Raw genomic sequence first — 72089 nt, forward strand, 5'->3', positions numbered from 1 at the left:
TGTAGAGTTAGTTATACCTCTAAGAGATGTTGCAGATGTTAAGGAGGATTGATAATCCCAATAATTAATATTAACTTATGTAAGAACACCTGAGGTGAACAGCGATATTACCCTTTGTGGGGAGCAACAGCGGAGAGGTCAGAGGGAGCCATTGCTACAGATGAGTAAACCAGGCAACTCTGTGTTACATTTTTTCTTGCACACAATGCCCTGGATATATAATCCATTCTGAAAACAACTGTAAAGCAGCATAAAAACAGAAACCTCCCTATGTGGACCAAGTTTCAATTGGGTAACAACAGGGTAGCAATAAAACCTGATGTGACTGGAGAGCTGGTATCACCAGCAGTGCAGGGCAGTGTACCTGAGCACTTACAGGCATAATCCAACAGTATCTACAGAGGCAATAGGAGCTTTCAGCATGGTTGCCTAGAGGGTCAACTTTTAAAAATTCACTACACTCTTTTACATCATAATTTACCTACTAGATAATACAATAAAAATATAACTTGAGATAGCATCACAGAGACAAAAAGCAAAAAGACTGATAGGAAAATATCTATAAAAGGATATCAAGAAATAAATTTAGAGGAAGATTGTCATAAATGACACCCTAAAATAATATATAATAAAATTCAATGAAAGTTTTGATACTTGTTTTGAGGAGGTTAGTGAGGTTATCATAAAATAAAAATTAACCGATAAAGTTAATCAATATATGTCAATTATAGAAAGAAGAGCAAATAGAAACAAAGGCAATGCTTTTAATAGTGTGTCAATTTTGTGTTTTGTAATTTATCATTCTAGCAGTTGATAATTATTTTACCAAAATACAACAGGGACAAGTACAATTGTTTTTAGAGGACATTATGTGGGTGGCTCCTATTATATTCCATTTCATTAGCATTTATAAGTAATTAGAATTTAGGGTTGTATACAAGTTTTTACATCACTCAACAACTCCAAAACACAGAGGACCCAGGAGGCCAAATGTCCCTCCAACTTCCATGATGGTAGGTAACAGATGATCATAAAGCAAGATGGCAAAGGACTGTGATCAGAAAATGTTGTGTTTGGTGCAGTGGAATTGTCACAAATTCTTCCACACGAAGGATCCTATATTTAATTTAATCTCAAAGTAAGATGTGACTATATTTTCAGGTTAGAGATTTGGCCTCCACTGTTCCTTGTCATAGATTTTAGATTAAGAGGGGTGAGAAGAAAGAATGAGAGAGAGAGAGAGAGAGAGAGAGAGAGAGAGAGAGAGAAACAGATAGATGATAGATGATAGATAGATAGATAGATAGATAGATAGATAGATAGATAGATAGATGATAGATAGATGATAGATAGATAGATGATAGATGATAGATAGATGATAGATAGATAGATAGATAGATAGATAGATAGATAGATAGATAGATAGATAGATAGATAGAAAGAATGCAAGCCAGAGAATCCAGGCTGGAAAGAAAAAAATGACAACACGATTGCCATACCCAGTATTCGCCATACAGACAGAGCTCGTTAGTTCAGATTAGTTTTTGAATTAATTCATTTTATTCCACTGTTGTGTTTTGTACTAGTCATTAAAAAACATCTCATTCTCCATTATGGGGAACAGAGTTTATTTACCATTTTCCTGTGAACATGTTGGCAGTGGAACAAAAATGAAATTACTGTTCCAAGGAAAGTTTTACATCACATAATAAAAATGTAGGTAACACGAATTACCATCACTGACCAGTATTTACTGCACTTTGGGGGCACTTTAAGATATTTTTAACGTATGGAAAAGGTTCTATCTTTGACATAGAGCAGTTTGCAACTCTCAAGGCTGTGAAACAGAAACTATATATTTACACACACATTAGCGACTGTTTATATTTTACAGTTTCATAGTTTACAAATGTTCAGTCTATATATTTTCTACTTAATTTTTATATACATCTAGTAATAATGGAAATAATAATTATTCCCTGTACAGCTGAGAAAGATGAGGTTTAGAAAGATTAAGAGGTTTGTGGTAATGAATCCAGTCAGTATGTGGCAGGTGCGGGGATTCAAATCTAGGTTCTTCTAACTTCTAATTCTACAAACACTCTACGATATTATGCTGCTCATTTAATATTTCCATATACAGATGTTTTACCTGAATACTGCAAATATGGAAGTACTTGAACTGGAGACCAAGAGAGGTGTGGACTGTGGATAGTTGAAGCAGCTACTGGGTGAAATGTTAAGTGTACAGTCTCTAGGATCAAAGCTTCTGCACTTTTCTGGAGAACTTTGAAAATTTACTAATTTCTTTATAAGTCAGATATTTTATCTGTTAGATAGGAATATGGCAGTGCCTAGTTAAGTAGTCAATTTTGAGGACTAACTGTGATAATTCATGCAGAACTTCAGAACTATGCTGGCATAGATATTCAATAAATTCTAGTTAATGATAATTGAATATTGGTTTGATGAGAATGGTAATAATGGATACCATATTTGTAAAATTAATATGTTTATATCAAGAAATATTTTACTATTAACTCAATAATTTATTTTTATAGAGACATTATTAGTAGTCTATTCATATTTCCTCAATTGACTAATAATATATTTTGCAAAACAGGTCAGAATTACCAATACCATCCATATTATTTCCCAGAAATAATCTTCCTAAGACACTGGAGATTTAGTTTCAAGCCCTTGTTTTATAAGGACCATCATCGATTAAGTAAAAATAAACTGTATTGTTTCATCATATTCAACAAAATTAATCAAATCTTACCTACACTGTCTCTCCTTACATATAAAGTGATAGGCACATTTCATCTTTGGACAGAAAAATATACAATAATAGATTAGCAAAACAAAGACTATATCAACATATTTTTTGTTTCATACATATTTTAATAGGCTGTTTTTTAGAATAGTTTTAGGTTTACTGAAAGTAGAGTTCATATATAACCATTCTATTCCTACAGCTTCCCCTGTTATTAACATTTTGCATTAGTGTGGTATATTTGATACAATGGATGAACTGATATTGATACAATATTAACTAAAGTCTATAGTTTACATTGGGTTTTACTCTGTGTTGTAAAGGTCTCCGGATTTTGACAAATGCATAATGTCATGTAGCCACTATTACAGAATTGTACAGAATAGTTTCAATGACCTATATATTCCTGGTAATCCACCTATTCCTCACCTCCTCTCTCCCACTGCACCTCTGAAAACTACTGATCTTTTAAATGACTCTACAGTTTTCTTTTTTTCAGAATGTCATATAGTTGGAATCATACAGTGAGTTGCCTTTTTCAGACTGGCTTCTTTTACTTAGCAATATGTATTTAAGGTTCTTCCACATGTTTTTTGACTTGATAGTTCATACCTTGTTATCAGTGATGTATGGATGTATCATAGTTTTATTATAATCCAATAATTGAAGGACATCTTGGTTTCTTTCAATATTTGGCAATTATGAATAAAGCTGCTATAAACACTGATCCATAGGTTTTGTGTACACATACATTTTCAACTAATTTGGTTAAATACCTAGAAGTACAATCATTATTCAATATGGTAAGTCTGTGTTTAATTTTTTTTTTTTAAGAAACAAAATGACTTCCGAAGTGCCTACATCATTTTGCTTTCCTAGAAGCAATTAATGAGAGTTTCTGTTGCTGTATATCCTTATTAGCATTTGGTGTGGTCAGTGTTTGGGATTTTGACATTCTTAGGAGTATGTAGTGGTTTTCTCATTATTCACTATTATTTTTTAATTTGTGATTTTGTGAAGAAATATGCTATTGAGCATCTTCTCATATATTTATATCTGTGTGCCTTCCTTGGTGAGATGTCTATTCAGATCTGTCAACTTTTTTATTGGGTTATTTGTTTTCTTATAGTTGAGCTTTAAGAATTCTTTGTATATTTTAGATACAAGTACATTGTCAAATTGTGTTTTGAAATTATTTTATTTAACTCTGCAGCTTTTCTTTTCTTTTCTTCATATTTTTTAAAGTAAAGGATTATATAAAAGAGATTGTACAATGAATTTGATTATCCATGTTAAACCTCAGACATAAATGTAAGCCCAGAGTAAATGGGAAGTACATAGTCTTCCACACCAACCTTTGCTTTCATATTTTCTAGAAATGTCTCTGAGAAGCTTGAGATCATGTTGTCCCTATGTGCCTTTTCCTGATAGTCTTAAAAATAGTTTATCATAACATTGATTGGTGTCTTTGTGGCATGTTGACTAAAAAGAATAATTTTGTTCTATATTGGGCAAAATTTATGAAATAAAACAAAAATCAGACAAATAAACTTGAAACAAAATACCATAAGAAGGAAGAACACAAGGCAGTAGAACTGAGCAGCTGATATATTGATATGCTCCAGTTTAAAGAACAAATCTTTTGGTCATAATCACCTTTGGAGAGAGACATAATGACATTTTTTCTTTTGTTTTTTTTTAGAAGCCTTGGCTCAAAGAATAACATAAGCTACACATCTTTACCTCCTTGTTTTGATAACTGGTCAGTAAAGACCCTGAAAGCAATATCCTACCTCTGTGTCCTTTATGGGACACAGAAAGAGAAATATTAACTATAGTACCTTAGAGGTCGTGACCTGTGTTTACCCATTCCTAACTCATTCCCCTTCCTTTTTTAATATTCACCCACTTCTTTGCTTTTTACTTGGTGTTCTCTTGATTACCTCCATGTTTAAATATACTCTGCAGAGCTCTGAAATTTAGAAAAGCAGACGACTATGAGAATCTAACGAGATGGCAAGTATAGAAATGTCATAGCTGATTCCACTATGGCACCTCTTCTTTGTGTTAATTAAGGATATTTTTCAAATAAAAAAAAATGCACTGAGCTTGGCTGATGTGGCTTAGTTGATCGAGCATTGTCCCATGCACCAAGAGGTTGCTGGTTTAATTCCAAGTCAGGGCACAAGCCTGGGTTTCGGGCCTAACCCCTGGCAGTGGGTGTGCAGGAGGCAGCTGATCGATAGTTCTCTATCACATCGATGTTTCTCTCTTTCTGTTTCTCTCTTTCTCCCTCTCCCTTCCTCTCTCTCTCTCTCAAATCAATAAAAACATAAAAAATAGCATTGAGTGAATAAAACCTTTTGCCAGTTCTTATGAGCTAAATTGTCTCCTCACCCCAAAGTTTGTAGTTGAATTCTTAGTCCCCAGTAACTGAGAATGTGACTGCATTTGAAGACAGAGACTTTGAAGAATTAAATATGGTCAAACTATATCAGATATGTGGACCCTAATCCAATAGGATATGTGTTCTTATTAGAAGAAAAGATTAGGATAGGAATAACACACACATGGAAGGGTAACCCTGTGAGGACACAGTGAGAAGGTGGCCATCTGCAAGGTGGGGATAGAGGCCTCAGAAGAAAACAGTCCTGCCAGTACTTTGGACTTGAACATCTGGTAACCAGAAATGTGAGAAAATAAACTTATGTTGTTGTCCTGGCTGGTGTGGCTCAGTTGGTTGCATCTTTGTCTGTACATGCACACCAAAGGCTAGTGGGATTGATTCCTGGTCAGAGCACATACCCAGGCGGAGGGTTCAATCCCTGGTTGGGGTGTGTGCGGAAGGCAGCCAATCTGTTTCTCAAGTTGATGCCTTTTTCTTTCTCTCTTTTTCTCCCCCCACCTCTCTCCCATGCTCTCTCTAAAATCCATTTTTAAAAATTCTGTAAAAAATAAATAAATATCTGCCCTGAACAGTTTTCTCAGTGGTTAGAGCGTAGGTTGAGGTCCAGGGAGACCTGGGTTTGGTTCCCCCTAAGGGCACATACTTCAGTTGCAATTTGTCCCCGGCCCTGATTGGGTGGTGCGGGTGGCAACCACTTAATGTATTTCTTTCATGTCGATGTTTCTCTCTCTGTCTCTCCCTCCCACTCTATCTGAACAAAAATAAATAAATAAATAAATAAATAAATAAATAAATAAATTTCTGTTATTGAAGGCACCCTGTTCATGGTATTTTGTCATGTGAACCCTAGCAAACTAGTACACCAATGTTCCTCGTAGATCTACTTGTCAGCAACAAGAAGGTTTAAAATGACATAAGGCTATAGACTATTAACAAACAAACAAAAACCTACTCTTTCTTGTACTTAAAACAGTATTAAAAAGGTTATGAAGGATGCTTAATTTCTCCCAACTTCCTCTATATGAGCAGTAGGTGATAGTTAACAATGTTGTTAATGAGATGTAAAAATAAGGAGCAGCAGTGGAAAGGGTCTCCTGAAGCATTTGATGGAGCTGCTCCTTTCTCTCCACACCTGCTTAGTTAAGCTTTTTAAGCACAAGTCTATTTGTTACATAACTGGATAATGACTTAATTTGAACGAGTTAACAATTTCACACCTTCTAAGCAGAAGGTGAATACCAAGTAAAAGCACTAATCTAATATCATCACATAGGTCACTTTTATTACCTGCAATGGAACAATGAGATAAACTTGCACCTTCAAATTCAAACACTCGATTACTTGCACTAATGGAGGGGATAAGAACCATAGATAATCTGAGACAGTGTCATTTAGGCTCAGCTTTGGAACAGGTTTTGTATTCTTGTTCCTTCATGTTTGATAGTCTAGGAATCCACATCCATCCAAATAATGAAGTTACAGTATTTAAAACAAGTACCAGAATCTCTGAAACCGACCACCGTATACACCTGTGCTTGAGATTTCTTTATAGTGTCCTCTTGCTGAGGAAGCAAGATATAAATCCTGTAGATTATAGGCTAAGAGAATAAATCCTGTAAATATTTAAAAATGCCATTTATCAGGCCAGGCCGGGGCCTCAGGGGAGGGTGTTTCCCACTAGATTCCCATTGCCTAATCTCTGCTACTGCCAGTCTGAATTGATTTCCCAGCATCGCAGTTACTGATCTAGGTTAAATTGGGAAAGGTCATTATTTGCTGAGACCCTAATGTCTTTATCATCAGTTTCATAGTGCAGGTTAGATTACAGATTAGTTATTAATGCTGGAAGATGATGGAGTGGCTGTTGCTAAAGAGATAGGATACCTGATTAGTACATTACTGTGGTAATCGCTATAGGGCAACTGTACAGCTGTGATATAACAAATGCAACATTCAATTTTAGAGCAGAACTTAAATCCCAACCCCAATACCCTCTCCACAGAGTATCCATTGCAATCAATATAAAACACACATCCCATTTTGTCAATCCCTGCTTAAAATCTATAAATGGCTTCTTATGCACTTAGAAAAGCCACAATTTTTCTACGGCCAATTTCTACTTGATATGACCACTAACTATGCAAGTAAATAAACATTTATTAAAATTTAATTAACATTTACTGATAGCCTAGGTACCAGATTCCAATGAATAATAGTATGAATGAGACAGAGCCCCTAACCACCTAACACTTTCTGTCCAGAATGGGGCAGATAAAAAAGAAAGAAATAATGCCCATGCAAGAGAAAAGATTTTAAATGCACTGATAGTCTTAAAAAGGAAAAATTACATCTATATGAAAGAAATAGCCTTAATAATGATTCAAACAATGATGTAGGTATTAGATATATAGAGATGGAGAGGAAAATTTAGGTTGAGGGCATAATTTGAACAAAAATGATAAAAACAAATCAGTGAATAATGAGTTGTGCAATTTGGCCAGAGCATAAAAATAAAACATTACCATTAAAGAAGCAATATGCTATAAAATGATGTCATCTAATTCACATAATAACCAATAAATTGCATATTATCATCTCCAATTTACAGGTGAGTAAACTGAATATGAAATGTAAGGATTTAAGTGACCTATTATTCCAAATAGTACAAGAAACAGATTCTAAGAGAGAATTTCCATGTGAGAGATTAATGAGTGGAAACACCTGTCTTTATTGAAGAGGTTGGAGCACTAGAGGCTGGTGGTAGGTCTGATCCCGAGGAAAGGGAGGAAGGCAGGAGGGAAAGCTGAGTGGAAGAATCTTAAAATGAAGTGCAATTCCAAAAAAATTGGGCAAGGTGATCTGTTATTCTTGAAACTATAATCACCATCAGAGGAGTCATATATCTTCCCAGAATGGGCTTACTTTAATATCCCTCCCATGTTTAGTCATTGGCTGGGAGCAGTCAATGGGAAACACCTACTATAGTAATAACTTCAGAGCCCAGAATCTGGGGTTATAGGCCAGTGATGCCTGCTGGCATCTGAAAGTATTCTGATGACCACCACAGTAATAAACTCAACAAGGTTCTGACAGGTATTCTAACCAGGTCTGTGCAATAAATTCAGCAAATTTTTTTTCTTTTTTGATTTTAGAGAGAGAGGAAGAGAAAGGGAGAGAGAGATAGAAACATCAATGAGAGAGAATACTGATTGTCCACCTCCTGGATGCCCCCACTGGGGATTTGGCCCACAACTTGGGCATGTACCCTGACTGGGAATCGAACTGGTAACCTCTTGGTGCTTGGGTCGATGCTCAACCACTGAGTCACACTGGACAGGCCCAAAATATTTTTTCAGAGACAAAAAACAAAACAAAACAAAAAATACCGCACATTATGAGTACATTTTACTCTCACAGACTAACTCCTTCGATAATAAATTTCGCCTATCCATATTTTCTCACCATCAACTTAGTCGTGATAAAATATTGATGTCCTCATCAATATTTCTCATCTTCTTAGATTACATTCATTTACTAGGACTCTATATTTTTTATTCCTAAATATTTTCAAACAGTAATAGGATTTTAGGTTTCAGAGCTATGTGGAGGTCCATTAGTACAAGCCTCTCTCGATACAGATGCACTATTTCAGGCCATGAGAGATTTAATGCCTTGCTCAGAGTCATTAAAAACTAGTGATAGCTGGGACTGAGTGTTGAAGTCCTGACTCCTGTTATCACCACTTATATTACATTTTTCTCTCATTTCTCCTTTTATCTGACTTTCCATCATTATATCCTTATAAATTCATTTGTCATATCCTGTTTACTCTTATATTCAAAGTAGTAGTAAAAAGTTACAGCATAACTTCCTTAATACTCTTGTTTTCCAAGAGATTTCACAAGCACTAGTTCATCTGACTTTCATTTAGATGTTTGTTTCCATAGTAGGACAATAGCTATGAGAAATTAAACTGGGTGAAAGTTTGAAATGTTAGCTATTAGCTTCATTTATTCTTTTTTTTTTGGGGGGGGGCAATCCAACTACTTAGTGAAACACATACCATCTCCTGAAGTTGGTCTCAACTACACTCACAGAGAAAATACTGTGAAGATGGAGATTAACAACAGCACTTTTTGACCTGTTTATTTCTATGATGTTTAAGACAACAGTCTTAGAATCTAAGTGTGGATCAATCACACGAAATTGCTGCTGTTCAACCACTCTGGGCCTATAGCATTGGCGATTTCATATATTTCAATGTAATATGTTCATCTTTTGAACATTTGAAAAATGTTTATTACAATAAAATATTTTAGTCTTTAAATACACAGAACATCAAAATTACATGAATCTATAGAGGATTCCTCATGCAAAGTCACTCCAGTCATGAATTCTCCCAAAGTATCTCAGGGAGGTTACCTCATCTGCTCTGTGAAGACATCTAACAATGAAAAAGTATTCTATTTTCAGAAAGCTATAATTTTCCGAGAACTCTGTCTCCTATTGAATTATAGGACAATATATCAATATTTTCTTGAAAAAAAAAAACAACTTGAACTTCTCAATAACTATGATCATTTTTTCTTAGGTGTTGTTTAACCATCTGGTCATTATCCTATAGGTTTGCCCCAGTTTATCAATGTCTCCCTCAAAATATAGGTCTAATGACTGAACATAATATTTCAGATGTGATTTTACCTGAGGAAGTGTGAATTTTATCTGACTATGACCTTCTTTTGAATTTGTTGGCCAATTTAGACAACAAGTTATCATCAGATTACAAACATGTATCCTAAATGTTCAATGAGTCAGGCACTAAGGCGATTCCATGAAAACAAACTATAAGTTTGCTGTTAGAAACAATGATAAAGCCCTGGCCGGTTTGGCTCAGCGGTTAGAGCGTCGACCTGCGGTCCAGAGGGACCCGGGTTCGGTTCCCGCTAAGGGCACGTACTTCGGTTGCAGTTTGTCCCCGGCCCTGGTTGGTCGTGCGGGTGGCAGCCACTCGATGTGTCCCTTCACGTCAATGTTTCTCTCTCTCTCTCCCTTCCTCTCTCTCCCTCCCACTCTATCTGTACAAAAAATGGAAAAGTATCCTCGGGTGAGGATAAAAATAAATAAAAAAAAAAAAAAAAAAAGAAACAATGATAAAAAGGGTTGATTTTTTTCCCCCCAATTTCTATTTAAATATATTAGTGTTGACACATTATGTCACATTTAAACAGTGGGACAGCAGGCTGAGTATATCAGTCTTTGTCTGTATTGGGAGGAAATATGTCACCAAAATTTTCCCTCCAAAGTGTTACATTAGAGACCACATCATGAATACCATCATCAAAATTGGAATTAATTGGCACTTTTCTCAGTTGAAATATTAGGAACTGAAAAAGACCTAGAAATCGCCCAACGTTCATAGAAAACATGTTTTAGAAAATTTACTAATATTTTTTTGAAATACTTAAATGAATTTCCAGTGTTTCATTAGGCATGTGAAAAACAAAAGCTAATAGCAAAAACCTAGTAAATGAAAATTTGGGACAATTTTTAAACAAATAAATATAAGACAATGTTCATTTTATCAGTCTCTAATATTTTGCATTAAAATTGTATTTAATATGTATATCTATTTATTCAAAAATCCATGAAACTTAAGATAAATTTAAAAAAACTCATTTGCCTCAAAATATATGTAGTTGTATTACAATAATATCGTGTTTCTACTTCCATTAGGATCCCAGCCATGAAAATGTTCTTGGCCAATATGCTCCTTTTATTTATTTTTTTATCCTCACCCGAGGACATTTTTCCATTTTTTGTTCAGGTAGAGTGGGAGGGAGAGAGAGCAAGAGAGAGAGAGAGAGAGAAACATCGATGTGAAAGGGACACATCGAGTGGCTGCCACCAGCACGACCAACCAGGGCCGGGGACAAACTGCAACCGAGGTACGTGCCCTTAGCGGTAACCGAATCTGGGTCTCTCTGGACCGCAGGCCGACGCTCTAACCGCTGAGCCAAACCGGCCAGGGCCAATATGCTCCTTTTAAAACAGGTAAGTATGTAATGTCTCTCTTTTATTTATTTATTTTTGGCACCAGAGTTTAGGACTTTTAATTTGTCCCAAAATTGCTGAAGAAAAATCATGAAAAAACATTCTGCTTGCCTTTATACCCCAACACACACACACAATAACTATTTGTAGGAAAAAAAAATGGTTTTGTACATGGGAATAAACAATATAAATTCAAAACTTACAGATAAGGGTTAGCTCTATCACTTATCTCTTTAAAAAGTTTATACAAATATCCAGTTAAAACCACCAGTGTCTCTCCTTTGAAATGTTATATAAACAGATCTCCAAGTAGACCACAGGACTGTATACTGTCTTGGAATGTCCTTAGAAGGCTCTGTCATTGATCAGGTAACAGTAAAAACATCAGAGTCCTTTCTTTGAACGGAAGAGGGAAAGACAGGGATAGATGAAACTATTCAAACTTCATCTTCTTTCCTTGTGGCTTGTGGTCTCCTCCTCCTTCTCTGCCTCCTCGGAAGCCTCCTGGACCTTGAAACCTCCCTGGCCTCTGCCACCAAATCCACCTCGGCCTCCTTTGCCACCACCTCAGCCTCCAAAGCCACCTCTTCTTCCACCGCGACCCCCAAAGCCACCTTTACCCTTAGGCTTGGCCCAGTCCAAAGTAACTTTGTTTCCATCAATTTCACCATCTTCCATAGCCTCCTTGGCAGCTTTGGCATCTTCTTCACTGTTGAGGTCTACAAAACCAAGCCCTTTGGAAGAGCCCGTCTCCCGCTCAGTGACTATCCTTGCCCAGACAGAGCCATCAAATTACCCCTTCAATATCCCCTCAGATAGACCTTTGACAAGTTACTCAGGTCCTGAGTAACTTTATAAGGCAGATTTTTAGCCAAAAGTGTTCTTGCATTTGACAAACAGACCTTTGACAAACAGAATTTTGGTGGCTGGCTTCTTGCATTAGGTGATCCCCTGGGTCCTTGCAATTCCAGCCTGATTGCTCTGCCCTCAATTTCTCTTTTATTACATGAATTAAAACTTCTTTAGCATCTTCAAATGAAGCAAATTCTATAAATTCATACCATTTAGATTTGCCAGTTTGGTTCTGGGGTACTTTGACAAAAGTTGCCTTCTCAAATACTTCCTGAAGAGTTTCTTCTGTTGCACTGTAGGAAAGATTGCTTAAAACCAGAATTTTTGATTCACTACTCCAAGTGCTATTCTTTCCACCTCTGTAGTCTTGACTTTGACCTTTCTCTCCAGTATAGTACAGGGAAATGGATTGCCCATCTATTTCTGTTTCCTGCTTTTCTTCCAAGGTTTTCTCTGCATCAGCTTCTGTCTTAAATTCAATAAAAGCAATCCCTTTACTCTTTCCATCCTTGCTGACTAATCTGATCTCCATAGCATCTTAATACACTTCTTTTAATTGGTCCTGAGTAACTTTATAAGGCAGATTTTTAGCCAAAAGTGTTCTTGCATTTCGATCTTTATTACTGCCCTTTCCCTTTGGTTTTTCTAATTTAATTTAATTGCCAAAGACTTTTAAACCAGTGAGTTCTAAGGCTTGTTCCAGGTCTTCAGAAGATTCAAAATCCATATAGCCAAACTTCCTAGACACACCAATTCTGACATCCACAGCAGCAAGATCATTTTTAGCAAAAACAGTACTGATACTCGTTTTTAATTCAGGAGCAGATTTGCTGAAGTTCAGGTTTCCAACAAAGAGATCGAAAGCTCTGTTTGGTTCTGTGGCTTCTACTTTTTGTTTCTTGGCTTCAGGAGCAGCTTTCTGTTTGGCCATTTCCTTCTTTTGTTTTCCAGGTGCTTCTTTGACAGGCTCTTCCTCCTCCTCCTCCTCTTCATCATCTTCCTTCTCCTCCTCTTCATCCTCCTCCTCCTCTTCATCATCTTCCTCCTCCTCCTCTTCATCTTCCTCCTCCTCCTCTTCATCATCTTCCTTCTCCTCCTCTTCATCCTCATCCTCCTCTTCATCATCTTCCTCCTCCTCCTCATCATCATCCTCTTCATCTTCTTCCTCAGCTGTGCTCTTGGCCTTCACGGGAACAGCGTTTGCAGGAGCTTTCTTGCCTTTGGCTGGTGCAATATCCATAGGTTCTTCTTCAGAGTCGTCATCCTCATCCTCATCCTCATCGTGGTCTTCATCCTCATCCTCTTCATTGTCATCACCATCATCTGAGGCAGCAGCTTTCATCACTGTTGGCTCAAATTCATCCTTATCTTCATCCTCATCCTCCTCATCACCCTCTTCACTGTCATCATCATCTTCCTCATCACTGCCTTCCTTTTTATCATTCTTGCCATTCTTTGCTCCCTTGGCTAGGGTGGCTGCTCCCTTCTTACCAGGGGTTGCTACTAATGCCTAGCCTGGTGTGCCTCCCTTCTTGCCAGGTGTGGCTACCGCTTTGGCTGGTGTAAATGCTGCCTTTTTGCCAGGGGTGGGTAGAGCCACTGCCTTTTTGCCAGGGGTAACAACTGCTGTCTTGCCTGGTGTGGCAACTGCAATCTTTTCTGTTGGGGAAACCATCACCTTCTTTGCTGGAGTTGTGGAAGCCTTCCTGCCTTTTTTCTGAGGAATGACAACCTCTTCTCCTCTGCTTTCATCTTCTTCATCATCTGACATTTCCTCGTCTTCACTATCTTCTTCTGCCTCCTTTGGAGGAGAAGCCATTTTCTTGGGGTCACCTTGATTTTTACCCGCGTTTGCGAGCTTCACCACGACGGCGGCTTATGCCGTGCGGAGCGTGTGGCGAGGGCCTGGCGCCCAGGAGCCCGAAGGAACCGAGCGCTGGGGACGCGGCCGCTGGCACTGACGCCCGGAGCGCGTACGCTCCGCTGCCAGCTAGCGCTCGAGACTGAGGCGAACGCTGTGATGTCTCTTAAAAGGAAAATAGTTTCTCTATACAGGTGCAGTTGTGAACAGTAGTTTTGGTATCATGCAGTTAGAAGAATATGCTTCAAAATCAATATCAAGGTCACTATGTAGCTTATAACCAATTTTATTCACTTTTTTGACTAATGACTACAATTTTCTTTCACAGTAGCATAACTGAAATGTAATTGCTTTTAAGGCATATTCACTATATTAGCTCTTTTTGAAATATATGTTGAAAGAAGATACCAGGGCTTTTATATAAAAACAATGTATATTTAGGCAGGGTTGATGGCTATTTTTAAAGTGACAGTTACCATAAAATTACTACTGGTAGTACTATGACATAGCAAGTGCAGTTTTGTTTTGAATTCAAAAGTTTTGAAGTGAACATTTTAGATTATGACAGGGTCAGTGTATTTTTTGGAGTCTGTTTCCTAGGGCATCACATTCAGGAGTAGCTGAGTATCATAATCCATTAAATTTTAAAATTAAAAACCAAAACAAAGCAACATAATAGAGATCTCTGCTTAGGAAACAATATTTCCACCTCATGTAAATACATGCATAATTTACACTTGGAATATCACAACGTCCCATGAGTCTTTTCATCAGTAATTCATAACCTCCACTACAACACCCCTATGCATTATATATTTTTCTCTTCAGATTGTTATTGGGATAAATCTTTGAGGTATATAAAATAATCTTATGTTTTACACTGTTATCGCTACAATATTTGAGTTAGTCATTATTTTTAGGTTTTGTTTTTTTTTTTGTCCTCACCCAAGGACATGCTTCGAGAGAGGAAGTGGGAGGGAGGGATGGAGAGAGGGAGAGAGAGGGGGATAGAGAAACAACTTGGCCACCCTCCACACATGCCCCAAGCAAGGATTGAAACCAAAACCCAGGCGCATGTGTCCTGGCCAGAAACAAACCGGCAACCTTCTGACTCTCAGGAAGATGCTCAACCAACTGAGCCACTCCAGCGAAGTCTTAAATCTCATCCTCTTAAGTTTTAACTAGTAGGTAAGGCTAACTAACTTTGTAAATAGCCAGAATAACTAGATAATACTCCTGTATTATCAAAAGTAATAGAAAATATTGTAACAAAAATAATCATCACTGCATAACTGCACACAATTTTTGTATAAAGTATCTAAGTTATTATAAAACTTTAACTCTCTGTGCGCTCAGCTACCTCATCATGATATTATCCGTTGTCCCTCAGTATTTTCAGGGGATTGCTTTCAGACCCACTGGGTATTCCAAAATACACTGATTCTCAAGTTTCTTAATTGGTCCTCCATATTCTGGAGTTTCACATCCATGGATATGGGGGGCTGACTGTACATGGCTCTTGGTTATTTCTGAAGGGCTGCCTGGAACAAACAGAAGTGATGATGTGGGGTGACGTCATTTAAATACCAAGCTGATGGTCTCTGCACTGGAAATGCAGTTCCGAGAATAGGAAAGCAAGCTACATCGCTTCATTATAGTTTGGTTTCTTACTTAGTGCATTCTAGAAATCTTTTATAATCACTTAAAGAATTGGAAAGTTTGGGTTAATGTGTTTCTTTTTTCTTTTCTAGATTATTTTTACATCGTTCTAATGGTAGATTTGGCTAAGCCTGGAAAATGACTCACATTCAAGTGACCCTTTATTTACGTCAAGCTAGCATACAATTTCCATTTCCATTACTATAAAACAAATAAAATATATCATTATCAAATGACCAAAGACACAAGAGAAGCAATCTATTGCAGAAAGCATTTGTTTTGATGGAAACATTTGTAAATGTTTGATTTATAAATACACAGCTGAATGCCTAATTTCCAAACACACAAGGTTTATTAAGAAGAAAAGAAAAAACTTTTTATAGCATTGATTAAAAGATTCTTCTAAAAACAGGAATAATATTCTATCATCATTACAATTATATAACTCCTTTTCATTTATATGTGTCATGGAATTAAACCCTATATTGTAATTTCCTGAAAATTAAGATTGACACAGTCTACTATAATATGAAAGTGTTATGTTTATGAGGACAAAGATAACATTAAATAACTATAAGTGATTCCTTAAATGTCTATGATTGCCCTGTTTTTAACAATTGCTAGTATGTTGGTATTAATTATTACAATATTTTCGAGCAGGGAAGGACTTATTTGCTTCTATTTAATATAAAGGTCCTAAAGATTTAATATGTAAATATAGGTGAATTGGTATTAATATTTTATAAAACAATTCCACTTTCAATTGAAAATTATAATAAAATTGTGTGTAGTTCTAAATAGGTGCTACTAAACTTGATTTGAATGTGTTTGGACTAAGGTATTTACGCATGCTGAAGTGCTCACATCCTTCCTCTCTTACTTAGTATGCTTCATATGAATCTATAATGACATACATTTTCTGATACTTTTCTACTTTAATTTTAATCTTTCATTAATGAAATTGGCTATGTTTATTTATGGTTTGTCAAATAAACACCAGCAAATAATTTTTTTTAAATTTTATGTTCATGCTATAAGTATGCTGTAAGTGGACACTTGTCTCTTCCATATGAGCTATTTTCTAAGCACTTTGATCTTTAGTGAACAATCATTTAATGCTTTAAATAAATATACTTCAAATTTTACCCAGTTATTGATTATTATGCAATAGGTAGTTGTAAGGAAAACTATATTGTCATTTAATTAAATTATATGTTGCATTTCTTTAGGAGAAATTAAAATTAGGTAATTCAAGCAATAGACATTAGTGTAAATTTTGAGAAAAGGTAAGAAAAAAGTCTCATTATAATAAACTTCAATATTCTTATTATCTTTTTGTTATACTTTCTTCTCTTCTATAAGAAGATAATTTATTTATTATAGTTGGCTACAACATTAAAATTATCTCTGCATTAAACAATGATACCAATAGTTAAAATTCTATAAATAATTATAAATAAATAACTATAGCAGAATAATGTCAACTAATCAATCATTTTGGAAGGGCAAATTCATAAAGTTTCTTTTATGTTTTTGTTTCCAAGATGTCAACTGAAATAACAAACAGACTAGTTATGTATTTATCTAATATTGATGTCAATTAGGTGATACTTGAGATTTTTGCCAGTCTGATATTCTACATTTATTATATCAAAGGATTTGACCTTCTGGGGCATCTTGTCTATGATCTCTGAATTTGGAGTGAAGAATATAATTAGTCATTATAAATTAATTCCTTCAAAGGCAATTTTCCAATTATATATAAGTGCCTTAGGTCTCATTTGGAAATGAAAACTTTATATAAATAATTTAAAAATAATGGGCTATGACTTCAAAAGTAATTTCCTAATACATTCTTTTATTTTTCATTTTTTTAAACATTGAATCTATTTGACGTTTAGCATTGTGTAAATATAAGGTGTACCTAAGCTGCTTTTTAAAAAAAATTTTTTTCTCTTTATTGATTTTAGAGAGAGAGAAAGTGAGACAGAGAGAGAGACAGAAACATCGATGAGAAGAAACATCAATTGGCCACCTCCTGCATGTCCCCCACTGGGGATCGGGCCCACAACCTGGGCATGTGTCCTGACTGGGAATCGAACCAGTGACCTCTTGGTGCATGGGTCGACACCTAACCACTGAGCCACACAGCCTGATGCAAATATATTCTTTATAATTTGTGAGAAAAATTTTTATTACAGCAATACTATAGAAAGGTGGTAATATCATCTGGCTGGTGTGGCTCAGTGGATTGAGCATCATTTCATGGACTGGGGCGTCCTGGTTCAATTCCTGGTCAGGGCACATGCCCAGATTGCAGACTTGATCCCCAGCAGGGGGCATGCAGGAGGCAGCGAATCGATGTAGCTTACTCTCAAAGATATTTCTCTCTCTCTCTCTCTAAAAAATATATATATCTATATATCTATAGATAGATGATAGATAGATAGATAGATAGATGATAGATAGATAGATAGATAGATAGATAGATAGATAGATAGATAGATGATAGGTAGATATATGTATCTATCTCAATAAAAATGTATTTAAAAAGGGGGGGTTATAATTTCAGATGCATCTATTTCAATTCTGCTCATGTCCTCCAAATATATAAGCCAACTAGTATATATACTGTATAATTTTATGAGGACTAGCTTGTAGAGTTCCACTTTAATATGTCAGTTCACACATGGAAGATGCTCTCTTTCTTATTACCAAGTACTCAAAAAAAAAAAAAAAAAATTGGTAGTGTAATCACCAAGTATGGTTGGTAACAGGTTCTAGCTCCTCCACAAAAGACATGTCCCTGAGAGAGAGAGGCATAATCTATGGTGTTCTGAAAATTTTAAGTGTCTAAATCTAGGAATTGAAAAGAGAGAGAAAAGGGATCATTTTAGTTTCAAAAAGATTCATAATAAGAATTATTCCTACTTTCATTCACTGCTGGTGGGAATGTAGACTGGTGAAGCCACTATGGAAAAGAGTCTGGCAGTTCCTCAAAAAATTAAGAATAGAATGTGGTAATATGTCCCAGCAATACCTCTTCTAGGTATCAACCCAAGAAATCTGAAGACATTAATTTTAAGAGATATGTGCCTCCCTATGTTCATTGCAGCATTATTCATGGTGGCCAAGACATCGAAATAGCCAAAATGCTCCTCCGTAGAAGACTGCATAAAGAAGATGTGGTACATATACACTATGGAATACTACTCAGCCATAAGAAAAGTTGAAATGTTGCCCTTTGTGACAACATAGAAGAGCCTTAAGAATATTATGCTAAGTAAAATAAGTCAGGCAGAAAAACCTAAAAACCATATGATCTCACTCATATGTGGAATATAAAACTAAAACTCATAGACACAGACAAACAGTATGGTAGTTATAAAGGGAAGAGGGTGGGGGTAGCAAAGGGTAAAGTGGCTAAATATTTGGTGATGAAAGATGATTTGACTTTGGGTGATGGACACACAAATCAATATACCAATTGTGTATTATAGAAATATATACTCAAAACCTATACATGATCCTATTAACCAACGTCACCCCAGTAAATTTAAGAAAAAAAGTTAAGGATTTAGATATATTATTTATTAGACTTCTAAGAGCCTAGAGAATATGTTAATCAATGAAAAGGATTTCAAGTAAAATAATAAAAATTATCCCTAGTATCTAATACTATACAAATTGAAACAGACACACATAGTTCTCTAGTTTCGTCTTGAAGTTTAATTACTTTTTTTTTGTCCCCATCTCTTTAGCAGGAAAGGTATCTCTTATCTGCCCAAATGAAGGCAGCATGAATTCACCTGGTTATATCATGTCACATTGCTTTATTTACTTTTTTTATATTTTTAGTTTTAGGTAAATGTAGTCACCTTGATGGACATGAACTCAGCAAGGAGTTGGCAACATCGGTGAGAAAACCTTGTGTGCAAGATGAAGAAATACAGCCTGGATATGAGGAGAATTGACTGGATGGATGGGTTTAATGCTAACTGAAGGACAATCTAATTAAGAAACACCACCAAAGTCAAACTGGGGATGGGGTAGCTAAAAGACGTCAGAAAATTTTGTCCTTTAATGTATTTATTAGTAATTATCTTCTTCAATTTATTAACTAGTTAATGGGGGAAAATAATACTATTCTTTATGGTATTTGAGGGAAAATGATGTTAGCAGTGTTGTCAAAATGCCAAGAGTCTGGTTTCACTGAGGTCTCTACAGACTAACATGATCACCCAAATAGATAAAAATTAAGTGCATAGTGCTTCTTATGAGTTATTAACACCAAAATCTCTAATTTCTTTGAAAACTTTTAAACAGCATTATGGCAGTACTAGATTTTTCTATCTGATACTTCCTTTCAAATTTTATTTTTCATCCAGATTTCCATGGCCTTCAGGAGTGAAAGAGGATAAAAAATAAATAAAATGAAAATTTTAAAAGTGTTCGAATCATCACAATACTTATCATGTGTGACTGGATATATCATGTTTATTTATTTATTTTATCTTCTATGAGCAATCAATTATATTTTTCAACCACAATTGCTTGTTAAGATTAGGAAGTCTCTGTAGATGAGCTGCTCTATGATTTTACACAGTACTATTCTAAATTAAATCATGTTCATTTATTTTCAGAGTAATGGAAAGTAAATGTAATATCCACAACATGTTTCATAGAAAGACACTGTTGTTGTTCTTAATTCTCACCCAAGGATATTTTTCCTTTAATTTTTAGATAGTGTGGAAGGGAGAGAGGGGGGGAGAGAGAGAGAGAGAGAGAGAGAGAGAGAGAGAGAGAGAGAGAAACATCTATGTGAGAGAGACAATGGATTGGTTGTCTCCTGTACAGCCATCTATGTGAGAGAGACACATGGATTGGTTGTCTCCTGTACAGCCCCAGTCAGGCTCAGAGATCAAACCTGCAACCCAGGCATGTGCCCTTGACCGGGAATTGAACTCATCACCCTTTGGTCTACAGGTCGACGCTCTAACCACTGAGCAAAACCAGCCAGGGCTAGAAAGACATTTTTTTACACATGCCTAAAGAAACACAATCTGTGATCTAAGCAAGAAATAAATGCATTTATGATTCTTGATGCTTTATTTTCAGACTATAAAGTTAAATCAGTGGTGGGGAGAGATAAGAGGTAACATCAACGCATTTTTTAAATTACAACTTTTTTTTTCTTTCCATATAAATTTGAGAAACAACTCCTACAGAGATATTTAGGTACATAAATAGAAAAGCTTTTGCTTTCTAGAGAATTCTAAGGGCCAATCCTTTCTTTGTTTCTAAGTTTCTTTTTGATCTTGGGAAATCAAGTTAACCTTTCAGGACTTCAGTTACTTTATCTGTAAAATAGATAAAATATATCTTCCTCATAGGACTTTCAGTGGGAAAAATAAATGCACACAAAGCATTTAACACACTGCTCGCCTGAGAACCTTGATAGGTATTTGCTTACTTCCCCAAAGCTGAATCAGTTTATTTAGGAGGCTACTTATTTGAGTAGCCTGAAATTGTAGGCCTTAAATATCTTTTTGAGGAACAAGAAATCATGAATACTACACTAATAGTTGACTTTATTTGTGTCATTTGGAGAAAAAAAATCAAAATCTTTACATCTGATCATGAAATAAGAGCTTTGTATGGCTTCCTAATACCAGTGTACCATTTCTTTTCTATGTTTAAAACTTTCAGAAAGCTTAATATTTTTAATATGTTCAAGGTCCAAAAGATTACATAAAAATGCATGACATAAATATGTAGCATAGGTTTGGGAGGTGTTAGGATGAATACCAGAGAGTGTTCTCTAATTGGGAACAGAATTTCTTATCAGGAGTGACATCAGGTGACATGGTGAATGTTATTTTTAAATCACTGGATATGCTTGTTGTTCCAACTGCACCAGCACCTGGTGAAATATGCAGCTGAGGGGACTTGGAAATTTTAAAATAAGTGAATCAGAGATTATTTTTAATTTCAATTTCAAATGCTATAATCACCTGTATTTAATATTAGCCATATTTAGACAAGATGCCTGTCTCCACTTAAATGTATCCTCTTTACCTCTGTCATTTTGCAAGTCAACATTTTAAGTGCTTTCTTTCAGTATGTAGATTTACCTTCTCCCATGGCTGGGTTGTCATTAAAACTGTCACAAACTAATTATTTATGTATACTTATTATTACACCAGTAAAATCTTCATCCCCACTGACTGCCTTTCTCCCAGGTCACCTTGTGAGTAAAACTTTGCATTTTTCAATTCACTGTTGGTTTCCTTTCTGCCTGTAAATTAAAGTTGCTCTCCTTTCCTTATGGGAAGTCTTATCTGACTAAGTCATACACCTTTCAGTGTTGCTATCCTTTTGTTGTAGTCTTACTATTGTACTTTCATTAAAACATTTCTATTAACATCACATAAAAGGGTGTTTTAACAAAGTATCCTTAGATCATAAAATTAAATTTGAATTTTATATATCTGTGAATTGACCTAGAGCCTGGAAAATTTTGGTCATATATAGAAGGGAAACTCAAAACTGAAGCATATCAATAAAGTGAAAACTGCAAGGCAAATCACACTTGTTTTGAAATGCTAATATTTAGTGCCTTTGGATGACATTTAAGTCATCACACAGTGTTAAAGCATAGACTATATGGAAGGCTTATGTGTTCACGGGCATTGTCAGGGCAGCGAGGATGAAAAACAAAACAGTCTTTATTCTTACAAGGAATCTATAGTTTATTAGAAGAACTGCACATGTATTTAACTACAATAAAGGTAGTAATAATAGTACCAGAAATCCATGAAACAAAGGGGGTGAGGGATAGGAATGGAGACAGTTTTCTTGATACCCAGTTTGTTGTGTTGTTTTTTTAAATCCTACCAACAGACACAGTTTGTTAACTTCCCAAGTTGAAGTTATAACTATAATATGCCAAATGTTTATCAAACTGAATTAAATTTAAATTATGCCAATTGTTTTTCTTATTTTGAAGTGACTCTTTCTGTAATTCATGCCTTTAACAGAACTTAAATGTTTTTATTTTTTTACACATACTTTAAATTACATTTGTTGTTCTTTTTTCAGTCACTATTAAACCAGTAAGATACAGTGATTAGTCAGAAATGCTTGAGTATATTTTATAATTTCTAATTTTAGAATTGATGGATTCTCAGAGTAGTAGTGGGTTTTGAGATTTTCTTAGAAGAATGTTAGTAGCACTCAAAAACAAAAGAAAGATTTCTACATATCATACATGTATATCCAAAATATGTTTTGCTTTAATAAACTATAGTTCTCATAAAAGGAAATGTCAGTTACCCGATATATGAAACAGAAATGCCTCTAAAAATGAAAATAAATATTCAGAAGATGAAGCAAATAAGCAGAGGTGGCCCATTCACTCATCCACATCCTGAGAGGTCTGAACAGAGAGTTTGGATGATTACTGGGTATCCTTTTGTCAAAGGGTTATCCTACACAAAGAAAAAAAGAAGCATTGATTATTCTAACAAGACGTTATGTGTTTGCATTAAAACGTGTTCCATACAAATATTTAAATATATGGCATATGAACTCTCAATTTTGAAATCACTTGATAGTGTTTAATAATAAAGTGGCTATCTGTATTCATTATACAGTGATACCTCGGTTCTCGAACATAATTCGTTCCAGGAGGACGGTCGAGAACCAAATTGTTCGAGAACCGAAGCAATGAAACCCAATAGGAAATAATGAAAACTGGATTAATTCGTTCCAAGCCCCAGAAAATGCCTATTTACTGGCCTAATTTGTATATAATATGTAGAAAAACATAAGTCTCAACAAGAAATAAAAGTGTACAGTATGTCTAAGGGTTAAATTCAGTGTAAAGCGTGACTCTCTCCACAAAGCGTGACACTCTCTCTCTGCACTCACACTGATGACGCAAGCAAGGCGCGCTGGGCCGAATGAACGCCATTCGGCTCAACTCGGCTCATCTCGGAAGTTCGAGTTCCAAATATTTGTTCGGATTCCAAGACAAAAGTTTCTCGAATCTCCTGGTCGAATACCGATTTGGTCGAAATTCGAGGCGTTCGAGAACCGAGGTATCACTGTATCTGTGTGTGTGTGTGTGTGTGTGTGTGTGTGTGTGTGTGTCTAAGTGACTAGTTCTGCCCAGCTCCTTCTCTTTAAAGTCTTTTTTTGCAGGGTCTTAAATATTATTTTCCTATAAGAATTTAAGACAGTGTCAAAATTCCATTTTAAATATTATGATTGTGAAGTTAAATATACTGTTAATCCATTCTTTTTTTTTTTTGAAATTTAATATTATTTATAATCTTCAATAGTTGCATGTTCATAGATCTAAAAATATAAAAATGCACTTTGTATAATATGTAAGAAGGTATAAAATAAGTAAGATTAAATAAAATTGGGACTCTATAACTAGTAAAAGAACAATAAAAAAAAGCTTGACTTTTGCCCTGGCCGGTTTGGCTCAGAGGTTAGAGCCTTGGCCTGCGGTCCTGAGAGACCCGAGTTCGGTTCCCGCTAAGGGCGCGTGCCTCGGTTGCAGTTTGTCCCCGGCCCTGGGGGTGGCAGCCACTCGATGTATCCCTTTCACGTCGAAGTTTCTCTCTCTCTCTCTCTGTTCCTCTATCTCCCTCCCGCTCTACCTGAACAAAAAAAAATGGAAAAATGTCCTCGGGTGAGGATTAAAAAAAAAAAAAAAAAAGCTTGACTTTTGAAAAAAGTCCTAACTAATTTATTACTACCGGCTGAAGAAAAGCTACTTAAATCAGTTTATAAAATGACATACATTCTTCTACTGTGCTTTGATTGCATGACTTGAGAATTTAAGAGTGTACGTATAATAAAATAATGACTTCAATGATCAAATATGCCTATGTCTATTTTGGCACATGAGGAAAATGAGGTTAAGAAAAATTAAGTAATATCATCAATAACAAAAACAAAACAAAATAAATTCAGGCCACAGTTAAGTACCAGAACTGAGAAATAGATTATCAAAGTAGACTATGGCACATTGGGATTTCAGGGCTTTGTTTTGTTTATCTAGTTCAGAAAGTGTTTGTTTATTATTGTTTGTTTGGGGTTTTGGTTTTTGATTAGTTTGAGCTATTTCTGAAAGAAAATTACCCGTAACAAAGATTAAAGGTCAAAAGAATCACAAACGCCATCTAAGATGGGAAGGAAACATCCAGGCGCAATAATTAGAGGTGATCTTGATTTGACTTTAAAATTAAATATTCATGTAGTGTGTTGTTCAGCCTCATATCCTTTTTAAATATATATTGGGAGGGCATTGCAAATATTTTGTCATTGGAAAACAGAGAAGTTTTTAATAATATTTTACTGGAATCAAGTTATTTTTATAAGTAATATATTTCATTTACTATGATATTCAAAACTATATTTTTTTCTTTTTAAACATCATTCAATTTTTAGTTCTAAAAAGATGACATATTGTATTATTAGTGTTTTTTTCTTTATATAATTTAACACATTTTGATGTAAATTTCTACACAGATACTACAGAAATACACAGAAAACTCCTGGAGAAAATCTAACAGAAATAGCATTATATAAAGTTTTGTAGTAATGTTTATTGATGGATTTAGGTGAAAAGTCTGCTTCAAAATTTAGGGAGATAGTTGGACAGATAAGTAAATAGATAAGTAAGTAAATATATATATATACATATATATACACACACACACACACACACACATATATATATTCCTTTCAAATATATATATAAATATATATTATAAATAAGTACACAGGTATTTTAACAGACTTTCAAAAGTATGGTTAAAATGAAGTGTTCAAAGATGTATGTGCATATTATCTGGAATAGCTATAAATTTTATCAGTGATAAATAAGTTATAACTGCAAAATTATTTACCAAATTATTTCATTTTATTTTCAAAAGTTATTTTCTGTCATTTGCTTTAAACTTGTTCTATTTCTGAATTTAAGTGCCTCTATCATTTTCAACTGCCAAAGGAAAGGTCTTAGTCTAAACTTTCATTGTACCTTCAAATTTTTAAGCTCTCAAAATATCATAATGCGATTTTATTTTTTAAATATGTTTTTATTTATTTATTTTTTTAGATTTTAAAATTTTTTTTATTGATTAATTTTTGTTACAGATGTTTCTCCTTTTTTCCCCACTGATTACCCCTTCCCCCTTCCTCCCTGCCCTATCCCCAGCTTTGTTGTCCATGTCCACTGTTCATGCATACATGCATATAAGTTCTGTGGTTTATCTCTCCCCCACCACCCCCTCTTCTGGGGATTTTCCATCTGTACCCCACTTCCACGTCTCTGGGACTACCCCATTACTCAGACTGTTATGTTTATTATATTCCACAAATAAGTGAGATCATATGATACTTGTCTTTCTCTGTTTGGCTTGTTTCACTTAGGATGATATTTTCTCGGTCCCTCCATGTCGTCTCAAAGGATAAGAGATCTTTTTTTCTTACAGCTGTGTAGTACTCCATTGTATATATGTACCACTGCTTTTTTATCCATTTGTTTACTGATGGACACTTGGGCTGTTTCCAGATCTTAGCTATTGTGAATAGTCCTGCTACAAACATGGGGGGTACATATATTCTTTGTGATTGGTGTTTCAGGCTTCTTAGGGTATATTCCTAGAAGTGGGATCACTGGGTCAAATGGAAGTTCAATTTTTAATTTTTTGAGGTAACACCATATTGTTTTCCATAGTGGCTACACCAGTCTGCATTCCCACCAGCAGTGTACTAGAGTCCCTTCTGTTGTTTGATGATTTGATGATGGCGGCCATTCTGACAGGTGTGAGGTGATACCTCATTGTTGCTTTAACTTGCATCTCTCTGATTATTAGTGATGTTGAGCATTTCTTCATATGTCTCTTAGCCATTTGTATGTTTTGTTTGGAGAGGTGTCTATTTAGCTCCTCTGCCCATTTTTCAATTGGGTTCTTTGTCTACCTTTTGTAAAATTGTTTGCGCACTCTATATATATTGGAAATTAAACCCTTATCTGATATATCATTGGCAATTATGCTCTCCCATAGAGTGGGTTTCCATTTTGATGATTGTATATTTTGCTGTGCAGAAGCTTTCTAGTTTGATGTAGTCCCATGTGTTCATTTTCTCCTTTGTTTCTGTTGCCTTAGGGGATGTTTCAGTAAAAATTATGCTGCAAGTGATGTCTGAAATTTTGTTGCCTACAGTTTCTTCTAGGATGTTTATGGATTCATGAGTCACATTTAAGTCTTTTATCCATTTTGAGTTTATTCTTGTGTAGTGTGTAAGTTGATGGTCTAGTTTTGTTTTTCTGCATGTAGCTGTCCAATTTTCCCAGCACCATTTATTAAAGAGTCTGTCTTTACTCCACTGTATGCTCTTGCCACCTTTGTCAAATATTAATTGAGCATATTGCCCTGGGTCCATTTCTGGGTTCTCTGTTCTGTTCCACTGGTCTATATGCCTGTTCTTGTGCCAGTACCAGGCTATTTTGATTACAGTGGCTTTGTAGTATAACCTGAAATCTGGTAATGTGATCCCTCCTACTTTGTTCTTCTTTTTCAAGATTGCTGTGGCTATTCGAGGTCTTTTTGGTTCCATATGAACTTTTGAAGTACTTGTTCTAATTCTGTGAAGTATGCCGTTGGTATTTTGATGGGGATTGCATTGAATCTATAGATTGCTTTGGGTAATATGACATTTTAATGATGTCAATTCTCCCAATCCATGAACAGGGTATGTGCTTCCACTTTTTATATCTTCCTCTATTTCTTTTTTCAATGACCTGTAGTGTTCTGTGAATAGGTCTTTTGTTTCTTTGGTTAAGTTTATTCCTAGGTATCTTAATTTTTTTTGCTGCAATGATAAATGGGACTGTTTTCTTAGTTTCTCTTTCTGTGAGTTCATCATTAGTGTATAAGAATGCCATCGATTTCTTGACATTAATTTTGTATCTTGCTATTTTGCCAAATTGATTTATTAAGTCTAGTAAATTTTTGATGGAGTCCTCGGGGTTTTCTACATATAACATCATGTAATCTGCAAATAATGATAATTTATTTATTTATTTATTTATTTTTTTAGGGAGAGAGAGATAGAAATTGATGTGAGAGAGAAATATCGATCAGCTCCCTCCTTCACGCCCCCTACTGGGGATGGGGCCCACAACCCAGGCATGTGCTTTGACCAGGAATTGAACTGGGACCTCTCAGTCCATGGGAAGATGCTCAATCCACTGAACCACACCGGCCTACCCAGAATAAGATTTTATATGTGTACATATAATCAAAATTCCTAGCACAGGTGCTTATTTAGTGTTTTAAAGTTTGATTATCAGTTCAATTGGTGACAGAAATTGTTGAGCATCATCCTAGATTTTGCAGAGAACAACAACAATAAATAGATGCCATAGTCTAAAGAGGGTCAGGGAGTAAAAAAAAATAATAATAATTAGAGCATAATGCACTTTTGTACGTGACATAGGTGTATAAATAAGAGGGAGAAAGGAGTGACCATCTCCTTCTGTAGCAGTAAAAGTGAGCTTTGTGGAAGAGGTAAAACTTATGCAAAGTATCAAAGTCCAAACTGGACATCACTGTCAAAATTCTGGGTAGATAGCCCTGGCTGGTTTGGCTCAGCGGTTAGAGCATGGGCCCGTGGTCCAGAGAGACCTGGGTTCGGTTCTCGCTAAGGGTATGTACCTCAGTTGCAGTTTGTCCCCGGCTATGGTTGGGTCATGCGGGAGGCAGCCACTCGATGTGTCCCTTTTACATTGACGTTTATCTCTCTCTCTCTCTCCCTCTCTCCCCTTCCCACTCTACCTGAACAAAAAATGGGAAAATGTCCTTGGGTGAGGATAAAAAAAAAATTGGGGAAGATAATTACTTAAAGCACTTCCACAGAACTAGAATGGAAAGTATTGGTATTGCAAGTAATTAGGGATTTATTTCTGTAGTAATTTTGTATTAAATTAATAAAATATAATCAAAATGAGCTATATAAGAAAATGCAACAAATTAACTTAAACCAATAATCTTATATCTGTACCAATATGTGTACAGCCTATTTATATTGAATATCAAAAACATATTAAAGAGTCATAATTTGAGAAAACTATTTTTTAAATGAACAAACAAAATTATTAGGGAGTTCCTAAAATTATTATTAAATATACCATGATGTACATATGAAAGACAAAGGTTTTGTTCATTTTAGCTCTTGTGAAAACATCACTTTTCATTTTAAAGTAACCAAGTTATTTAAGGATTTTAATATTAAAACTTCTTATAGGTATTTCTAATTTTGTAAGCATTCTTTTAGTTATTTATTGGGGCTACTATTATATGAAATAGAAAGAAATGTGTTTTAAATGGGTTATAAAAGATGCTTTTATTGACAACTTCATACTTATCACCTTGTTTGACGCCATCACCATTGTGTCTCATGATATAGCAAAGAGTCAGGAATAATTTGCTAACTGATCTCCTCTAGAACGACCTTCAGGACCATGGTACTATTATACTCAGGCCAAGTGAGGCGCACATCCTCTCCTTGCATCTGTGCACTTCTCAATGAATCCGCCTTCTTAATCTCCTCACCAAAACGTGAGCTCAATGACCTGTAGCCCTGTGTCTGATTTACCAGTTTCTGGTAAATAACAAGTACCCAAGATGCTCAATAAGTGAGTGAAAATGTTTTCTCAGGCAGAATCACCTAATGACTTTAATGACTAATCATAAAAATTAATGATTTTGCATACCACTACCGGTATTGTCCCTTTGATACTCATACTCTTATATACTTCTATCAAAATTACCTTCCATTTTATAGTTAAGAAACATAAATTTATAAGAATTTAGAGGCTTGTATAAAATCATATATATTAGCTTATGACTCCACATTGAACTTTTATACTACTCTCAAGTAATCCTAGAAAGAATAATTATGACATAAAAATAAACATTTCTCATAACATCAATTATTTGCATATATTTTTTAATTCTCACCTGAGGACATGTTTTTATTGATTTTTAGAGAGAGAGAGAGACATAGATGTGAGAGAGAAACATCGATTGGTTGCCTCTCCTACACCTCACTTATTTGCTCTGACCAGGGATTAAACCCCAAACCTAGGTATGTGCTGTGACTGGGAAACAAACAATCTTTTTTGGTGTACAGAAGGATGTTCCAACCAACTGAGCCACCTGGCCAGGGCTCCATGTATATTTTTAGAGTTTACTAAGCACTGATGCATGTGTGATATAATTTTAGGTACATAAGAAACCATGAGTTTGACAGATCACACACCATAAATATATGCATTTTTTAAGAAGTAACTGAAGGGTTACTTCATCAGGACAACGTCATCGATTCTGTTAGAGTTGGCCATACCTTCCGCTAGCGTACATTTGTAATACTTACATATCTCAAACTTGGATTTTTGAAGATTAATTAAAATTACTTGACTCCAGGTTTGTTTTCCCCATTTAGTCATGATGGGTTTGATGTCAGGAATCTTGTGCACTTTCTTTTTATTTTATCCAATTAACTACTAAATCTGTATATTGCTGTATTTATCAGAAAATACATTATGGTTCAATTCTTCCATCACATATGCTAGAAATTTATAAATTTAATTACCTGTATATAAGAAAACATTTGCCGTGCACACATATAAAGCTAGATGCTGAAGAAAACATAAGAACAACAACAAAAAAGACTTCCGGTCAAGATGGCAGTGTAGGTAAATGCAGTATAGCGTCCTCCCACAACCACATCAAAGTTATAACTAAACTACAGAACAACCATCATTCAAAACTGCCTGAAATTGAGCTGAATGGAAGTCCTACAACTACGACATTAAAGCAGCAGCCACATCGAGACGGGTAGGAAGGGCAGAGGTACTATGGGCTGGTCCCACACCTGCATGTGACAGATAAATCAGGAGGACACCTCAGCTGGGAAGGTCATCCCGGAGGAGTGAGGGGTCCCCATCCCACGCCAGGCACCCCACCCAGCGTTCCAGTGCCAGGAGGAGAATCCCTATAAATTCTGGCTGGAAAAACCAGCAGCAACTGAGGCTGAGGGAAGCTGAGGCAGCTGGAGCCCCAAGCAGCTCCTCTTAAAGGGCCCATGTACGGACTTACTCAGAATTGCACCACTCCAGGCTCCACCTTGGGGGAGGCAGCTTGAAAGCCACCAGAGTCAACTCAGGAAAAAACTGAGTTGTTTGGTATTGGAGTGAGGGCTGGAGAGGGGGTTTTCTCTTGGACAGATGTGCTGTCAGAATCCTTTGTTCCTTTGGTGAGCCCTTCACTGGGATGGCTGACTGCAGCCATATCTGGGACTCCAGCAACCTGGCTCACACTATTTGCCCCACCCTGGTGATTCCCTGAGGCCCTGCCCCATCCAACTTTCAGGCCCACCCAAGCTGTTGCCAGTTGCTTTACCATAGGATTGGTCTATCTTGGATCCTGCTTCAAGTTTTCCTAAATTCTTTCCAACAAGCAGCATCTGGTCTCAGCCAGCCTCATACCTCTTGCTAAGTAACACATACAAACAAACACAGGGAGGCAGCCAAAATGAGGAGACAAAGAAACTGGTTCCAAATGAAAGAACAGAACAAAACTTCAGAAAAAGAACTAAGCAAAATGGAGATATGCTACCTAACAGATGCTGAGTTCAAAATATTGCTTATAAGGATGCTCAATGGATTTAGTGAGCACCTCAATGAACTTAGTGAGGGCTGCAAGAGCATAAAAAAGGACCAGTCAGAAATAAATGAGGAATTAACTGAAATAAAAAATAATTTACACAGATTCAATAGTGGAGTAGGTAAAGCCAAGAAGCATACCATCGATTTGAAATACAAGGAAGCAAAAAACACCCAATCAGAATAGCAAAAAAAAAGAATAAAAAAAAAAATTGAGGATATTGTAAGGAGCCTCTGGGACAACTTCAAGAGTGCCAACATTTGCATCTTGGGGGTGCCAGAAGGAGAAGAGAGAACACAAGAAATCAAAAGCCTGTTTGAAACAATAATGGCAGAAAACGTTCCTAACTTGGTGAAGGAAACCGACATAAAGGCCAGGAAGCATAGAGAGTCCCAGACAAGATGAACCCCTAGAGGCCTACACCAAGATACATCATCATCAAAATGCAAAAGGTTCAAGACAAAGAGAGAATCTTAAGAGCAGCAAGAGAAAAGCAGTTATTTACCTACAAGGGAGCCCCCATAAGACTGTCAGCTGATTTCCCAGAAGAAACTTTGCAGGCCAGAAGGGAGTGGCAAGAAATATTCAGAGTGATGAAAAGCAGGAACCTACAACCAAGATTACTCTATCCTGCAAAGCTGTCATTTAGAATCGATGGCTTTTCCCAGACAAGGAAAAGCTAAAGGAGTTTATCACCACAAAATAATTATTATATGAAATGCTGAAGGGTCTTCTTGAAGAAAAAGACAAAAAAATATGAACAAACAAAACGGCAATGAATACATATCTACGACAATTTTGTCTAAAAACAAAATGTACAAGCAGAACAGAAACATTCTTATAGACACAGAGAAATATGGTTGGTTGCCAGATGGGAGGGGGGATTAGAGGAATGGGTTAAAAAGGTGAAGGGATTAAAAAATACAAATTGGTTGTTAGACTAAAACACCTGAAAAAGAAGGGGGTTTGGGAAATAGGAAGAAATAAACCAAAGAACTTATATGTATATATGCATAACCAATGGACACAGACAACAGTGTGAGGAAAGGCAGGAGGTGGGAAGAAATGGGGAGAAGGGGGTCAATGGGGGAAAAAGTTAGGAATATCTGTAATACATTCAAGAATAAAGATAAGTTAAAAAAATAAATAATTCAAATAAATTAATATAATTATAATTCAATACATGAATACATCAAACAGTTAAAAGTCAAAGCTTGCTAGGTAAAAAATATAACTCGCTTGAAGTAATAAATTCATTAATTGTGAAATTTCTCATTAGTATGTAATAGAAGCATAGAAACAGTATTTTACTATTCATTTATTTTCTTTTAATATTTAAAATCTCCTATTTGTATTCTGTGTGTGTGTGTGTGTGTGTGTGTGTGTATCCATGATATATTGCCCCTTTAATCAAGGGTGATAATAATTAACTTCTTGAGTTCATCATGCATTAGTGCCTAATATAGTTCCCATGCTGAAAAAAAAAAGAATAAAAATATATTAATTTGTAAAAGTTTGTAAATATTATATGTAATAAAAATAAGACTGTAAAATATATAATGAGAGAATTAGGGAGATTCCAAAATGGCAACGGAGTGAATGGAAACTACACAGACTATCTCCCAGGACCAAATTGGAATTACAATGAAAAGAAAAACAAATCATCAGGAAAAAGCAACACAAAATCAGCTTGTGAGGACCATAACACAAGGGACACTGACTCGATCCTGGTAGGATTGTGGAGGCGCAAGAGGGGGGCTGTGAGCCCATGGACAGCAGTGGTCTTAGCTGTGAGCAGTGCCCTTGAGGTTAAACTCCCAAGTGGCTACACAGTGCAGACTCAGGAAAGAGCACTAAAATAGCCACAGCCACTCACCTTGGGCTCCAGCAGAGGGAGGGCAGACAGAACTGGAACTGTGTGGGGACACTCGGGATTTGGAGGGCGCTTAGAACTTTTGCTGAGTTGTGGCCAAACAGGACTGTGGCCATCTTACTCCTTCTCAGGGCTCTGGGGAGAGGCAGCGGTCCCTCCCTTGAAGATTCAAACCCACCCTGTGGGCCACTGAAATGCTTATTGAGGCTCATTAACAATCAGCATCTGCACTACCCATGGGAAATCCCTTTACATTGAACACCTTAGGGAGTTTTTCATTCAACTAGGAAACCAAGGCTCTTCAAGTAACCAAGACAAATAGCCTCCAGGCAAAAAGCTAGAGGTTAACTGAACCTTTCCTGGGCTTGCAACACTATCCAGGAAAGTAAGACTTGACAGTGGTGATTAACATGGGTCCTCTCTCTCTCATCCAAACCCAGTAGAGGGAGCCACAAACAGCAGAACACCAACACCCACAGAAAAAATTTGCCAGGCTCCAAAACCCACTGAGATAGCCAAATGGTGAAACAAAGAAACAAATCCCAAATGAAAGAACAAGAGACCTCTACCAAAGATGAGATAAATAAAATGCAGTTAAGCAAGTTAACAGAACTAGCATTAAGATCCATGATCTTGAGGAAGATCAACAGCATGTGTAAGGATATCAGCACCATGAGTAAAGAAATAGAAACACTGAAAATCAACCAATTGGAAATTAAAAACCACCAAGAAGATATAAAGAATGACATAGCAGAAATAAAGAACTCATTAGAAGGGCTAACCAGCAGAGTAGAGGAAGCTGAGGACTGGATCAGTGAATTAGAAGATAGGGTAGAAAAAAATCAACCAATCAGAAAACCAAAAGGAAAACACAATAAAAAAACAGGAAGACAGCTTAAGAGAACTGTGGGACAACTGGAAACAAAATAATATTCACATCATAGGAGTCCCTGAAGAAGAAAAAAATGAGCAAGGGTTAGAGAATATATTTGAAGAATTAGTAACAGAAAACTTCCCAAATTTGGTGAAGGAAGAAGGCATTCATGTTCAAGAAGCACAGAGAACCCCAACTAAAAAGAACCCAAAAAGGCCCACACCAAGACACATAGTAATTAAAATGCCAAAAATTAAAGACAAAGAGAGAATCCTAAAGGCAGCAAGAGATAAGCAACAGGTTACCTACAAAGGAACCCCCATTAGGCTATCAGCTTACTTCTCAACAGAAAGATTACAGGCCAGAAGGGAATGGCATGAGGTGATCAAGGTAATGAAAAACAAGAATCTGAATCCAAGACTATCCAGCAAGGCTATCATTCAAAATAGAAGGTCAAATAAAGAGCTTCCCAGACAGAAAAAAAGGCTAACGGAATACATTAGCACCAGCACTGCAAGAAATGCTAAAAGGACTGCTGTAATTAGTAGAAGAAATAGAAAGAAAAATATAACCACACTAAACAAAAAATGGCAATACATAAGTACATATGAATAATCACTTAAATGTAAATGGCTTGAATGGTTCCATAAAAAGACGCAGAGTAGCTGTTTGGGTAAGCAAGCATGACTCATATATATGTTGTTTACAAGAGACACACCTCACAACAAAAGACCCACAAAGGTTGAAAGTGAAGGGATGGAAGAAAATCTTCCAAGCAAATGGAAAGGAAAAAAATAGCTGGGGTAGCAATACTCATATCTGATAAATTAGATTTTGTATCTGATAAAATAGATTTCAAAATGAAGGCCATAACTAGAGACAAAGAAGGCCACTACATAATATTGAAAGGATCTAGCCAAGAGGAAAATATAGCCTTGGTAAACAAAAATGCACCCAATATAGGAGCACCAATATCTATTAAAAACTTCTGGAAGACTTCAAAGGAGAAATCTACAGCAATATAATCATATCAGAGGACTTCAACACCCCACTGACATCCCTGGAGAGATACTCTAGACAAAAAATTAGCAAGGAAACAGAGACTCTAAATGAAGCACTAGACAAAATTGTTTTAATAGATATCTACAGAGAATTATACCCCAAAACTGCAGAATTCACATTATTCTAAAGTGCACATGGGACATTCTCAAAGATAGACCACAAACTATGTCTATCTTAGTTATGTTAGAACACAAACAACATCTCTACAAGTTAATGAAGGTTGAAATCTTATAAAGCATCTTCTCAGATCACAATGGCATGAAACTAGAAATCAATTGCAACAAGAACATGCAAAGACATTTGAACACATGGAGGCTAAATAGCATGTTATTAAACAATAAATGGGTTACCAAGGAGATCAAGGAAGGAATTAAAAATTTTCTGGAAACCAATGAAAATGAACGCACAATACAAAATCTATGGGATGCAGCCAAAGCACTTCTGAGAAGGAAGTTTATAGCACTACAAGCCTAACTCAAGGAACAAGAAAAATCTCTAATTGACTATCTAACCTCACAACTTAAAGAACTATAAAGCAAACAAAAACAAAACCTTAGAGCAAGTAGAAGGAAGAAAATAGTAAAGATCAGAGCAGAAATAAATGACATAGAGACCAAAAAAAAAAAAAAAAAAAACCACACACACACAAAAAAACAATTGAAAGGATCAATGAAACAAAGAGCTGGTTTTTCAAAAAGATAAACAAGATGGACGGATCCTTAGCTAGACTCATCGAGAAACAGAGAGAGAGAACCCAAATACACAAAATCAGAAATGAAAGAGGAAAAATAACAACTGACACCACAGAAATACAAAAGACTGTTAACAAATACTACGAACAATTATATGGCAACAAATTCTACAATCAAAGAGAAATGGACAAATTTCTAGAGACAGATAGTCTCCCAAAACTGGCCTGGGAAGAGATAGAAAATTTCAACACACCAATAACAACTAAGAAAATTGAAGAGGTAATCAAGACTCTGCCAGTAAATAAAAGCCCAGGCCCTGATGGCTTCATGGGAGAGTTTTACCGAACATTCAAAGAAGAACTAACACCCATTCTCCTCAAACTATTTCAAAAAATTTAAGAAGAAGGAAGATTTCCAAACTCATTTTATGAGGCTAGCATAATTCTAATTCCAAAACCAGAAAAATACACTATGAAGAAAGAGAACTATAGGCCAATATCCCTGATGAACATAGATTCCAGAATCCTGAACAAAATACTAGCCAATCAGATCCAGCAATGCATCAAAAAAATTATTCACCTTGACCAAGTGGGATTCATCCCAGGGATGCAAGGCTGGTACAATATTCTCAAATCAATAAATGTGATACACCACATAAACAAAATGAAGAGTAAAAACTACATGATCCTATTAATAAATGCTGAAAAAGCATTCCACAAAATCCAGCACCCATTTCTGATACAAACGTTCAGCAATTTGGGAATAGAGGGATCTTATTTCGACCTAGCAAAGGCCATATATACAAGACTTACAGCCAACATCATACTCAATGGGCAAAAACTAAAAGCATTTCCCTTAAGAACAGGAAAAAAACAGGGATGCCCATTTTCCCCAGTCTTATTTAACATAGTACTGGAAGTCCTAGCCACAGCAACCAGACATGATGAAGAAGTAAAAGGGATCCAAACTGGAAAGGAGAAGTGAAACTGTCATTATTTGCAGATGACATGATATTATACATAGAAAACCCCAACGACTTCATCAAAAATGTACTAGACTTAATAAATGAATTTGGTAAAGTAGCAGGATACAAAATTAATGTCAAGAAATTGACAGCATTCTTATACACCAATGATGAAGTCAGAGAAAGAGAAACTAAAAATACAATCCCATTTACCATTGTGGCAAAAAAAAATTAAGACACCTAGGCATAAACTAAACTAAAGGAGTACAGGACCCATTTGCAAAAAACTACAGAATATTGAAAAAAGAAATAGAGGAAGATATAAAAAAGTGGAAGCACATGCCTTGTTCATTTATTGGAAGAATTTCCATCATTAAAATATTCATATTACCCAAAGAGATTCAATAAAATATTCATATTACCCTAGAGATTCAATACAATCCACATCCAAATACCAATGACATATTTCACAGAACTAGAACAAATACTTCAAAAGTTTATATGGAACCCCAAAAGACCCCGAATAACCACAGCCATTTTGAAAAAGAAGGACAAAGTAGGTGGGATCACAATACCAAATACCAGATTATACTACAAAGCTACTGTAACCAAAACAGCCTGGTACTGGCACAAGAATAGGCATATAGACCAGTGGAACAGAATAGAGAACCCAGAAATAGACCCAAGACATTATGCTCAATTGATATTGACAAAGGAGGCAAGAGTATACAATGGCGTAAAGACAGCCTCTTTAATAAATGGCGTTGGGAAAACTGGACAGCTACATGTAAAAAAATAAAACTGAATCATCAACTTACACTATACATAAGAATAAACTGAAAATGGATAAAAGACTTAAATGTGACCCATGAATCCATAAAAATCTTAGAAGAAAATGTAGGCAACAAAATCTCAGACATCATATGCAGCAGAATTTTCACTCATACATCACCTAAGGCAACAGAAACAAAGGAAATAAATGAACACATAAAACTAAATCAAACTAAAAAGCTTCTGCATAGCAAAAGATACAATCATCAAAATGGAAAGACAACCCACTGTATGGGAGAACATAGTTGCCAATGATACATCAGATAAGGGGTTAATTTCCAAAATATATAAAGTACTCATACAACTCAACAAAAGGAAGACAGAGAACTCAATTAGAAAATAGGCAGAGGAGCTAATTAGACACCTCTCCAAACAGTATATGCAAATGGCCAAGAGACATATGATGAAATGCTCATCATCCCTAATCATCAGAGAGATGCAAACTAAAACAACAATGAGGTATCACCTCACACCTGTCCGAATGGCTGCCATCAACAAATCATCAAACAAGTGTTGGTGAGGTTGTGGAGAAAAGGGGTCTCTAGTACACTGTTGGTGAGAATGCAGAATGGTGCAGCCACTATGAAAAACATTATGGTGTTACCTCAAAAAATTAAAAATTGTACTGCCATTTGACCCAGTGATCCCACTCCTAGGAATATACCCTAAGAAGCCTGAAACACCAATAAGAAAGAATATATGTACCCCATGTTCATAGCAGCACTATTTACCATAGCTGAGATCTGGAAACAGCCCAAATGTCCACCAGTAGATGAATGGATAAAAAAGCATTTGTACATATACAAGATGGAGTCTATGCAGCTGTTAGAAATAAAGATCTCTTATCCTTTGAGACGACATGGAGGGACCTGGAAAGTATTATTCTAAGTGAAACAAGCCAAGCAGAGAAAGACAAATATCACATGATCTCACTTATTTGTGGAATATAATGAACATAACAGTCTGAGGAATACCCAGAGACATGGAAGTAGGGTACAGATTGACAACCCTCAGAAGAGGGGGTGTTGGGATGAGGGACGAGATAAACCACAGAACTTTTATGCATGTATGTATAACCGATGGACATGGACAACAAAGCCAGGTATGGGGTTGGGGGATAGGGAGCAGGGTGTCAATGGGGAAAAAAAGAGAAACATCTGTAACAAAAATAAATTAATAAAAAATTAATAAAAAAATTATTTTCATTATTTTATGTTTCTCTCCATTCTTTATTTTTTGTTTTTGGCTTTTTCTGCCTCCTTGCTTTTCTCTCTCTTTCTCTCTTTGTCTCTCTCTGTCTGTGTCTCTGTCCCTCACACAGACAGAGAGAATTAATTCAGAAGACAGTTTCTGACCTCTCCTCCCTTCCATCTTGATAGCCTATAGTAGTAAAAGTATAGAAATAATAACTTACACATTATAGTATGAATATAAATTAATCTCACCAGTTGCTCACTGTAAATAATTTAACATTTTATGCACACTAAAGTTCATATTAAAAATGTCAATAAGGAAAACATGTAGTTTGGTAGTAATAAATGTAAGACAACATGAATCATAAAAGGACAATGCGTTATCACGGATCAGTAAATAACAAATGATAAAAAAATCTAATAGAACGTAAACCTATACATAGATGGGCTTCCTGCAGTGGAGGTAAATTAAGCATAGAGCAATTAAAGAAAAGTGGAGACAATATTTAATTCACATGGAAAGAAATACATGAACTTATCTCAATGTAGTCAGGAACAGCAGGAGAATCAATACATTTTGTTGTTCCCAGATTATAAAAGAGATTAATATCTACTATTATGATACATAGATATAGATATAGATGTATTTGATTTTAAATAGCCAGTAAAAATTAAATATATAAAACAAATTAACAAATTTTATTTTTAAAAATTATACTACAAAATCATTTAAGGAAATTAAATGGCTTTTTTTAGTTTGTCATATAAAGTTCACCAAGTGGTACTTCTAGTGTGATTTGGGCCTAAATTAGGGTATATGACTTATAGAGGCATATTATTGCAATGTGAAAAACTAAAGAAAGAAATATTCCTAGCATTGTGAGCTCTAGGAATACTAGAAAATTAAGTTGTGAACAGGCACAGAGTGAATATCATCATATAAGTGATTATAATTTGAAAAAATCCCTCTTAAACTGTACACCAATGGGCATTTTAATATTGCAAAAAATTTTTATACTGACAATTATTTTGAAAATGTGAACTGATAGATTACAAGTGTTTGTAACAATGCTAGGCTATTTCATAATATTGCGGCTTTTCTAAATACTGCAAGAGAATGATAATTATAGAGTTAGAAGTTCTGAGAATTAGGCCAATGTGCTTCAATATAGTGTATTGAATACTACTCTGTGCAAGGCAGTATGCTAAACACCAAATAGGACAAGCATAAAAAAGAAGCAGAGTTAAATAAGTCATACCAGCAGCTGCATAGGAGTAGCTAAACAGGGCAAGTAAAGATATCAGGGAAATAATTACAGAAGCAAGCAGTGATGAGAATTTATGAGAAAGCCATTTTAATCAGCAGTACAACCTGTCTCGAGACAAAAGACCACATATAGATGATGAATCTAAGACCTGTTTCTTGCAGGAATAGGCCCTTCAAATATCAAGAAAAATCACTTGGGCTGATTATACTTTTATCCATATAAATACATTATATGCACTCCTAGGAGGCACTCTCTTAAAAAATAACGGTAATATAGAGGGCATTACGGCATATGGAAAACAAAATACCAGTGGTAGATAATTCTCTTGTGTTGACTTGAATCATTTACGTTGGACACATTGGATTCCCAAAATGGAAGCAACCCTAAATAATACCTGTCCAACTTCAGTGTCTAAACACATCAGAGGAAGCAGCATATTAGAGTCAAACGTACTTGGATTGGACTCCCAATTAATAATTAACTGTATGATTTTAGATAAGAAACCTAATCTCTTGTTGTTCTTACTTTCTAGTCTGTGAAACAAAGATAATATAGAGGCATAATATTGTCTCAGTCTGCTTATTTCTTACCCATCTACCCCCATTGTAAAACAGTGGCACAAATTATACAATAAATAAAAGTTTTTTGAATAAAAACAGTTGTAAAATTTCTGGTACATTGTTTTCCACTGTGTAGGATGTGGGCTTAGGTTACTTTGTGAAGCTTTGCACATCGCATTAATCTCAATTGTGGATATAAAACTATTCACATAGCATTTCCCCTCTACCTTTAATTAGACATAAGTCCATGAGATCATGATCCATGTTCATTTTTTTAGTAACTCGGTGGATGTACGCAGAATGTATAACAGACACTCAGTACCTTTTACTCATAATTTTACGATTAGAAAACTAAGAAACAAAAAAATTCTTACAAAGTTCTTAGGGGTATAGGAGTTTGTGTTATTGATAACTATCAATGATTTTCCTAAAACATAGAGGTTTTCCCTAGGCCAATTAAAATGTCTTTTTTCACTAAAGCTCACAACATAAAGTTTTACCATTTATACTTCACTTTCACATTTATATTTTAATTTGAGTCATTTACTCATTAATAAACACTGAAGTACTTATAATCGGATAGGGAATTAAAGCAAGATGGTTCTTGCCCACATCATGCCCACAATTTCACAGGAAATTGAGTCACTTGATTCTCAAAGAACTTGTGATATAATTAGGACAGCTATTTTAAGATTTAAAGTACAGATTAGAGAACAAAATTCTAATGTTTAAATGACTTTTCCCAGATGACAATTAATAGGTGTCAAGGTCTTCTAAGAATAGGATTCTTTCTACATATTGAGTTTTTCTATGTATTTTTCTAATCTGTCATCAACCAAAACAAGCCCTCATATGCTTCAAAAAAGAAATCAATACCCTGCTTTGTTTTATCTTTTCTTAGGATAAGCCATTTTAACCTGTTAAACTCTTTATGTCTTTTCTATATCAGCTTTGCCTAATATTACTAAATGTGAACTACTCTCCTCGTGAGTTATAATTTTAAAATATAGGTATCTTATAGATTATGATAAAATGGGTATTTGATTACATTTTTAGTTGTAACTTATGACAAACTATGATAGACAAGATCCAAAAAACCAGTAGTCACTACCTTTTTACAATCTGAATATATTGAGCAAACAATAAAAAAATATAATTCATTTTTATTATTAATAACACAGAAGTAAATCTTGTACAGGGTGTTTGCCATAACAGTCAATGCATGAAGCCACCTCATACTGCTGGCATTCATTTTAAATCATGTTCAATAACAACAGGTTTAAAATGAAGGCAAGCTGTCATAAAGCAAGCTGGGATAAAAAGTGTTTGGCAATTAAAAAGATCCAGCACATTTACCGATTTGAATATTTAAGAATTGTAAATCATTAATTATAAGTACACCACCTGCTGGGGACACTCTAACCCAGCAAAAAGATATGCCATGTGCACAATTGCAGTTTCAGATTGATTAGTTTTCCAGGGAACAATAGTATTCAAGATGACTTAGGTACAACTTTTATTAATTTTGAAAATAAAAATAATTATATTTCTCAGTGCACTTCAAATTTGCAATAGTATTATTTAGAATGACAATTTTTTATAGTCCATTAGAGTTTTAACAATAATTAAATAACTGAGTATTATAGGTGATAAAACAATGTTAAAATTATTACTTTTTTATAACAAATCCATTACAAGCAGAAAAAAATGACATTATAAACCTAAGAATTTTAGGTAGTCATACACTTGCTACTCAATTTTTTTTTAGCATACTATGTAAACTTATAGCCTACTTTGGGACAGATGGCAAATTGAATTCTTACAATAACTAGGCAATCTTAGCTTTACTGGCAATTTTGAATCAATTACATAATGTGTGTCTTTGTTGGGTTTCATGATTTCTTTAAACAGTCAAAAATGCATTACCTCTTTATTTAAAAATGGCTAAGAACTTCTGGGTGGGAATGAACCACTTGCAGAACTTAAAAATGCAGTAGAATAGAGGAAGAGAATCTCCTGTTTCATGATGCGTTATGAACCAACTCTAGTTTGAGTACTTCCCACATTACAGACCGTCATTTTGCTAAGAGAATGCAGAAGCCGCCAGTGACTAGCCTCCCGTAGATTTAGTCGGAGCCTAGGTGGGAGACACAGAGGTTTCACAGAGATCTGAACTGAGGGGACTCAGAGTGGCTTCCCCAAAAGCTTCTCATAGAGGTGGCTACAAAACAGAGAAGGGTAGGGAAGACACTTGACTAATGAGAAGCAGGAGACTGGAAAAAGCCACTACATAAATTTATTGACTTCAAATCCACAAAACATTAAAAGATTTACACAATGTTACCCAGTGCAGTTATGCAATCACAATCTGAATTGAATATACGTCTGTAGAAGCAAAGTTTTCCCAATGTGCAATTTTTGATATATGCTGTCCTTTAAACTTTTGACACAAACCCTACACTTTAGTATATTTTTCCCTTTTTCTCATTGTTTAGATTCCACCATGAAGGCTAGTGGAACTTGCTAAAAATGTGGAATCTTGGGTCTGCCCCTGTATTTGAGATATTTTTGTTTGATGCTATCAATACAGGTAATTCTCAGATTAAATTTGAAGTGGGTGGCTCCTGGGGGAATAACGGAATAGCAAAGCTTATGGCAAAGCTGCTAAGACAACTATGATTTCTAGGTAGCAGGCATGATGGTTCTAATAGGGGTGTATTCTAAAGTCCCTACAATAAGCTTAGATCACTTTGTGCCACAGCCTCTATGACTTTCTAGCTTCCCACTCATCTTCATTCTATTTTTTTGTCCTTATTCCTACTGTTTATCTATATTCTTCCTTCATGCTACACTATCGTGTTTGATGACTACTACATGTTAGTTATCAGACAATAATTTCTTTCTTCTTAGATCTTTAAGATTACTACTATCATATCTGTTCTAGCAAGCACTATTTGGTCTACCCAGATTGATGGCTCCCTGCCAATCCACCAACCTTGTTCATTTCTAAATGCATTTCTGATCATGCCACCCTCCCATATAAAGTTTCTCATTAGTTTTCAATGTTTCAGAATAAACCCACTCATCTACAAAGCCCTGTGTTTTCTATGCCTCTCTTGAGACTTATTTTGTGACATTCTGCCCTACACTGTCTCTAGTCCAGAATAACTGAAATGTTTTAACTCCCCCTCATCAGGCACGTTTCTGCATGCAACTGGCCTTGCAAATGTTTTTCTCCCTAAAACCTCGCTTTATGAAATCCCTACGCTTCTCCTCTTTCACTAATCTATTCTCCAGATTTTAGTTCCTAGAATATCTCCACAGGGAGTCTTCCCTGACCTCCCTGCTTGAGTAAAATCCCTGTTACACAGTCACACAAATTCCTAGATGACACTAGTCCCAGCTGCAGTTTACATATTTTTAGGTAATTATTTGATTAGTGTCAACCTCCCCCATGTCAGCTTTAGCTTTCCTAGCCAGTGCTTGGCACATTTTAGGGGTTCAGTTCATATATTTATTGAATGTATACAAGATTTAAAATATTCTCTATGTCCCTAGGGAATTGGGAATTAGTCTATGGACAAGAGGGTGACAAATATTGTAGACTGGGGATAATAAGATCATACCTCTGGTATAGAAACATGTTTCTCAGTAGATGGAGATTGCACTCAGTGGAAATATACTGGAAGTGTAGAAAGAGTTCAGAGAGCCACCTAAGCTAAAGCTCAGCTTAGGCTGGAAAAGTACGGGTCCAGACAAGAAGAGTGACAGTGGGACTGAGGACTGAGAGTGGGGATACTTTTGTTGGAGAAAAAAAAAAACATGGTAATAACAGGAATCACTGGTAAGTGTATATACAGAAACAAAGAGAGTGGGATATCATGTAACTTCATAGGAAACTATCATGTAAGGAGACGTTGATGATTTGGGAGAAAAGAACACATTCATGGTTAAAAACAATGAGTTGTCTACAAGAAGCTCTTACAGTTATTATGGACAGGCCTGCTACTCAAAATCTAGTGTCATCAACCTAAAGGTAGACATTAGAACAAGGCAAATGAGCTATTATAACCTTGGTATCACCCTTCTTCTAACTACCCAGATCAAAACAGTGTGGTCATACAATTAATATACAAAGTCCTGTGAATCCTACAGAAAGTGTCTTATCCACACCATGTACACCCAATATTTTAATACTTGTTTTGCCACATAGAATGTCTTAGACACATAGTAATACTTCTTTATTTACACTAACATATTTTCTGGAAACTTGAAACCTCCTTAATTTGGCCATGAAAGGCTGAAGCATCTCCCTGTCTAGATAGTGTCTGTTCCTTTCTTTTCTTTAAATATATATATTTTTTTATTTTTTATTTTAAAGAGAGTGGAAGAAAGAGAGAGATAGAAACATAAATGTGAAAGAGAAACATCGATCAGCTGCCTTCTGCACGCCTCTACTGGGGATCGAGCCTGCAACCTGGGCATGTGCCCTGACTGGGAATGGAACTGGGACCTCTCAGTCCATGGGACAGCACTCAATCCACTGAACCACACTGCTGGGCCATCTCTGTCTTTCTGTCTTTTAAATCCATCATTCACTATCCTGACACACTAATCTCCTTAAAATGCTGCCTTTATCCCAAATTAACTTACAATGTGTGTTTTGTTTTTGTTTTGTCTTATATATCTAAGTGAAATTTGGCTTTATTAGGGCCCTAAAAAATATACCTGTCTTAACTCTCTGTTTTCCACATGAACCCTGTTTAAGTTAATGGTATGGTAACATGCCGGCCGCTTTCTCCCCTCCTTCTGTCCGGCTATGTCAGTATGTCGGCATGTCAAGTGCACAGTGAAAATCATACTTCTTATCTCCTCCACAAATCTTTTCTTCTTTTCCTGTTTCACATTAATATCTATTTCTTTACTTTCTATAACACACATTTATTTTGAAAGTTTTGATATATTTCACTTTTAAACCTTTCTGGGGTTCCTTTCTGCTCCTGCACACCTTGGCATCACAGCGGGCATGTAGCAGGGCACCCAGAGCCTGCCATGCACTGCGTGCTCTCTCTGTGACAATGGAGGGAGATGAGCTCTGGTGAAATGACCACACTCAAGGAAACAGTGGAAACACCAGCACTTGCCAAATGATTTCAGTTTAATGTCAACATGACACACAAAAACCCATTATTTCATAGATAGAGAACAGACTGATAGCTATCCCAGGGGAGAGGTTTAGAGGGCTAGGTGAAAAATGTGAAGGGATTAAGGGGGAAAAACTTATAGACCCAAGATGACGGTATGGTAATTACCAGAATAAAAGGAGTTGGGGAGATCAAGGAGGGTAAAGTGTGATAAATGGTGATGGAAGAAGACTGACTTGGAGTGGTGAACATACAATACAATATACAGATGATGTGTTATAGAACTGTATACCTGAAACCTACTTAACTTTATGAATCAACATCATCCTGGTAAATTCAATAAAAAGCAAACATAAAGTAAAATACAAAGAAATCCAAACAGGAAGCAAAACAGGAAGATGAGTGTTGTTTTTACCGAATAAATCAATTCTAAGACTTTTGTTTTAAGAGTACACAAAGGAGCATTAGAATTTCCTAGCAAAGAACTACTTAAGATTTTGAAAAATCAGTTTTGTGTCATATAATTGTACAATTTTTTACTTCCTAAAGTTTATTTGATGGGCCTCTAATTTGTGGCCATATTTCTTGAGAATTTGAAATATTTTTTCTTATTATGAATGATTTATTATAGGTTGTCAATAAATATATCATTTTACAAGTAAAATTCCATTTTATCTGAACAACTCAGTTTGTGAAAACACATTTGATTGAGCTTTATGTAGTTAATGAAAAATAACTGCCTTATCCTAATCTCTATTGAGAATCTGCTCCCCCATCCAATAAATTCGGTGACCCTGCATGTGGAAACCTTACACAGACTGCAGATTTTTTAACTTGGTTCAAAATAAACACCTCCAGAAATTAACAAAAAAATTTCTCTGATAACTGGTATTTGGAAAAACTGGACCATCACTGAGGTTTTCTGAATTCAATAATGCCTTATACCCCATCTAGTCACGTAATATAGTTACACATTCATTTTTTCACTCATTCATTCATTTATTCAACATCTATTTGAATATATAAGTATATTTGGAGCATAAAATTGATGAACTTCTGCCTTATGGTGCTTTTATTCAGAGCTGATGATTTATATCAGTCACTATGACTTTGTAATTAAATCACAACCTACGTAGAGAACAAATCTGGAGCAAAACTATATAGGTTGACAGTCCCAGCTGTGAGTAAATTACTGAAGTTATTTGTGTCTCTTGTGTCTCAGTTTTCTCATCTAAAATGTAAGGTTTCTGACACATTTTTATCAAAACATTTTCTGGCCCTGGCCAGTTTGGCTCAGCTGTTAGAGCGTCGGCCTGCGGTCCGGAGAGACCCGAGTTCGGTTCCCGCTAAGGGCATGTGCTTCGGTTGCAGTTTGTCCCTGGCCCTGGTTGGTCGTGTGGGTGGCAGCCACTCGATGTGTCCCTTCACGTCGATGTTTCTCTCTCTCTCTCCCCCTTCCTCTCTCTCCCTCCCACTCTATCTGTACAAAAAATGGAAAAATATCCTCGGGTGAGGATAAAAACAAAACAAAACATTTTCTGAAGATTAAATACATGAATATTTTTAAAGCACCAAGAAAAATTCCATCATAAAGTATATTGTAAATAAAATCTTACCACAGTAATATTTGAAATATTATCAGCCCAGCCAGTGTGGCTCAGTGGTTGAATGTCAACCTATGCACCAAGAGGTTGCCAGTTTGATTCCCTGTCAGGTCACACATGCCCAGGTTGTGGGCCCAATTCCTAGTGGGGGGCATGCGAGGTAGCCAATTAATGTTCTCTCTCATCGATATTTCTAATCTCTCTCTCCCTTTTCCTTCCTGTCTCTCTAAAAAGTCAATAAAGAAAAAATATATAATCAGATTATTATAAGCAATATGCATTCATTACAAGAGTTGCTTAATATTGTTGAAGAATAAGATATAATCTATATAAAAGTATTTGAATAAAAGAAAAAGTGAGGAGTGTGACTATAGATTAGGTCATGTAAAACAAAAGTAGTAGGCAATTCAGGAAGAATGTTATGTTTACACAGCAATTAAATTTTAAAAGATACATTTTAGCTTCCTAGCCTCCTTCTGCTCTAAGGACTCCTATTTTTATATACATGTTTTGCCCATAAAACAGAACTTCTCTACACTGACTGAAAGCATATTTAACTATATATTTACTCTTTCTAAAATTAAATTTGAAATAAAAATAATCTCAAATATGGATCACATGTTAGAATAACAACTAAATCTTTACAAGTTCAAGAAAATTGAAATCATATCAAGCATTTTTTCAGATCACATGGCATGAAACTACAATTATAATAAAAACACTAAAAATCATTCAAATACAAAGAGGTTAAATAGCATGTTGTTAAACAATGAGTGAGTTACCTAGGAGATCAAGGAAAATAAATAACTTCCTGGAAACAAATAAAAATGAACACACAAATAAAAACAAATAAAAATGAACACCACCAAATCTATAGGACACAGCAAAAGCAATCCTGAGAGGGCAGGTCATAGCATTACATGCCTACTTAAAGAAACAAGAAAAAAAATTAATAAACTAACCCTACAACTTAAAGAATTAGAAAGAGAATTAAAAAAAAAAAATCATAGTTAGTAGAAGAAAGGAAATAATAAAGACGAGAGTGGAAATAAATGACATAAAGACTAAAAAAAATCCAGTGGAGATAGATAACAATGTTGGGTGCAAGGGGGTGGGATCAGGAGGAAACTGTCTAGGGACAAAAAAGGAAAATATTTGTAACAAAAATAAATTATTAAAAAAAAATACAAAAGATTAATAAACCAAGAACTGTTTCCTTGAAAAAGAAAACAAGATTGATCAACCTTTAGCCAGACTCACAAGAAACAAAGAGAGAAGATCCAAATAAATAAAATCAGAAATGAAAGAGGTGAAGTAACAACCGACACCACAAAAGTACAAAGGATTGTAAGGAAATACTATGAACAATTATGTGCCAACAAATTGGACAACCTAGGTGAAATGGACAAATTCCTAGAATGATATAAACTTCCAAACCTCAACAGGAAAGAGTCAGAAACCTGAACAGTCCAATAACAACCAAGGGCATGGAACCAGTAATCAATAAACTCCCAGCAAACAAAAGCCCTGGCACGCACACAGAGGAATTTTACTAAATATTCAATGAAGAACTAACACATATTCTCCTCAAACCATTCCAAAAAAATTCAAGAAGAAGAAAGACTTCAAAGTTTTTTTGTTTTTGTTTTTGTTTTTTTAATGAGGCCAGCCAAATCTTAATTCTGAAACTAGATAAAGACACTACAGAGAAACAAAATTATAGGCCAACATCCCTGATGCACATAGATGCCAAAACCATTAACAAAATATTAGCAAATCAAATCCATCAATAAATTTAAACAATTATTCACCATGACCAACTTGGATTTATCTCAGGGATATAGGCTGGTACAATATTTGCAAATCAATAAATATGATACACCACATAAAGAAAATGAAAGATAGCCCTGGCCAGTTTGGCTCAGCGGTTAGAGCATCGGCCTGCGGTCTGGAGAGACCCGGGTTCGGTTCCCGCTAAGGGCACATACTTCGGTTGCAGTTTGTCCCCGGCCCTGGTTGGTTGTGTGGGTGGCAGCCACTCGATGTGTCCCTTCACGTTGATGTTTCTCTCTCTCTCTCCCTTCCTCTCCCTCCCTCCCACTCTATCTGTACAAAAAAAAATGGAAAAATATCCTCGGGTGAGGATAAAAAAAACAAACAAACAAAAAAAAAAGAAAATGAAAGATAAAAACCATATGATCATATCAATAGATGCTGAAAAAGCATTTTACAAAATACAGCACCGATTTTTAATAAAAGCTCTCAGCAAAGTGGAAATAGAGGTACCATACCTCAACATAATAAAGGCGGTATATGACAAACCTACAACCAACATCATAGTCAATGGACAAAAACTAAAAGCATTCCCCTTAAGAACAGAAACAACACAGTGATTTCCGCTTTTGCCACCCTTATTCAACATAGTACTGGAAGTCTTAGCCACAGCAATTAGACAAAATAAATAAATTAATGAATAAATGGCATTCAAATTGGAAAGGAGGAAGTGAACCTGTCATTATTCATAGATGACATGATATTGTACATAGAAAACCCTGAAGATTCCATCAACAATCTACTAGATTTAATAAATGAATTCGGCCAAGTAGCATGATACAGAATTAACATCCAGAATTCAATGGTATATTTATATGCTAATAATGAGCACTCAGAAAGAGAAACTGAAAAAACAATCCCATTTACCATTGCAACAAAAAAAAGTAAGATACCTAGGAATAAACTTAACCAAAGAGGTAAAAGACCTGTTCTCAGAAAACTACAGGACATTGAAAAAAGAAATAGAGAAAGACATCAAACAATGGAAGCATTTACTATGTTCATGGATTGGAAGAATCAACATCATTAAAATGTCCACACTACCCAAAGCTATCTACAGATTCAATGCAATCCCTATTAATATACCAATGGCATATTTCACAGAGCTAGAACTATAACTCCAAAAGTTTATATGAAACCAAAAAGGACCCCAAAAGTCACAACAATCCTGAAAAAGAACAAAGTTGGTGGGATAACAATACTGAATATCAGTGTATACTACAAAGCCACTATAATCAAAATAGCCTTGTACTGGCACAAGAACAGGCATGGAACAGAAAAGAGAACCTAGAAATTGACCCAAGACATTATGTCAACTAATATTTGACAAAGATGGCAAGAGCATACAATGGAGTAAAAACAATCTCTTCAACAAATGGTGTTAGAAAAATTGGACAGGTACACGCCAAAAAAAAAAAAAAAAAAAGAAAGAAAAAGAAGAAAGAAACTGGACCACCAACTTAAACCATACACAAGAATAAACTCAAAATGGATAAAAGACTGAACTGTAAGTTGTGAAACCATAAAAATTGTATAAGAAAATGTAGGTAGCAAAATTGTAGACATCACAAGAAACAGAATTTTCACCTATATATATATATATATCACCTAGGGCAAGAAAAACAAAGAAAAATAATAATAAATGGGACTACATCAAACTAAAAAGCTTCTGCACAGCAAAAGAAACCAGCATCAAAATGGAAAGGGAACCCACTGTATGGGAGAACATATCTACCAATGATACATCAGATAATGGGTTAATTTCCAAAATATATACAGTACTCATACAACTCAACAAAAGGAAGACAAACAAGCCAACTTAAAAAATGGGCAGAGGACCTGAATAGATATTTCTCCAAATAAGACATACAAATGGCCAAGAAATATATTTAAAATGCTCAAAGTCACTAATTATCAAAGATATGTGAATGAAAATGACTATAAGGTATCACCTCACACCTGCCAGAATGGCTGCCATCTACAAACCTTCAAAAAAAAACAAGTGCTGGTGAGTATGTAGAGAAAAGGGGACTCTCGTACACTGCTGGTGGGAAAGCAAACTGGTGCAGTCACTGTGGAAAACAATATGGTGTTTCCTCAAAATTTTTAAAATGAAACTGCCAATTAACCCAGTGAGTCCACTTCTAGGAATATATCCTAAGAAGCCTGAAACACTAATTAATCATAAATAATATATGCATACCTATGTTCATAGTGGTGCTTTTTACAATAGCTAAGATTTGGAAACAGCCCATGTGTATGTCAATAGATGAGTGGATAAAAAAGCTGTGGTACATTTACACAGTGGGATACTATGCAGTTGTTAGAAAGAAAGACCTCTTACCCTTTGAAACAACATGGAGGAACCTGGAGAGTATTATGCTAAGTGAAATAAGCCAGCTAGAGAAAGACAAGTATCCCATGATCTCACTTATTTGTGGAATATAATGAACAAAATAGATTCATAGGCATGGAAGTAGAAAACAGAATGACAAACCTTAGAGAGAAGGAGGGTGGGGGAGAGGAAAGAGTTAAACCAAAGAACTGATTTGTGTATATGCATGACCAATGGACATAGACAACAATGTTGTGAAGGCAGGGGTGGGTGGGGTTGATGGCAGAACTGGGAAGAAGAAGGTGTCAATGGGGAAAAAAAGGAGGGACATCTGTAATACTGTCAACAATAAAGATAATTATTTATTTTTTTATTTTTCTATTTTTTTATTTTTTCCCTCACCCGAGACCATTTTTCCATTTTTTGTTCAGATAGAATGGGAGGGAGAGAGAGGAAGAGAGAGAGAGAGAAACACTGACATGAAAGGGACACATCGAGTGGTTGCCACCTGCACGACCCATCCAAGGCCGGGAACAAACAGCAAACTAGGTATGTTCCCTTAGCAGCAACCGAACCGCAGGACCGCAGGCTGATGCTCTATCCTCTGAGCCAAACCAACCAGGGCAAGACAATTCTTTTTTAAAGAAGAAATAAAATAAAAATATATTAAAAAACAGTTGGTACACATTGTAGCTCTTTACATGTCTATGGTTATTTTACTCTTTTGTAAAGATCAAATTAAATGAACACTAGGGATTTTATATGTACTTGACTAATTAATTGGAACAGTCACCAATTTCATTGCATTTATTAAGAAAATTTTATGAGAACAATAAATCCTAGTTCATCAAGGGAAATTAAAACTTATGGAAGTTGGTACAAAGTAATAATCACTGTGTGCTACAAGTTGAGGATGTCAACTCATAGGAGAACACATCCCCTTGTTACATTCAGTGATTCAGACTCAAGGCACATAAGTGTGCTCAATACTTCTCTACCATTCTTGTTCTCTCCCATCTTTGAAAAAGTCCTGCTCAAAATTATCACCTTTCTTTTAAATTTCTGCAGGTGTTCATTTTGTATGAGTTTAGGTAATAGTATAATGTCATGGGCAAATTTCATTTATTAATTTCCTTAATTCCTTCTAAGTGAAATACGGCCATGGCCTTCAGACTACAGCACTGTATAAAACAGAGCATCAAATTTCAACCAATAAATGTAACATGCTAGCTCTCACATTTAAGATGATTGACATAACGTGTTTATAAAATTTTGCAGAATATGAAAAAAAAAAAGATGAGGAGAAAAAAGAAAAAAATGATATTCATTGGGTGGGGGGAGGAAGGGAGACCATAGCCACAAAAAAAAGAAATAATAAGAAAAACTTTAGCTTTAGAATAGAACTGGCATCATGTTGAGAAATGGTGGTGTGGTGATAGACAGCCTTTAAAATGACCCCCAGTAATCCTTGCCTCTGAATATTCATACCTTTTTGTAATCTTCTCATTTGCGTGTGTGGTCTGGACCTAGGGACTCATTTCTAAAGAACACAATATGGCCAAAGTAATGGATGTCACTTCCAAGATTAGGTTACAAAAGACTTTGGCTTTTGTCTTGCTCACCCTCTCTGGCTCTCTCTCTCTCTCACTCCTGCTGAGAGAGACCAGCTGCTAGGTGTGAGTTGCCCAATGGAGAACTGAAAGCCCTGGACAACAGCCACGGAGGACCTGAAACATGCCAAGAGCTAGAACATGAACCTCGCTGGGCCCTGAGTAGCTAGAGCCCCAGTATACACCGTGATTGCCATGACTGCAGCTTTGTGAATTTCTGTGTCAGGTGCCCCACCTAAGACATGCCTAGATTTCTGACTTACAAAAATATGAGATCATAAATATTTGTTGTTTCATGTAGTTGATCATTTACTCCATTTTTTCACATGAGCTATGCCAGCACACATCCCTGCATTTTCTGTTAAAATAATAATCTTCTGGAAGACAGGCAAAGTAATGCCTAAGTTTTGTACATTATTTATTTCAGAGAATAAATGTGTATCAATTACTTAATATGTTCTCTTGATGAGCATAATAGGATTTTCTATCAAAATTAACCACTGATTTAAACTTCAATTACCTAAATAATTGCTTCAAATCCCTGGTTCACTTTAGCTCTGGATTATTAAGTATGAAAAATTATTTATCATGGTTCAGGTCTCTTTTATTTGTAACTTAAAAAAACAAAAACTCACAACCTAAACTTGAGAAATGGAAAGTTGATAACAAATCATGTGTAATCTGTCAGAGAAAAACATCTCCTTTTCAAATCATAAGAACCAAAAGCATGAAATGTAATTTTACATGGTTTCACTCACAGTTAATGCCACAAATTGCGATTAGTTTGAATATATATAATATTAAGAGCCTACTTTCTGCAAACAGATGCAAACTTCAAAATGCTTGTATATTTGCTCTTCAGTTTTAAAATGCTTCCTTAAAATATATAATACCAAGGGCTTTGCAGGCTTAGAAAAATATAGATAACCAAATGTAATCCTATGATAATATATCAGTTCAAACTAGGTTATACTGATTGACATGTACAGGATATTTTAATGGATATACAAATATGAGGGGGGAAAATTCACTGAATACCATATTCTGAAAATAAAACGTGTGACTCTGCAAACTACATATCAATATAGTAAATTCCTGTATCAATGCAATTAAAAAACACAATGGGCTGAAAATATTCTGATCAAATACAGAAATAATTATATCTATGGATAATTATCATTTTCTTTTTTTAGTCAAATACATTTTGAGTACTTACAAGGTGCCAAAAACACTATTGTAATTGACAAACTTATTTGTTAAGTACCTAGTATTGTTGTAGTCACTTTAAATGTGCATTTTGAGAATTGTGTACATACACAGCATTAAAACCAAAACAAAAAGCATATAACTTGTCAAAATATGACAGTATAAAAAAGTTATGCTGAAATATTTTAGAAATATGTCTCTCACAGGCTTTGCCCAGAAAAGAAAAAGTATATAATAATTACAATCAACAATTAATATTATTATTTAAATTATATAACATATGAGTTATTATTTCTAGAATCAAAATTGTAAGCATTGACATGTTTGAATATGTCTCATTAAATTTTGTTATTAAATCTAAATATCAATTGTAACTTGCATTATTTTATGTATATATAAGAGAAAAATATCACCAATTCAACTCTGATGCAATAGGGATTTTAAGATGCTCCACAAATTCAGATATTTAAAATGAGAAAACAAAATCTATGTTATTTTGATGAAATATAATAATTACTCTATATGTCTATACAAAATACTGCAAAAAAAGCCTCAAGATCTGTGGAGATTTGATAAAAGAATATGTTTACTCTCTTAAAAAATCCACTAAAATCATATTTTTCAACAATCTTTTTTAAGAATAAAAGTTTCTATTTATGTACTTGTAAAAAAATCTATGTTGATTTTTAGTGAACATCAATTACAATTTAATTTTTCATATTACTCATGAAAGAAAATAATTTAGACTCCTTTTCAAAGCTGCCAATTGCTATCTACCGTGGCTCTTTCAGACAAGAGAGAGTTAATAAATTAACAAGTTGAACATTTAGTAAATGACAAAAACAAAATTACAAACAAGTAACATAATCTAATATTTTTCTATAAGTAATAAATTTAATATAGTTTTAGTAAAGAGGTTTCTAAAAAATTATGAAGGGACTTTTTTTTTGTCTTAAAGTTACATTATTGGAAAGACTACCAAAAAAACCCATAAAAATATTTGGAAAAATCATTATTGTAACATTGTTTTAAAATTTCAATAAGTAAAATGTCTCAAACTATTGGGAAATCTTTAAAATAACAGCAGTTTAAATATTACTTTAGAGACCTACAAAAAATAGATATGCCAGAATATTTTTTCCAGTTTCTTAAACCATGCACTTTTGCTGTACTATCTAAGAAATGCTACCTGTTTTAATAAGAGCTTACTCTGGACCCTAGCTGTGTGACCTTGGACAATATAAGTCCTACAGACATCAACTTCCTTAATTGTAAGATATACATTCCATACATACTTGTTTTTTAAGGTTAAATGATACATATAAAGACAGTGCCCTTAGTTTAACTGCTATTCACTGTAAAAGGAACTTGCATTATTTCAAAAGAATACAAAAAGAACCTCATGTAGTGATCATTCGATAAATACTAATAGAATAGCAATTGGATTTTTCAAAGTATATTAAAGCTCACCTTCCTTAAATATATTCTTACAGAAATTATCTGTCCCTCTTGATTTCACAGTGTAAACACACTAAATAGAGCTATATACATGTCATTCATCAGCTTACCTACTCAGTGTCCCTTAGGGGGTTTTTGGTAATGTCGAGACATTTTTAATTGTAAAAATTAGGGAGGGTCTACTACTGGCATCTAGTGTGCATAGGTCAGAGATGCTACTAAACATCCTAAGATGCACAAGAATGTCCTTAAAACAAAAAATATCCAGCCCACAATTGTGCTGTGGTAGAGATGTATTGCCTAGGTGTTTCTGTAGGCAGTACCATGTAAATAAATAAATTATATGCATATAATGAAAGAAATATGCTTGAAAGGTAAACATTAAATACAGGTTTTTCTTTTTTTAGGAAACACATTTTAAAAAATAAGATTTTTTAAAAGTGGTTTTCTAGTGTTGTTATGTGATGTGCTCATTAGTTGTTGGGTTTTAGAGTCCAAGGTATTCTAGTTTCTATTTTCAAACTTGAGTGTGTAACCAGTAACTATTTTACTATTTGCTGGAAGGGTCATATTTACTGTAGGCTCTTTCCTAGGTGCTCAAGACTTGATAATTTCTGTAGAATCTGGCTCATTTCCCACCCTGAAAGGAAAGAGAAAAAAAATAACATTCATAATGAAACTAAGAAACTATTATAAGCTAGAAACTGTCATCTTTTTGTTTTTTTGTTTTTAGCTGTACACTTTTAATCTTCCATATTGCCAGCAACTATGTCCCTGCAACCATATCAAAGTCCATGCTGAGGCCTGCAGCCTTCCCTGGGCTGGACTCCCACCAGCCCCGCCCTCTACGGAATCCCACATAGATAGAGCTCAATAGATGCAATGCCTTCCTTCTAAAAGCTTCAAAATGTCTTTTGTGGATGAAAAATAATCAATTACTTACTCATTTCAAACCAACAAATATTTATTAAGCATTCATTCATTCTTATATATTTCCCCTTGTGGGCTGCAATCCTTAAGAGCAGTTGAGAAGCAAATGACTTACATTTATTAAAGACTTTTATTTTTAAGATGCTAAGTGCAGTTCACAGCTCTTCAATTATTCTGACCAAATCCCCAGAGGTTCCGCTGTAGAAGAAATTCATGTTCCATCATACAGAAACAAGAGTAATGTGTTTCTTTTTCATTTGTCAATAAAATATTACCATTATAACTAGGGGAAGGATGTGCAGAGTAGACATCTCTAAATATGTCATTATATATTACTACTATAAATAAGATTATTTATATGCCATATTAAGATAATAATGTAAATTGACCTTTCAAAATATTATATATATTGCCTTCTAACTGCATATTATATAAAGTGATATTTTGTTTATTATATTTAATTGTTTTTGGTTTATATAAAAGTTTAGAGGATACAAAACCTATTATACTTTGGGAAACATCAGCTCCTATTTCCTATAAAAACCATCACATTCTTTCCTTTTCTTCCTGTGGAGCAGAAAGAGTAGTTAGATGCCAATATTAAAATAAATATTCTTTATTTGGATCAATATATAGATTATTGCTTTCAAGAACATTAGTCATAGTACTGCTGGGAACAGTCTTCGGGTTTATTCCAGCCATAAAAAAAAAAAAAAAAAAAAGACAGAGCACCTTCTTTAGAAAATCCTTTTGGGTTCTATTTTTTCCACCTTGGGACTCGGACGAATACTCCAATACATTCTCTCAGGAAAGTAAAAAATAATACCCTATCTGTCATCTGTTTGGATTCAAGGTTATGTTTCTCTTATAGAAGGATTAAGGCTTTACCACTTTGTAAGTTTGTCTCAAAGTCAAAATGCCAGGTAGGTCAGAAAGCACCACTGAGGATACCACAACAGGTGCATCTTTCCCCTTAGTTTAAGCATAGCTTAACTGGACTTTTTGGACAGCTCCAAGTTCTGAACAGAACTCATCCTCCTTGTAGAAAGGGCTGAGGTCTACAATATTTATCTTGACCAATCCCAATCTTCTAGACTTCCCAAACATAAAAATAAGGATTTATTAGAGTCAAATGGTGTGCCTATTGCCTAGACAATACATTTCATTTGCTGCATGACATTAAAAACTCTAATCTTTTTAACCAATCTAATTTCAACCACATTTTCTAAGTGTTTTTCCTTCTTGGGTACATATAAGGAATTATTTTATAATCTGTTTTTAGCATGATCTTCTTGAGACTATTACTCTTTACCACTGTGGTTCAAACACCTTTAAAATATTATTTACCTAAGGAAAGGGAGCATATCTTTTCATTTTACTATCACCCACTGTGCCTAAACTATAATTTGTACATAAAATTGTATCAAATGTTTGGATAACTAAAATAATAAGTAAAATGAAACAAAACACATTGGAATATTTTTATTACAAAAAATGACAATGAAATATAATATTGAGTCATTTCTCAGACCTAAAAGGCAATCATTTGTTACATGAATACTGGCCTTAGGGCAACAATTATTTTCTGCATTATCTCACTTACCGAAATGCATGCCATCACCTGCATTTCTTTGCAAACTACTGGTTTATTAACTATTAGAAAACATGCTTACAAATTTATTGATATTCTTAAAGAAAAGGTCACATAACCTCTCAATAAAAAATCCAAGTATCTTTATCATTTCTTCCCTTTGTCAATGTATTTGCTGTGTTTGCTTCTCACACATACATATTAAACCACTTCTATTTCTCAGCTTCTGTGACATCTTACTTTCTCAAATCACTTCTTAACTCTTGGATCACCCACTTACTGAATTATTCATAGCCTGTCATTTAAACACGTAAGCAACTGTTTTCAATCTTTGTTTTCATACCTTTTCCAGCTAACACAATATATTAATCTAACTATTACTTTATGTAATCCAAGCATAGCCTTCACTTTTTCTAAAACTCAAGTCCCGCTAAGTAAATGTTTATTAAATTAATTATACTGAGTGCGTCTTTCTCTTACTATGTCATCTCTGTCACAATCATAATGCCCCCCTTCCTCACTTGAAACTGTGTTCTGCAAATCTGATCTCACATTATAGACTCTGCAGTCTTCAGAGATAGGATCAATATCTAATAGATCAATATTGCTCATTTCATAATGCATTATACAGCTCAACTTATACAAAATAGTAAAATTTAATATCTTCAAATCTAAACATACATAAAGTAGCCATTAATTCAAATAGTTGTCTAGGCAAAAAGCTTTCTGAAGTCTATGGTGGGACTGTGCTAACTCTCAACAGGTTAGAAAGAGTCTCAGGCATGGAAATTACTGCACATCTGGCCTCTCTAACACCCAGCTACATACATATTGAAATGTAACATATTACTTGCTCTTTTTATCTTTGTGAAATCTTTAAATACATTTGGAAAAGATATTACCCTATCCTGCTTTATCATAGGATAATATTTCAGGACTGCAATTACAAATAAGAACAACAAAATGCTTTGAACAAACGTGGTCTATTTTTATCTTTGTTGGTATTAATAATCCCATGCAGCATTCATTTATAAAAGTGACTTTTTCATGGAAAATAATAAAAGGATGTTCATGGTTCAGTAAATGAATCTCAGATGCGTAACCACACTTGACAGGTTTTAGCCTCTAATACCTTAATCCTTCCTCAGCATCACTGATGCAATTTCTGGAAAGCTAAGTATTAATTAGAGAGTACCATTTTTGTTTATATCATCTGGAAAGGAGGATTCAGAATGCATCTTGTGTAAACTATGATTATACATAGCATACATTTTAAAGCCATTTCTATATAACACTTTAATAATTGAATTGTATTCACTTTTTTTTTTTAAGTAAGGGGAATGAATGATAAAGTCTAAAATTTAGTCACTAAAATGGAAATAAAACAACTAGGTTTCTAAATAGCAACATAATGCTTGCCTAAGTTATCAGGGAAAGAAAATTCCACATTCCAGATTTAAAATAAGAGCTTTATAAAAAAAAAATATATACAGAATTACTATTTTACAAGCACTTAACTATAAAATTGCTGTTTTTTAAAACATTTAATTCTGAAATAACTTTACATTTACAAGAGAGATGCAAAGTTGGTATAGAGCAGTGGTTCTCAACCTTCCTAATGCCACAACCCTTTAATACGTTTTTTCATGTTGTGGTGACCCCCGCATGAGAAAAAAACTCTGTAACTGTAATTTTGCTACTGTTATGAATCAATGTAAATATCTGATATGCAGGATGTATTTTCATTGTTACAAATTTAACAGAATTAAGGCATAATAATTATTCACAAAAACAATATGTAACTACATATTGTGAAATATTTATTTCTAATTACAAATAAATGAAATTTTGTCTTGTAGCATGGTGTAGCATGGGTAATAGTCTTAATATAACAACTGTAAACTACATTGCTACATTTTGTGACAGTATGGGTAAAAAGCCAATGTCAGTGCAAAGGTTGAGATTGCTTCTTTCTCACCAGATCAGAAATTCTCGGGGCAGTCTTTGAAAGAGCACGACAAAAATTATCTTCCACAACAAGTCTACTTCTGTATTTAGACTTGACAACCAACAAGCTGGAAAACCCTGTTTCACAAAGATATGTTGTTGGAAATGGAAGAAGAAGGCGCAACACAGTCTCATACAGAACAGGATATGACTGCAAACACTTGATCCAGAATTTTGTAACTGGCATTGTAGAGAAATCAATTCTCTCTGCATCGCTGTTAATAAGTTCAATGAACTCCTCTTGTGCTGTCTCAGGATCATCTTCAACTTTGACTGAGAATGGGCTTCTGGTGAGTGCAAATGGGGTGTCAGATAGATTTGGAAAGTATGATGAAATTTTGTCTGCAAGCATATGCAAGTGTTCTTTCACAGAAATTATCATCACAATCCCTTTGGTTCAATGTCATGTTCCTCAAAGAAAGCAGATAAGATAGGCAACATGTAAATTTTATTTTCATCCCATTTTTTTTTGCCAAAACTGAAGTTTCATTGGAATGATGAATCTTTTCAGACAAATTGAGGCATGTTGCATTTGGTCCTTGCAGTGATAATTTAACTCATTCAAGATGGCAAAGATGTCAACCAAGTAAGCTATTTTCTGCAGTTCATGTTTATAGCTGAAAAGTGCTTCGAGCTGTGGTCTTGCTTTCTGGTTAAAAAACATTTTGAGTTCATCATGAAGCTCAAAAACATGTTATAAAACTTTTCCTGTTGACAACCATCTCACTTCAGTGTGAAATAGCAGAGCATTGTTCGTCGTATCCAACTCGTTGCACAGTTGCGAAAACAGTCAACTATTTAAAATGCTCGCCTTTACAAAATTGACAAAACTTATGACACTTGCTTTTCATTACTTCTTGTAATTCATGTGACAGTATCTTTGTTGCTAATATTTGCCAATGAATCATACAGTAAGTTCAGATGACTTTTGGTGGCTCATTCAGTACCAAACATTGAAATCCAGATCGACATCCTAGCATAACTGGAGGACCATCTGTGCAAACACCACAAACCTTTTCCCAAGAGATCTTATGCTCTTTCAGAAATAAACCAATTGTGTCAAATAGATCACATGTAGTAGTTGTCATTTCAAGAGGTTTGCAAAAAATAAACTAATCTTTTAAGTCACCATTATTAATATACCTCACGTAAACCAGTAACTGTGAACAGTTTGCAACATCTGTAGATTAATTAGACTGGATGTTAAATATTGCAAGTGAAGCAGATTTAATTTCCTGGATTACCTCGTCAAGAGTATCAGCAGACATGTCATCTATTCTTCTGTGGACAGTGTTGTTAGATAAGGAAATTGCACTCAATTTTGTAACAAATTCATCTCCGATCATAACTTGAACAATGTCTTTGGCCGCTGGCAACAGTAAATCCTCAGCAATGGTGTGAGGTTTCATAGCTCTGGCAATTCTGAGTGCCACCAAATATGAACCTTCAGTGGCTGCTATGTTTTGTTAGTGGTACTTGCCACCAGTGTCAAGTGTGGCTTTCTTGAGTTCATCAGCTTTGCTTTTAAAATAGTTGGTATTCTTGCCGGTAAAGTTCGGATGCTTGCTATCAAAATGGCGTTTTAGTTTGTTCGGCTTCATAGATTAGGCTGATAGAACTTCACAACAAATAACACATTGCGGTTTCTCAATTCCTGATGTAATTATTGAGGTAAAACCATACTGTAAAAAATCCTCACTATATTTTCTTAATGTTCTTCTCTACACAATCCATTGTCATGGGATGGTGTGCTAATGAAAATAATATATGACAATAGCTTTAATAATACAAAAGATGATATGTGGCATAGTTTAGTCAATACAGTTTATTAAAGTTTCCTATGATTTATCATTCTCTGTGTTTTTTTTTTTTTTTTTTTTCATACCTATTACTATCACAAGTGGGCAGTATTCACATCAACCACAGCTGAATATAAAAAAACTGATCAGCATGGTACAGATATATATATTTTTTTGCAGTAGTTGATGATTTTACAGTACATGATTTTACATTTACCCAGCAATTGTAATTCATGATGTGTCGTTTTACCTCCAATACTTCTGCTTTCAACACAGTAGCTGCTTTTAACAGAGTAGCTGCTTCCTACACAGTAGCTGCTCTCTACACATGTGTGAATCATCTGCATAGTATATTATTGTGCCAACCCTGTCATATACACCTGTATTTATAGGGGTGTATGTGATGGGGTTAGCACGATGATGTCATCACACCGGGTACTCTTATGTGGGCGGATCTGTATGTGGGCATATCTGCATGTGGACGGACCCGCCTGGAGACAGATAGAGGAGCAGTGTCTCGGTTTCAAAGACCACCGGAAAACATCTTAGGTGACCCCTGTTAACGGGTCATTTGACCCTCAAAGGGGTCATGACCCACAGGTTGAGAACAGCTGGTATAGAGGATCCCATATACCCTTTCACCATTTCCCCTAATCTTAGCATATTACAAAACAGTAGCACACTTATCAATTAAATTTTATGTTCTTGGGTCCAAACTGATACACCATGTTACATTTAGTTGTCATATTTCCTTAGACTCTTCCAATCTTTGATTTAATGTAATTGACACTTCTGTGAGAGTAATGGTCAGATATTTCATAGAGTGTTCCTCAATTTCGGATTGCCTGATGTTTTCTCATGAAAAATGGGACTGTGGATTTTAGGGAAGGATACTACAAAGGTGTACTTTCTTTTCCATCATATAATATTATGAGTACACATATCAATGTGACATGACTGATTAACTCGGATGTCTTGGTTAAGGCAACATCTGTCAGGTTTCTCCAGTTTAAGGTTATTATATTTTTTTTCCAGACTCCATTAGAAGTGAGTCACTAAATACAGCCCTCACTCAAGAGGAGGAAAATTAAGCTCCTCTTCTTGGAGGCGGCAGTAGGAAAGAATTGTGGACATATGTAAAAGCACCACAATCATTAATATATCTTTTAGAGAAGATAGTTGAGGCTATACATATAACCTGTTTTTTCTTATAGATTCACCCTAATTTAGCATTCAATTTACCATTTTGTTTCTAAAAATACTGACATATATATGAATATGTGTGTTATTTACTATGATATATTGTTTAGCATACATTATTTAATATAGTGATATATACTGAATATTTATAAAGGATATATATGTTTTTAAATTCTATTAGTCATTTGGCTTACATCATCTTATCCCCATATCTTCTACTGAATTATTTTTCTTTTCAAATATGTTTTTAGAAATTTTTTTGGAGAGAGAGTGAGAAACATCAACCAGTACCTCTTGCACCGGGATCAAGCCTGCAAGCTGGGAATGTGCCCTGACTGGGAATCCAACAAATGACCTCTTGGTGCACAAGATGAAACCCAACCCACTGAGCCACTCCAGCCAGGTTCTCCCACAGAATTCTTATGTGGTAAGAGCTATATATACAAATAAATAAAATATTGTTAAAGAAATTGATATAATAAAATGTTTATCGACTTTTTGATATTTCTATGAATGTTTAAGAAAATAGTGAATAAAGTAAATGCAAATTCGCCCATGGAGGAACTTTAACCATCCTCGACTAAATATACACTAAATACTACCTTATCAATAAAGATGGTTCCCCCAAGATTTTTAAAGAAGTGATAACTTTATATTAAATTAATTCCTCAAAAAGTTTCATTAATTCTTCAAGTTTATTAGTGCCCAAAGTCACTCTCTCTTACACACTCTATTTTCTAACAATTTTTATCTTCTTTAATTTTTCTCATCTCAATGGAAGATAAGCTCCAAAAGACCATGGATCCTCTTTATCTTTTTCACCTCACCTTCCAACATGGAGTCTGTGTCTGCCTCTTAGCTATCTTCCAATATATATTATTAACGAATTGAAAGAATTAGAGAACCATGAAATGGGTACCCTGGAAGAATTTTGTTGTAAAATCTCCATTTGCATTTTGATGTTATAAAAATCAACCTATTTCCCCTCGACAGCTGGTAGTCTGTTCTATGTATCTTGTTTATTTTGTTCATTAGATTTCATCTATGAGTGAAATCATATGGTACTTGTCTTTCTCTGACTGGTTTATTTCACTTAGCGTAATACTTTTCAGGTCCATCCATTCCATTGCCAAAGGTAAGATTTTCATCCTTTTTATGGCCAAATAGTACTCCATTGTGTAAATGTACCACAGCTTTTTTATTTACTCATCTACTGATAGGCACTTGACTGCTTCACAATCCTGGCTGTTGTAAATAACGCTGCGATGAACATGGGGGTGCACATATTCTTTCAAATTAGTGTTTAGGTTTCTCTGGATATATTCCCAGAAGTGGAATTGTTGGGGCAATTACATTTTTAATTTTTGAGAAACCTCCACACTGTTTTCCATAGAGGTTGGTTGTGTGAAAAGGTGACGGGATAAAGTGGTACAAACTGGTGGCTGTAGAATGGTTGCAGTAATATGGCTTGCAGTGTGGAAAATACAGTCAGTGATGTTGAGATAAATGGGTATGAGGCCAGGTGTATTCTTGGGGCAGTGAGGTACCACTTGGTAGAGTGTGTGGTTTTCTGGCCACTTTGTAGTATATCTGAATCTGGTTTGGAATGGTATTGAATATAAACTGTGGTTGAAAAATAAAATATTTACAAAACCAATCTATCTGACTTTTTAAGTAGGTATGGCATGCTCATCTGTTTGCATATTCTACTTTGCCCTCATAGAACTGTTCTTGGAGTATTTCTTATATTATCAATCCATTTTTCTACTCAGAATTGCTAAATTCATTTAAGCCCTTCAAGTGAATTTTTGGTATATTTTTTCAGTTCGTGTACATTATATTATGTACAACTTTCTCAGAGATGAAACATAAACTATTTTTCTTCTACCTGATTCTATGAAATATTTCCATCACATTTTCTTCCAGGGTCTAATTACTTATACCCCGCAAGTGATAGCATCTTTCTCAGCAAAAGTCTTCTTCAGAATTACATTTCAAGTATTAGATGATAAATAAAAACTGAATTAAATGTAAAAATAGCACTATATACTTGAAGTCTAAATTGTATTCTCATTCTTTATGCTCCACAAAATAATTTACATTTATCTATTACTAAAATTTTGATACAGATATTGCCCAGTGTTGACCTAAAATAGTCAAGGCTGAGGGGTGTTTTATAATAGCATAGTAGAAATCCTGTAGAACTCTGTGGACTATAAATGGCAATAGTGAAACTAAACATTTGAATTAAGGGGAAAATGACATCTAAGTGTTTAGAAGTGGACAACTGAGAAAAGAGTAAGGTGGACTTTTCTACCTTTTTTTTTTTCAGACTGAAACTATATTTTCCAACTCCACACTTCTTTCAGATATCAAAGGTAATCTTGTCAAGTATGCACTTAACCCTATAACCTACTATTATTGTATTTTTAATTATGCATATGTGTCTGTCTACCCAACTAGCTAGAATATAAGATAAAAGAAATATTATTATTTTATTATGTATTATAATATAATATCAAAAGATCACAATGATACAATTCTATGTTCCCAGGACTGTAATATGTACATTTCTGCATTCCCAGTGCTGATAGTATTGTTTTGCATATTGTAAGTGCTTAATATATATTGTGAGACTATAAATATGAATAAAGTACTAAGGTAATTCTCTCAGATTACTGGAGCTAAATTTGTACATCCAATTTAATGAAAGGATAATCTCAACATAACACTAAGATGTGTGGTTTAGAATTATATATTCAAAGTAGAAGCCAAATTTAGTTATGGGTTTTAGGTTTTATTACATATGTTTGACCATTTGGTGTCAATTTTTAAGCATATGTGGAAGGAATCTATCCAAAAACTATCATAATAAAGACTCCAGTATATGTAGTAGAAATAGATAGTAACACCTAAATATATCTTGCTACACTTATACGGAATATAATGAACATAACAGTCTGAGGAATACAGTAGACCCAGACACATGGAAGTAGGGCACAGACTGACATCCCTCAGAAGAGGGGATGGGGGGTGGGGGGGTGGGAAGAGATAAACCACAGAACTTATATGCATGTATGCATGACCAATGGACATGGACAACTAAGCCGGGGACAGGGTGGAGGGGGTGGGGTGGGGGGTGCCAATGGGGTAAAAAGGTAAAATATCTGTAACAAGAAAAACACCATCCTAGTAGCATGATCCTAGAAATTGTAAATTAAAAACAATTAGAGAAATTATGTGGAAATTCTATTTTTTGCACTGATAATGCATTCATGTTTGAAAGGCAATCCATTTTTTATATCATAAATGTAAGAAGGAAATAAAAAAAAACCACACAAAAAGCAACAAACAAAATCCTTTTGATATGGTCAGTTTTTATAAAAGCCATTTATAAATCTTATGCACATCATAGGAAGCCATGTTCTCACAAACATATTTTTTCCCTTAATTTTACTAAAGTCACAAAAGTCTGGCTATGTATGTTCCCTGTCCACTGATTAGAAGCAACACCCAGAAAGGAAAATATGCTGAGGCACATCATTTCATTTACTGCAGATGATAAGGTCAACTGAAAGGCAATCCAGAAAGCTTGAGAGAAAAACTAAAATAGAACAATAGTATCCAAACATTTGTTTCATATATGGAGAAGACATCCATACACTTCCATAACTAGGTAATGCATCACTGCACTTTCAAAGACTTCACTTGCACATTCATAATCACTGAATTATCAGGAAAAGATTATATTGATTTTGTTTTTTACCCTTGGAAATGTATAGTGTCTTTTAACTGATTTGTGTCAAAATTAGTACACTTTGTATTCAAAAGTAAAATTTTAAGTTTTTTTGTTGTTGTTATTCAAGCGTAGCATTACAATCCAAATAGTAAACTATGTGCTATGTTCTTTTTATAGAACTTATCACAGCATCACGGCATGTGTAATTCATGAGGAAACATTCAGAACTACATTAGTTATCTGAGGTTTAGGTAGACTCATAGAGTTTTAGTTTTTCATAAGTTAAGAATGCTTATATACCCTGGCTGGTGTGGCTCAGTGGATTGAGCGCTGTCCCATGGACTGAGAGGTCACGGTTCAATTCCTGGTCAGAGCACATGCCTAGGTTGCGGGCTCGATCTCCATCAGGGGGCATGCAGGAAGCAGCTGATCAATGTGTCTCTCTCATATCGATGTTTCTACCTCTCTCTCCCTTCCTCTCTCTCGAAAAAATAAAAACATATTTTTTTAAAAAGAATGCTTAAATATATAAAAATTGGATCCACTTAAATATTTAAAAATAAGGATAAAATTTTTAAATTCATTTGTTTTCATCATGTTCTATTTAAAAAGACCAGTTTTGTATTAAAACTCTTGATTTAAACATAAGCAAATTAAACTTTGCTGCAAATTTCTGCTGGTTTTTATTAAAAACCTCCAGAATTAAGAAAGTATGTGATACATGGGTTCTCCACTATTAGACTTTCTAAATTTTTCTAATTTCTCATTTTTAAAAAAGTATTAATAGGTAAAAATATTTCTAAAAGGATATAGTAAAAACAGAATTCAGGAAACAATTTATTAATAATCTAGTTATTCCCATAATCTAAAGGTATTACTCCAAGCAATATTTTATATATAAAAGTTTAAATTTCCTATTAATTTATAAATCTTATATATGATAGCTACAATTATGAAAATTCAAGAAAAGTAAAAAAGTGTTCTTCAGGTTATATTTGATGAGGATTCCTAGATAAATAGTTTTCACTGAAACCATTGAAATACACATTAGACAAAATGCTACATTTATTGTTCAACAACATATATAGAGGGAAAAATATTGTCCTTTGTGTTCATATATTATATCTCTTAGTATCATATAAATTTGTTATCATTCCCAGTTTGCAGCAAACTAGATACAGGATATGGGATTATGAATTTAACTGAACATTAATATGGGACAATTCTTTCAATGTCTAATATTAAATCTCTAATCAAGAGCACATTATTAAAAAAATATCTTTAAAGTAAATGGCCACTCACTCATATATAGACAAGAGAACTTAGCTGCACTATACCAGGAGAAGCTAATGAAGTATTTCTTTCTCCCTTAGGGGTTTAGCACATCGAATAACTGAAAAAAGGAACATGATTGTATCTTTATATAGAAGTGAGTCACAAGAGATGAATATTCTCACTATTTTAAAAACTCAGGACTATTTCTCAGGACTTGTTCCTATTTCTCAGGACTTGTTAGGTCTGAGCATGAGAGACAAACTACTGGAATGAGGGGAGAATGAGCACATACCATCTTGTATACACACGTCTCCCCTTAGCCAAAGCTCAGCTTGTCCCAGATTTATGACTGTAGAGTCTAATTAATGGGCCATAAGCCTTTGGTTTTAGAAACATACATATCATATAGTTTTAACATCACAGACAGCTGTTAAGTTTTGTTTCTCTATTCGAGGTGGTGTCTCATCATTTTGTATTCACTTGGTCTCAGAAGCTCAAATCTTGCCAACTCTAGTCTTATATGCATATCTAAAGAAAAAAATACTTTTTCCAGTTTTATCTTTTGTGATTGTTTCATCAAACAGATATCAAAAGCCTTCAGAGAGAGCATTAGTCAGGGACAGGGCGATTAGTTTCTCTCTTTATAGATGGTTAATTAATATAAAAAGGATAGCAAAAATACTTAATCCCATTACACTTGATCCATCATTTAGCAATGCTTTTTGACTCTTCAAGGTAAAATCTGCACGTGAATTTTCCCAAAGCAATCAAGTCATCAGTTTCAGAAAATTATAAAACCCCACAGCAAACTGCACATCACTGATAGAAAAGAGTGAGGTTTCTGACATTCATCTAGGAGTATCTCATTGAATAAAATTGTCTCAAAGATATTATTTTAAAATGATCCCTGATAGAATTGACCTAATTTTTTTAGCATACATAATCTAAGAATAAAGGCAATACCTATATAATAAAAAAATATATCAAAAGAGGACTAGATATACATCTACAGACAGTCCTAATGAGTACGCAAGGGTGGCGGCTCATGGAAGTACATGTAGTGTTGTAAACTGACAAGCAGCCTACTGCGCCATGAAGACAGGCCTTTCTCAGAATGCACAAGACAACTTTCAAAATCCATGAAGTGAATCTTCAAGATTGTGCATTGGCCTGATCCACAATTGGAAATGTTATTGATTTGTTTTCTTGTCTATTTCCATTTTCTGCAGTGTCATAAGATTAAGATATGAATCAGATCCACTCTAGTATGTTGGATGCAGCACACACACACACACACACACACACACACACACACACTTATCAACATTTCTTTTACTCTTGTTGCTCCCTGTTTTGTATTGTTTCATCTTTCATTGGAATAAATAATTATCAATTTTTAAAATTGTGGTTAAGATATATGTAACATAACATTTACTATTTTAATCATTTTAAGTGTACAGTTCTGTGGCAGTAAGTAAATTCACTTTATTGTTTAACTATCACCACTATCTATCTCCAAAACTTTTTTCACATTTCCCAACTGAAAGTCTGTATCCATTAAACACTACTTCCTCATAGTTCCTTCTCCCCCTAGCACTTGACAACTGCCTTTCTACTTTCTGTCTCTATTGATTTGACTACTGTAGGAATTTCATTAAATAAGAATCATACAGATATTTGTCTTTTTTTTTTGGTCTGGCTTATTTCACTTAACCTAATATCTTCAAGGTTTATGCATACAGTGGTATGTGTCAGAATTTTTTTTCTTAAGGTTGAATAATGTTCTATTGCATTTATATACTACATTTTGCTTAGAAATTATTCTGTTGATGGATAAATATTGCTTCTACCTTTTGGCTATTGTAAACAATGCTTCTAAAAACATGGGTGTACACATATCATTTTGAATCTTTGCTTTTGATAATTTTGGGTATATTCACAAAAATGAAATGGCTGAATCATGTGGCAAGTTCGCAGTGAATTTTTTGAGGTATTGCCATACCAGTTCATCATAGTGTTGTGTGTGGAAAGTATTTTCCATTTTCCATCCCTACCAGAAATGAACAAGGGTGCTCATGTCCTCACATCCTCATCAACATTGTTATTTTCTGGATTTTGCTGGTTTTATTGCTTGCTTTTTAAAAAATAATATCCATCTTAAGAGTTGTGAAGTGTTATCTCTGTGGTTTTATTTTGGATTTATCTAATGACTAGTGATGTTAAACTCCTGTGTTTCTCAAGAAAACAAAGAGCCACTGTTTAGAAGTTAAAATGAGGCAACTTCCAGCTCAGTTTAATAATGAACTGTCTCCTCCTGAGAAATGCACAGTAAAGAGGTGGGCTGCTTTGGAATGGAGTGAGCTCACTGTGCATATTCAAGGTTAAACATGAGAATCAGAAGCCAGGACCATCACAGAAGGTTTTTATTGGCCAGGAGGTATAAATAGACAACTTCCTGAGTTTCTTAAATCCCAGTCTTTCTCTGCTTCTAAGGCTCTCCAAAATATTGTGTGGAATAAGAAGAAGACAACAATTTTACCCTAAGGAACAAACAGTCCAAGTCAGATACAAACAAAATGATGGCTAACGGCAACACCACTGAAATATGTAGGCATGAATGCTACACCCAAAAGAATCAGGCACTATTTGGAAGTATATTGATTTTAAGAACAGATTTTCCTTGTAGCTGCAGCCTTAAAAATAAGAGTTGTTTGTATTACTGCAAGGCTCAAAGGAAGGCCTCATTTTCTTATAATTCAATACATTTTCTTTAAATAATATAAAATCTCTTATTATTTAAAATGTCTTCTTATCATTTTTTAATTTGTAAACTGACAAATATATATGTACATGTATGTACAATAATGCAGAATTTATCAAATTTCCAGTCACTCAATAAAAACATACTCAGGCCCAGCCAGTGTGGCTCGGTGGTTGGGCATCTACCCATGTATCAAGAAGTCACTGGTTCAATTCCCAGTAAGGGTGCATGCCCAGGTTGTGGGCCAGATTCCCAGTGGGGGGCATGCAGGAGGCGACCAATCAATGTTCTCTCTATCCCTTTCTCTTCCTCTCTCTAAAATCAATAAAGAATAAAAAACATACTCAGTATCCTAAAATGTCAGAGAAACATATTATAGATGGTCAAGACAAAACTCAAGAATCTTTGAGCAAACAAGAAGAGCAAATTAAATGAGTAACACTTAGATAAAAAAAAAAAAAAACTTACTCAAAAATAAAATATTTTATATTGTTACATAAATAAGTTAAAATCATTATTAATAATTTATAGTTACATAAAATATTTTAGTTTTTAATCAATTTATATCAAAATTATATATATGTGTGTGTATATATATATCTCAGAGGTTTCAAGATTCAGAGGTTGAGTATTTCAACAACTGAATATATATATTTAGAGGTTAAATATATATATATATATATTCAGAGGTAGAAAAAATTATATATGTGTGTGTGTGGATAGATAGATAGATAGATAGATGATAGATAGATAGATATAGATATATCTTATTGTCATTTATTTTTTATCTCTTACTGTCCTATTTCAGATCTTTTAATCTTAAAGCATCTTTCAATAGCAGCAACCCAGATCAGATGATTACCTACATCCATCCCTTAAAACATTCAGTTTTTAGCCATCGTCTGGAAAATCACATTCAAAC

General features: G+C 34.8%; 1 pseudogene; it reads right to left on the reverse strand.

The window, feature by feature from the left end:
* Positions 1–11667: 11667 nt before the first annotated feature.
* Positions 11668–16456, reverse strand: LOC118617016 (annotated as a pseudogene).
* Between the last annotated feature and the right edge of the window lie 55633 nt (positions 16457–72089).

Source organism: Molossus molossus, unplaced genomic scaffold (genome assembly GCF_014108415.1).
Source record: "Molossus molossus isolate mMolMol1 unplaced genomic scaffold, mMolMol1.p scaffold_m16_p_5, whole genome shotgun sequence".
NCBI classification, from domain to species: Eukaryota; Metazoa; Chordata; class Mammalia; order Chiroptera; family Molossidae; genus Molossus; species Molossus molossus.